This window comes from Oncorhynchus gorbuscha, linkage group LG18, assembly GCF_021184085.1.
Source record: "Oncorhynchus gorbuscha isolate QuinsamMale2020 ecotype Even-year linkage group LG18, OgorEven_v1.0, whole genome shotgun sequence".
Taxonomy (NCBI): Eukaryota; Metazoa; Chordata; class Actinopteri; order Salmoniformes; family Salmonidae; genus Oncorhynchus; species Oncorhynchus gorbuscha.
In genome coordinates this window covers 21,444,035-21,516,123 of record NC_060190.1, presented here as the reverse complement: position 1 = coordinate 21,516,123, position 72,089 = coordinate 21,444,035, and the positions used below count along the sequence as shown (strand labels likewise).

General features: G+C 43.2%; 3 protein-coding genes across 5 annotated transcripts; 2 read left to right on the top strand and 1 right to left on the bottom strand.

The window, feature by feature from the left end:
* The first annotated feature begins 3,661 nt into the window (after positions 1-3,661).
* Positions 3,662-6,102, top strand: LOC124003595. 3 transcript variants are annotated; one of them, XM_046311972.1, is made up of 9 exons: positions 3,662-3,862; positions 4,718-4,788; positions 4,876-5,052; positions 5,143-5,204; positions 5,287-5,376; positions 5,464-5,505; positions 5,574-5,747; positions 5,826-5,861; positions 5,960-6,102. In XM_046311972.1, the coding sequence occupies exons 1-8, from the start codon at positions 3,705-3,707 to the stop codon at positions 5,859-5,861; spliced, it is 810 nt and encodes a 269-aa protein (XP_046167928.1). In that variant the 5' UTR covers positions 3,662-3,704; the 3' UTR covers positions 5,960-6,102. The 3 variants fall into 3 exon arrangements, with proteins under 3 accessions (XP_046167928.1, XP_046167929.1, XP_046167930.1); XM_046311973.1 differs by lacking the exon at positions 5,464-5,505; XM_046311974.1 differs by lacking the exon at positions 4,718-4,788 and having other exon boundaries at positions 3,725-3,862.
* On the top strand, positions 6,043-7,060 carry LOC124004118 (putative nuclease HARBI1). Its single transcript, XM_046312913.1, has 4 exons — positions 6,043-6,514; positions 6,584-6,699; positions 6,796-6,907; positions 7,002-7,060. The coding sequence occupies exons 1-4, from the start codon at positions 6,043-6,045 to the stop codon at positions 7,058-7,060; spliced, it is 759 nt and encodes a 252-aa protein (XP_046168869.1).
* An 18,412-nt stretch (positions 7,061-25,472) lies between these two features.
* Positions 25,473-48,549, bottom strand: LOC124004117 (5-hydroxytryptamine receptor 3A-like). The gene is made up of 10 exons (XM_046312912.1): positions 48,479-48,549; positions 43,411-43,425; positions 33,431-33,572; positions 33,103-33,212; positions 29,426-29,595; positions 29,010-29,167; positions 28,669-28,879; positions 27,652-27,825; positions 27,321-27,325; positions 25,473-25,694 (listed from the first exon to the last, which is right to left on the bottom strand). Exons 1-10 carry the CDS (start codon positions 48,547-48,549, stop codon positions 25,473-25,475), a joined length of 1,278 nt encoding a protein of 425 aa, XP_046168868.1.
* Between the last annotated feature and the right edge of the window lie 23,540 nt (positions 48,550-72,089).

Genomic DNA, 72,089 nt, shown 5'->3' with positions numbered 1-72,089 from the left:
TCTGGCTGGATGAACCAGCTTCAGTGGGGGATGGGCACCTTGGCAGTATGGGCTCCCAATCAGAATCTCTGGGACTGTGAAATACAGACAGATTATATATAGAGTTATAGAGTAGGGAAACAATTTTTTATTTTTTTATTTCACCTTTATTTAACCAGGTAAGCTAGTTGAGAACAAGTTCTCATTTGCAACTGCTACCTGGCCAAGATAAAAGCATAGCAGTGTGAACAGACAACACAGAGTTACACATGGAATAAACAATTAACAAGTCAATAACACAGTAGAAAAAAATGGGCAGTCTATATACAATGTGTGCAAAAGGCATGAGGAGGTAGGCGAATAATACAGTTTTGCAGATTAACACTGGAGTGATAAATGATCAGGTCATGTACAGGTAGAGATATTGGTGTGCAAAAGAGCAGAAAAATGAATAAATAAAAACAGTATGGGAATGAGGTAGGTGAAAATGGGTGGGCTATTTTCCTATAGACTATGCACAGCTGCAGCGATCGGTTAGCTGCTCGGATAGCTGATGTTTGAAGTTGGTGAGGGAGATAAAAGTCTCAACTTCAGGGCAATTCGTTCCAGTCACAGGCAGCAGAGTACTGGAACCAATCAAATGATGTGTTGGCTTTAGGGATGATCAGTGAGATACACCTGCTGGATACGGATGGGTGTTGCCATCGTGACCAGTGAACTGAGATAAGGCGGAGCTTTACCTAGCATGGACTTGTAGATGACCTGGAGCCAGTGGGTCTGGCGACGAATATGTAGTGAGGGCCAGCCGACTAGAGCATTAGTGGTGGGTGGTATAAGGTGCTTTAGTGACAAAACGGATGGCACTGTGATAGACTGCATCCAGTTTGCTGAGTAGAGTGTTGGAAGCCATCACTATGGTGAGGAGCTGTTCCCTTCCATGTTTAGATCAAATAAAATGTAAAATGTAAAAAGACATCTAATATATACAGACATACACCCACCCACAATGTAGAGCAATGTGTACTTTACACATTTCATTACTGATTACATTTTTATATATGGCAAATAAAATAAATCTCAAAACTCAAATGAATCATATTTGATATTAATTTCAAACAACGATACTTGCCAGTCCAACACTGCATCTTCTCCGTACAAGAACATCTCTTCAATTTGCGAGTCAAAACTATTCTCACTATCCGAATCATCTTGGAGTAACTCACTGTCACTTTCCCTATCAATTTCTTCAATAATATTGTGTAGATCTGTATATTTAGACATTGTCTTTGATTTTACAGATTTACTCGCCATAATTATTCAGGTGAAACAGCTGAAAATGCTCTCAAACAATACTGCTGCATGTAACCAGCGTGGCTGCTTAGAATTTTCAATGGCGAATGGCTGTGTTTTCACTCGTTTCCCACAAAGGTTAGTCTTCCCCAATAGAACCATTATATATTGCCGTTCACCTCAGCTCATTGGCTATCTACCAAGCTAGATTTCAAGATCAGTGGTCATTGGTCCGAAATTGTCAATCAACGAAGAACTGGACATATCATTGGTGTGCAATGAGGTCATAGTTTGGTGTGTTCAAATCTGTTTCTTTCGGTCAATATGTCCCGGGAAAAGAACCATGAAGTATGGCTGTGTTACTAACAGAGGATTGCAATGAAACCAACCATGACTCGATAAATATCCGTTTAGAGTGAGTAATTACATCGAATGTTACGTCCAAAGTTGACGGACACTGAATTCACGACACAAGCCGTTTACAAAATGTTTTTTTTAGGCTATAAAAATAGATTATAGACTAAAAAAGTGACCTTTAGTTTTGCCAAAAGAAGATCTTCAAAGGTAATTGATGAATTTTATTTCTGACTTTTGTGACTCATCTACTTGCCTGGTAACTGTACGTAATGTTTTGTCTGCTGATCGATAATCACATGGTTTGCTTTCGCAGTAAAGCCTTTTTGAAATCTGACAGTGGCTAGATTAACAAGAGGTTTAGCTTTCATTTGGTGTATTGCACTTCTGATTTAAAGTTAAATACTTATAATTTAATTTCTGCAATGTTGTCAAATGTTACGCTAGCGGAACCACTAGCCATAAGTTAAGTATGATCCCCAATCAGAGACAACGATTAACAGCTGCATCTAATTGGGAATCATACTCACCAACAAAAATATCCCTCCTAGTCATGCCCTGACCTAAAACCGGAAGGTTGCAAGTTCAAACCCCGAGCTGTCAAGGTACAAATCTGTCGTTCTGCCCCTGAACAGGCAGTTAACCCACTGTTCCTAGGCCGTCATTGAAAATAAGAATGTGTTCTTAACTGACTTGCCTAGTTAAATAAAGGTAAAATTAAAATAAAAACACCATTGAGAACCCTGAGGGCTCTATAGTCAGGGCATGACACCTGGGGAAGGGTACCAAACATTTCTGCAGCATTGAAGGTCCCCAAGAACAGTGCCCTCTATTCTTAAATGGAGGCACGTGCTTGCTACTGTGCTGAATTTCGAGAGTTCCATCTGCTACGGCCTATACAATGACATTTTCTTTCAATAACGTTTACTCTTAAATTTGGTTGATTTTAAGGCTACAATTAACCAGGGCCAATGATGAGTTTTGTCTGTCTGCCCAAGACGGTAAATTTAGTTTAAATGTGTATCTCCGGCCGTTCGTCTGGGTCATTCAGGCTTTGATGAAAGGAAATGCCCTTTACCCTCTCCAAAGAATTACAATGAAAACATTTAGCATACCGGTGGGAAGTAGAATCTGTAGTCAACCTGTTTCTAGGCCCTTTACCCCGTTACATCATAGGCTTGGTTGATCACACCTCTAATACGGGCAATTTTAGGCATTTAAATGCAGAGTATGTAGCTCTCTGGCAGGACTTTCCAACCACAATTTAATAACGTATCTGTGCAAGTTTTTTACAATCTATTCCTGGCTACCGGGAGGCATCTAAAATATCTCTTTACCTATTGACAGAAAATGATTTAGCAGAAAACACATTGTATGCATTCAAATTATCCCCGGATGATGACACCTCAGGAAATCTGTCTGTGGTGTCCCAAGGTAAACTCGGGCTGGAAATGCGTTTCAGTACACCTTTAGCATGATTGTTTATGCATGCTCCTATTCAAGTCTTAGTGGATTATTATCAAGATATTGAGGATCGTTGAGCAAAAACATGAATACCCAAGAGCTAGAAGGTCTCATGAGCCGCTTCATTGGAAAACAATTTTGTGGCGTATGGGCTTGTGATGAGCTGCCTATTGAGAAATGAAAGGAGTGACTGGCCATGTTTATTGTCAATAGTGTAATTGTGTAATTACATCGAATGCTTCGTCAAAAGTAGCATGAGACAGAATTCACGACACAAGCGGTTTACAAAATGTTTCGTTAGGCTATAAAAATTGATTATCAAAGAAAACGGCTATGCATGTCACACCCTGGCCTTAGTATTCTGTGTTTTCGTTATTATTTTGGTTAGGCCAGGGGCCTGTTGCACAAAAGTAGAATTAAGACATCCGGGATAAATGACTCAGCTGAGCTCAATGAAGCCAAAACATGTGCGTCCAGGCTTAATTGGTTGCACAAAGACCAAGCCAGGATGAGCAGACACGGATTCATTAAGCCAGGTGAAACCAATCCTGGATAGGTGCGCGCTCATGGCTCACTCAAATAGACCCCGCCACAGATCACAGATTAACTGATTTACCATGGCAACTAGAGCCGCGTACTTTTCCCCGTCGGAAGCACAAATCCTCATGGAGGCATACGAGGAGGTAAAAGATATAATTAAGAAGAAAGGCAACACCGCCACAGTGATAAAGCAAAGAGAAAAAGCGTGGCAAAGTATTGCAGACCGCCTGAATGCGTAAGTAGTGCACAATTACACACTCACCGCTCCTCTGAAACATCGCAATTACAATTCAAATATTTAATTCACATCTCCAAAAACGCAGTTGTACTGTAATTATGAAACGGTTAAATTTTTAATTGAAATGCACTGCAGATATGAGTGAAATTGTGTAAAGTAAGTCCATCACACTGTATAAAGCTATGATAAATTATTATTAAAGCCTTACATTATTATTTAACGTTACTACGCTCAGTACGGTTTAATCTTAGCCGTTGTCCACCGTTTTTTTGTGTTTCTCCTGCTTTCATTAATGTAAAGCTGCTTTGACAGAATGAAACAATTGTGAAAAGTGCTATATAAATAAAATGTAATTGAATAAATAGATGAGCTATAATAATAATCACTTTAATTTATATAGCGCCTTTCAAAGGACCCAAGGTCGGTTGCTCACTGCACTGCAAAAATGTCTTTCTTACTTAGTATTTTTGTCTTGTTTTCAGTAAAAAAAAATATCTAAAAAACATCTTGAATATTTTCTTGAGCAAAATTACCTAGGAAAATAAGCAAAAAAATCTGCCAGTGAAACAATAACTTTTCTAAAATTAAGTGTTTATGGAAAAAGTAAACTTATTTCAAGAGAATTTTTATTATATTGACAGATTTTTTTATTTGCTTGTTATAAGCACACATTTACTTAAAGTTTATATTTTTTGTCTAAACTATACTTATTTTGCTAGGTCATTTAGCAAATCAAGAAAATACATCTTTATTTAAGTTTTTATTTTATTTATTTTTTTACTGAAAACAAGACAAAAATACCAAGTAATTTTTTGCAGTGTGACTCCATTAAATGTGTGTGTGTGTGTGTAGATTAAACATGAACGGGCCAAAACGGACATGGCAGCAGGTCAAAATCAAATACAAGAACATTCTGCAGAATGGTATGGTCCCTGACTAATATTTAACAAAGCACAAGCATATATTGTACCCAGAAGGTGCCTGCTCACACATTGTCTGTACTGTTTTAGCAGTGAAAAAGAATACCCACAGACAAGGCACGGGTGGTGGGTCACCAAAGGCTGACCTTACCCCAGCAGAGGACATGGCCTTGGAGCTAAATAAAGGCAGGCCCGTCTTAGAGGGGATCCCTGGGGGGAAAGAGACGAGCATAGGTTCCTCCCAAGATGCCACCCGCTTCATTCAAGGTATGTCCTTCCATCTCTACATGGGATACAACCACATTCATATTGAATCAATTTGGACTGTCTGACTTTGGTTTACCTATTGCCTTGCAGTGTCTGGCAGCACTGTGTTCCTGTTAGAGCCACCAGCACAAGCACCAGACGATGCTGATCCAGTGAGTACTCCATCAAAGGCATACTGTAGGCCTGGCATGTCTTGTCTACTGGCTTCAATATGAATCCGATTAAATATGATAGGGTGAAGGCCCCAGTGCAGCAGCAACAGCACATGATGGAGACGATGATGATGAGGAGGAGACCATCTCTCTGGATTCCAGAAGGCATGAGGTATCATGGTAAGACTGTGAAAGTACTATTTACTCTACAATGGTGAGGAGTCCTCATCAAAATCAAAAAATCTAATTTCTTTTACAGGACCCAGATGCTATACAGTGGGAAAACCAGCCTGGCAACATAGTGCGTATTAATAAATGGACACCACATCCTGCCAAATTCCAGCTGCGCTAATTGTATTGTGTTCACAGAGCTCACAAGCTATCAGAAAGTTGTATGGCAACCACCTCCGGCGCCAAATAGAACTGGCAGACATAGACATTCAGTACAAGAAGAAAAAGATGGAAAATCTTGCACTGGAGTCCGAAATAAAAAAGAGGACAATTAGGAAACTGGACCTTGAAATAAAAAAACTTGAGAGGGAGGTGAGATATGCCTTCAATGTACACTGTATGCTAACTGTAACACAAATGTATTAATCATTATTTGTATTTCCTCCCCAGCTCCAAGAAGATGACACAGCTCAAAATAAAAATTAGGTATATTCTCGTAAAGTCAAGTGAGCCATGACATATGAGCTCTTATTGTGAGCACACAGGACGGTGGCATCTTTCTAAGGTTTTTTTTATCTTCCCAGCAATCAGTACAACCAAGTCATCGTTATAAGGCATCGCCCTCTTTTGCCCACCCCCCCAGCACCAGGTGTGGCCACTAGCCTATATGAAGGCCCAAAATTGTGTGTTCCTTTCTGCTCTGACAATGGCATGCCCATTCGTGCGAGATGTGGTGGATGAAGAAGCACTTGTGCTGAGGAGAGCCTTCAGGCGAGAAAGGGTCTTCAGGGACCGGTTGGACCCACTGGCCTTCCCTGACGACCATCTATATGAAAGATACAGGTTTTCTGCAGATGGCATCAGGTATCTATGCAGACTACTGGGTCCCAGGATTAAGCACCGCACTGCACGGAGCCATGCACTGAGTGTGGAGCAAATGGTTTGTGTGGACTTGCGCTTTTTTGCTAGTGGAGCCTTCCTGTACTCAGTGGGGGATGCAGAACAGCTGAACAAGACCACAATTTGCCGCACAATAAGGAGTGTGTGTCTGGCTATCAAAGCATTAGCAGATGTCTTCATCTCCTTCCCTGGCCACAGAAGACTCTGTGACATCAAAGAGGAGTTCTATAGGATTGCAGGTAAGAGGATCTACAAATTACAGGACAACTGTTAACACATAGTAGGATAGTCATTACTTTGTGTGACAGGTTTCCCCAATGTCATTGGTGCAGTGGACTGCACACACATAAGGATAAAAGCCCCCTCAGGTGCCCATGAGGCCGATTTTGTGAATAGGAAATCCTTTCACAGCATTAATGTTCAGATGAACATAACTTTTTGATATTGTCCATTGACGAACACTCTGCATTGCCAGTGATGTGCATTGATTGGTGTAATATTCCTCATCTTATGATTTCAGATGGTCTGCAATGCTGACTGTGTGATCAGCAATGTTGTGGCAAAATGGCCTGGCTCAGTCCATGACTCCAGAATCTTTCGGGCCTCTGAAATCTATCAGTGCCTATCACAAGGTAAGCCACACAACCCCTATTTATAACCATCATGGCTGTGTCAAGAATATCACTGTGTTTATGAGGTAGTAATGATGAGATTTTGTGTTGACAGGTGAATTCTCTGGTGTGTTGCTGGGAGACAGGGGTATGGCTGCCAGCCTTTTCTCCTGACACCTTTCACAGACCCCCAGGAAGCACAGCAGGCCTACAACCATGCCCATGCCAGGACCAGGGCCAGAGTTGAAATGACCTTTGGCCTCCTGAAGGCACGCTTTCACTGCCTTCACAAATTAAGGGTCAGCCCTGTTAGGGCATGTGATATTACTGTGGCTTGTGCTGTCCTCCACAATGTGGCCTGCCTGAGGAAGGAGAGGGCCCCCAGAGTGCCACCAGCCATGGACTGGGACAATCCGGCAATCTTCCCTGATGACGACAGTGGTCGGCTGCTGAGGGACCAATATGTGTTGAATTATTTTAGTTAGTATGTGTGCTTTCAATTTTGGTTAAATATGTCCTGCGGTGGCAGAGGAATTTGGGTTTTTTGGGTTCGTTTTTTACGAATTTGGCCTCTTATGATGTTTGTGCGGTATACTGTGTGTAATACAAGGCTGCAGGGAGGCTACTGCATCCTTTCATTTGTCTGTTCAGTTGATGTGTATGGATTTGTCCTGCATTTATTTTAGTGTGCAGACATGCAGGGTGTGTTATATACAGACCTTTGAATGTGTATGTATCATTTTGTATAATATGCTTGGAATCTGTGCTTTCCATCTTGTAGAGTCACTGTGACTTCAGTTTCGAAAGGAGCTGATGGTTTACCTGCTTTGTTTTGTCCTTATTCAATAAAGGAACATAATGTTACACATTGTGTTTTTATATTCATATGGAATGTGTATTTGTTTATATGACAGAGTACTAGGGCCACACTGAAGAAAAAGGATAAAGTCATAAATTTATGAGGCTGGTTCTTTCTGCAGAAAAGCTACATATTGTTTTTACAGTTTTGATACTTATGACAATGTGATACTTAATATTCTGGCACATCAGCATGTCTTTGTTTATGAAACCATACTGAAGTACAATTTCACGAAATGCCCCGCATCTGTCATTTTAACAACTGTCCTCTTTAAAACAACTGGTTACAATATTATGACTTGTCTTTTTTCCCCTCTGTGGCCCTAATATTCTATCATTTTATATATAGTCTATGGGAAACTGTAAATTATCTAATGATAGCAACATCTAAAAATCATTTTTTATCCAAAATCATTGAAATTAATGATCACAAACGTTTAAATAATGACAGTGGGTCTAGTTATATGTGATAACAATGTATAGTGAGCAGTGAAATAACTATTGGTTTCCATTTGTGGTGACTGCTGACTGACATTAGGGATGAGATTAAATAGATCCTGGAATTTAGCCTGGTCTGGAGCAGGCTAGCTCCACAGAATAAATCTCCATGGTAATTTATACCATAACATATCCTCCTGCCCCCTATCCATCTTTAGTGCAACCGGATTACGGATCATTGAGCCATGATCACCAAGATATCCTGGCTTAATCCCTTATCCTAGTTTTGTGCAACAGGCCCCAGGGTGTGACATGGGGATTTATGTGGTTTGTTTTGTCTGGGGTTGTTTGTAGTTGTGGGATTGTGGTTAGAGTAGTACTCTAGGTAAGTCTATGGTTGCCTAGAGTGGTTCTCAATCAGAGGCAGGTGTTTATCGTTGTCTCTGATTGGGAACCATATTTAGGCAGCCATATTCTTTAGGTCTCTTGTGGGTGATTGTTCCTGTCTTTGTGTTTGTTGCACCAGAGAGGACTGTTTCGGTTTTTCACGGTTATTGTTTTGTATTTATGTTCATGTTTGAGTTTTCTTTATTAAAGAACATGAACACCAACTACGCCGCATTTTGGTCTGATCCTTGCTACACCTCCTCTTCAGAGGAGGACGAAGAAGAGAACCGTTACACTGCATTTGATCACTGGGACCCTCAGGATGACAAATTAGAGTCATTATTTTACCTTCAGATGTGAATGTGTTGAAGCTGTTGGTATTCTAGAAGTATCCAGGTTACATAGTGTATCACTTTTGGGCATTTTTTTTATCAGATTGTTGCTCATAAACCTGTTTTGAGTGTTGTGACCGTCAGACCCTATCAGAAGGTGTCTACATTCAGACTGGATCTGGATCCCACTGTGGTTATCTGGTTTTCCGAGAACACAAGGCTGCCACAGACCTGATGAAACCAGTCCCCTGTCAGAAGATGCTTACACTCGTTCACATTGTGATGACTGAAACTTGACCTTTCATCACAAGTATAGTCAAACCATTTCTGAGTTTTTACTTGCTGATAAGATGGTTCCTGCTGTCAAGGGCAGGTTAGATTTCTTAAAATGTTGTTGCCAGGGAAAGTTACATAAGGGGGATTGGGGAGGCTTTATGACTTACAGGATGTCAGACATTTTGTAGAACTTGGAGAGAATACTCCTTTAGTAATATAATATAGTTTTCTTTTTATACTTAGACTGTATGTTTGATAATTATATAGACCTGATCATTTGTTAAAGAAATTGACCAACATTTACATGATTAGTTTAATCACGTATAGAGAATTGATTTGATAATTCTTCACGTTAATGCTTTGTCTCAAACAATTGGAACGACACAAGATGTCGCCCTACACTGAACCATAAGGAGAGGAAATAACACTGACCTGATCCCTCAGACAGTCTGTATTTTCATATTTTCTCACAACTGATACTACAGTGAAGCGTCACAGGGTGTCACCCTAGACCATGTTATCAGTAAATCCAACTCACTCAGTCTAAGAATAACCAGAGACTAGTGGGCAGACGGAACAAACATCCATCCTCTTAAACACAACGATTATATAATGTTTTATCATTTGTTTATTGAGTGATCAACCCTATTCAATCTGAAGATGAATGGGTAAGAGTATATATCTACCCCTGTTCCTCTGAAAAGGGCTGCAGAGGCCGCTACACCACGAGTGGAGGGGGCTCTTATTCCCAGAGACAAAGGGTGCCCTGTAGCCTCATGACGTCTTAATGCCTTCACAAAGCCAATGAGACAGACGCTGTTTAGATAGTGGTCTACCAAGTGCTGAGGTGGTCACCTAATCGCTGCCGTGTGCTCCACGTAGCGTGCCAAGGCACGCACAGGCAATGGAGCCGGTCCTCTCTTCCCTCAACATGGTGAGGGGGAGAGAAGGCCCAGAGCTCTACGATCTGTGATCTGTATGAGCTCTTGATAGCGTTAGGCCATAACACCGCCCTGCTCAGGTCACCAGGTAGATAGTCGGGTCTCGTTGAAAGAGCAAACAAATCGCTGACGCGCTTAGTAGTGGTCAAAGCGAGCAAAAGTGACATCTTCGAAGAAGGGAATTTGATTCAGTGGCTCGAACGGCGACTCAAGTATCAGAGCCAAATCCCACTGAGGAAGCGTAGCTCTCGGCATAAGCGTGAGCCGCCACCTTCCAAATAGGAAACGTTTCACTAGGGGATGGCTAAAGACAGCGTCTCTGCCAAATCTCTCATGACAAGAGGAAATCACTGCCGTGAGCACTGCAGGAATGAGAGGACACTCTCGACTTGACAGCACAGAGGGTTTACATTCTGTGACCCACCACTGTGAAAATACATAATTTACTGGCATTCAAGCCCTGTTTGGTTCTGATCACATGTCCATCTCAGGAGCGGTTGGCCGATTATGGGCAGCTGCCCTATCGTACCTTCCGCCAGTGACAACGCGTCCCATCAATGTTGAATCGGCCGAGGTGGCGAGACCAGCATCTCTGTAAACCAGAGCCCCTGGGTGATCGGGAGCTATCAAGATGATTGACAGCCTGTTCGCCCTCACCCGGGCTACCAGCGGGAGAATGGTGGAAATTCGTACAGGAGAACTTTTGGCCATGGTTGGTGCGCAAAGGTGTTCCTTCCCAATTGCGGTTCATCCTGGGCTCAAAGAAAACCTGAGGGCAATGCACGTTCACGCATGTTGCAAATAAATCCACCTCGGCTCTCCCAAAACATTCTCAAATTTGGAGAACTATGGCGGGATGCAGACGCCACTCGAGACATGAGGTCTGCCACTACGTTCTGATAGACTGAAATGTGTGCTGCTCTCAATGTACGAAGGTGCTCATGAGCCCACAGCAACAATTCCTCCACCAGACGGTGGAGTGCAGGACACCTGACTTCTCCTTGGCGATTCATGTAGGCTACTGTGATTCGATTGTCTGACCAGACCAGCACATCACGATCTTGTACGGTAGGCATGAAGTGCGTCCCGAGGGAGGCCACACGCCGCCTCCTGCATGATTCCGACATGCCCCACCCCATCCAGTCAGAGAAGCATCTGTGAACACTGGGGTATACGAGGACACTCTGCCCATTGGGACACAGGGTTTCTCCAATAGTTAAGGTAGGCTCTGAGTGAGAGGGGACCCACCAACAAACGATGCCTCACTGGGTCTAGTCGTAGTTGGGCGAACCATCGCTGTAGCCTGCGCATGTGCAGGAGTCCCTGGGGAACCACGGAGTGGGCAGACGACATGAGACCCAAAAGTATCATGACCGAATGCGCCGACACTGCGGGATTCTGATGAAACCTCTGTAGGGCTAGCAACAGGGTTGCCCAATGGGAATTCGAGCCCTCATACAGTGGCTTGCGAAATAATTTACCCCCTTTGGCATTTTTCCTATTTTGGTGCCTTACAACCTGGAATTAAAATATTTTTTTGGGGGGTTGTATCATTTGATTTACACAACATGCCTACAACTTTCAAGATCCCAAATATTTTTTTTGTGTGTGAAAAAACAAGAAATAAGACCAACAGAACTTGAGTGTGCGTAACTATTCCCCCCCCTTGGAGTATGTCTCTAAGCTTGGCACATCTAGCCACTGGGATTTTTTTCCCATACTTCAAGGCAAAACTGCTCCAGCTTCTTTAAGTTATACCACAGATTATCAGTTGGATTGAGGTGTGGGCTTTGACTAGCCCATCCCAAGATATTTAAGTGTTTCCCCTTAAACAACTCAAGTGTTGCTTTAGCAGTATGCTGCGAGTCATTGTCCTACTGGAAGGTGAAGCTCTGTCCCAGTCTCAGAACTCTGGAAGATTAAAACAAGTTTCCAACAAGAATTTCCCTGTATTTAGCACCATCCATCATTCCTTCAATTCTGACCAGTTTACCAGTCCCTGCTGATGAAAAACATCCCCACAGCAAGATGCTGCCACCACCATGCTTCATTGTGGGGATGATATTCTTGGGGAGATGGGGTGTTGGGTTTGCACCAGACACAGTGTTTTCCTTGTTGGCCAAAAAGCTACATTTTAGTCTCATCTGGCCAGAGTACCTTTTTCCATATGTTTTGGGAGTCTCCCACATGCCTTTTGACGAACACCAAATATGTTTGCTTATTTTTTTCTGGACACTCTTCTGTAAAGCCCAGCTCTGAAGTGTACGGCTTAAAGTGGTTCTATGGACAGATACTCCAATCTCCACTGTGGAGCTTAGCACCTCCTTCAGGATTACAGTGCCTAGCGAAAGTATTCGGCCCCCTTGAACTTTGCGACCTTTTTCCACATTTCAGGCTTCAAACATAAAGATATACAATTGTATTTTTTTGTGAAGAATCAACAACAAGTGGGACACAATCATGAAGTGGAACAACATTTATTGGATATTTCAAACTTTTTTAACATATCAAAAACTGAAAAATTGGGTGTGCAAAATTATATCTTTGTTGCCTCTCTGATTAATGCCCTCGCCTGGTCTGTGAGTTTTGGTGGGCGGCTCCCTCTTGGCAGGTTTGTTGTGGTGCTATATTCTTTCCATTTTTTAATAATACATTTAATGGTGCTTTGTGGGATATTCAAGGTGCCCCTTGCTTAGTGGTGTTGCAGACTCTGGGGCCTTTTAGATCATGTGACACTTAGGCTGCATACAGGTGGACTTCTGAAAGTAATTGGTTGCACCAGATCTTATTTAGGGGCTTCATAGGAAAGGGGGTGAATACATATGCACATACTTTTCCGGGGTTTAAAAATATATATATAAATAATTTCAACTTCACCAATTTGGACTATTTTTTGTTTGCCCATTACATGAAATCCAATTTAAAATCCATTTAAATTACAGGTTGCAATGCAACAAAATAGGAAAAACGTCAAGGGAGTTGAATACTTTCGCAAGGCACTGTAGTCAGTGTTTAGCTGTATCCCCGGTAGACAACCTGGTGACTGGGCCAGGGTGTGCTCTTTTTCCAATTCCCAGCCAACTCCAGACGTGTACGATGCATCACCATCTGTGTTGTGTGTGCGATTGCCAGCTCTGCTAACCAGTATGTCGTCTAGGTAGGTTATCAGCCTTATCCATGGAAGGCACAACGGTTCTATTGCTGCCTCCAAACATTTGGAAAAGCCTACCTGAATGGCATCCTTGTCTATTCGTATACCACCCATTGAAAGGTGAATCGCAGGAACTTCTGGGGACGCGCATGTACCGGCACATGAAAGTATGCGTCCTTAATCTATTCTTACACAAGTCTCTCTTCCAGACACATTCCACCAGATGTTTTGTCGTGAGCATTCGGAAGGGCTGTTTGGCTATGCTCTTGTAGAGAACGTGTAGATCTAATATTGGCCTCCTTCCCCCTGTCTTTTTTGGCAGTAAAAAGTAGAGTGAATATAGCCTGTTCCTTTGCTCTCGGATCTGCTGTCACCGCCTCCTTCGCCAAATGTTCCGTAATCTCTGCAAAGAGTGGCCACTTTTTCTGGCGATTTCGTTACCGTCTCCACCACCCCTGTGAATGGGTGAGGGGTCCGTTGAAATTGGATGGCATGTCCAGTCTAGCCAGGTTCCTGTTCCCCGACAATGGAGGTACAGCCCAAAGCGGGCCCCCCATGAAAGGCAGAGGAAATATTATCACGTTCTGTGAGAAAAGCGGGCGACGACACGTTGGTTATACTCATAACCTTGTAGTTCCAGCCCTCCTTGAATGCAGCACTGGTCTGCAGAGCGCCCCCTGAAGGTTTAGCTTGAGTGGCAGCGCCGTCTTCACACCAATTGCATCAGCCGACCAGCGGACTGTGCCTGCATGTTGTTATTTGGTCCTAAGAGATTGTGGCATGGGGTTTTCAACAGGTGTATCTTGGGGGCTCATCAAAGGTGTCCACCCTGCTACCTTGTAATTAACCCTATTCAAACTGCTATGCATCTCTGATGGGCTGCACTGCGAACAGAGTTTTGAAAAGGAGAGAGGGAGAGGAAATTTAACGGTTCTCTGTTGGTCATGGTAAAGATGCTCTCGTGACAAAGTAAATTGGCAGCATCTCTTATTGTTGACACCATACAGTTTCCTCCATCCCCTCAACAATGGGGTGAGGGGGAACAGTAGGCACAAATGAACATGGTACTGCGCTCTCATCCGTTCTCTCCCCTGCATCTCGTCAGGGATGACGCCTCTTCTGGCCGCCCTTCGGGTGATGCCCATTGGGCACTCTGACAACCTCTCTGGCTGGTGGTTCTTCAGGCCTCTGGCACTGTGGGTGGGGCGGCGTCCAATCTCACACTGCTGGAAACTGGTACCCTGTGCCGGACATACCACCTCGCAGTGGAATCATTGGTGGTGGCTGGTTTAGATGGTGGTCTGGGCAGGGAGCTAGAGCGTACTACCAAAGGCAGGCGTCTAGATAGCTGTTTTTCTATCCTCCATCTTAACAAAATGCTCCGTCGCATGCTTGATGGCGACCCCAAAGAGGCCGGTGTCTGAGGAGGGCATTCAAGAGCATGGTCTTGTCTGTCTTTCATTACTGTCAGTGACAGCCGAGGTGACGCTCTGTGACCACCAAAGTGGCCATGGTTCTTCCTGCACAGATTTCCGATGCTTGTCTGAAATTCTCAATGCCACTATCTCCTCTCCTGTGAGCTCCATCTTTCCCATGGTGAGACAGGATAGAGAAGCTTCTTGCAGGGCAATGTTATGGGCTGCTGCTCCAGCCTGGGCTCCCAAAAGAAAGGACTTCTCAGTCAGCTGCTTTGTTGATGGCAGAGTGGCCTTTTTAGATGAGGGCCAGGAATGAGGTACACAGCCATGGTGCCCTCGAGTCTGGGGATTCTGTGTTAGTCCATGCTGTCTGCCGTCCACTCGGCAAGCGCTGCCAAAGGTGTCTCCCACGAGCCCTTCACATTATTATGGAGAGAAGGCATGGCGGGAGCCATGGGCTCTGCCGCCGCCCTCCAAGCGAGAATAAGGGCCGCCTTCCATCATGTCCACCTCTGGCACAAATGGTTCAATTAGTCAACTAATAATCTAGCCTTTCCCCACAATCAGCCTCCCGAAAAATCATCTTCAGCGAGACTGGGGGTCGGCAGGGCCTTAAGTCCTATGGGGCTCTGCTTTACTCATAGAACTGGAGTTACAACTCCGGTAACCATCGTTCTATATCGTGGAGTAATGCTCCTAGTGATAAGGCGGAGCGCAAGGCTCCAAAATGTACTCCCTGCCGAGTCTAATACTTAATGAAAAGGTTGGACCCAACAATGGCTGTGACCAAATCCTGCAGGACTGTGTCTTCGGTCTAATCCGCCCTACTCAGTCTAGAGCCATAGCCAATGACAAGTGGGCAGATAAAATGAATGCGTCATACTAATCTGTACGGACAGTGTCAAACAAAGGTCATGTTGCATGTGTCTCTCTCTCTGCCAAATAGAGCGGACCTAATGGGAACCCAGGCCATCATTTTTAACTCAAGAACTCCCTTCAGCCACGCTGAGGACAGAACGAGCTAAAGAGTTAGCCGACATTTCCAGGAGGTAGAATCGGGTAAAAGGAGACAGTGACGACCATGACGTTGCTGCACAAATATCCTCTACCCCATTTCCTCTGAAAAGAGCCGTGGACGCTTAAGCCTTGAGGAATTGGTCGCCCTGCCGCCTCATAAGCCGTCTCAATGCGTTCGCAAAGCCAATGAGACAGGCGCTGTTTCAAAGGTGTTCTACCAAGTGTACTAGCGCCGTTAGCTGCACATAACACGCCAAGGCACGCACCAGGCACAAGCGATGAAGTCTCCCCTCTCTCTGCTCTGCATGGTGGGAGGGGGGGAAGAAAGCCCATAGCTCAACAGTCTGTGACATGTATGAGCTCTTAATATCCTTCGGCATAAACGCCTGGTTAGGACGTAACACCGCTCTGCTCAAGTCGCCATTGATGGCAAGGCAGTCGGGTCTCGTCGAAAGGGGGCACAAATCACTGACGCGCTTGGCTGTAGTCAAGGCAAGCAACAGTGCCGTCTTCAGAGACGACATCTTGAGGGGGATTTGATTCAATACCTCGAACGGCGTCCACATATTCTAAATCAGAACCGTCCAGAGTAGTGATGCTGGACGGATGGGCGGGTGTGGGCAGCGATCGGTTGAAGAGCATGCATTTAGTTCTACTTGCATTTAAAGAGCAGTTGGAGGCCATGGAAGGAGAGTTGCATGGCATTGAAGCTCGTCTGGAGGTCAGTTAAGTGTCCAAAGAAGGGCCAGAAGTATACAGAATTGTGTCGTCTGCATAGAGGTGGATCAGAGTCACCGGCAGCAAGAGCGACATCATGGATGTATACAGAAAAGAGTCAGCCCGAGAATTGAACCCTGTGGCACCCCTATAGACTGCCAGAGGTCCGTACAACAGGCCCTCCGATTTGACACACTGAACTCTGTCTGAGAAGTAGTTGGTGAACCAGGTGAGGCAGTCATTTGAGAAACCAAGGCTGTTGTCTGCCGATAAGAATGCAGTGACTGACAGAGTCGAAAGCCTTGGCCAGGTTGAATACGGCTGCACAGTATTATCTTTTATCGATGGCGGTTATGATATCGTTTAGGACCTTGATCGTGGCTGAGGTGCACCTATGTCCAGATTGCATAGCAGAGAAGGTACGGTGGGATTCGAAATGGTCGGTGATCTGTTTGTTGACTTGGCTTTCGAAGACCTGAGAAAGGCAGGGTAGGATAGATATAGGTCTGTAACAGTTTGGGTCTAGAGTGTCTCCCCCTTTGAAGAGGGGGGATGACCGCGGCAGCTTTCCAATCTTTGGGGATCTCAGAGGCTAGTAAAAGCTAGTAAAGTAAAGAAAAACAAGGAAACCTATGTTTAATTTTATATCTTAATTTTGAATAAATCAATTACTTTTAAATGATCTATTGTATCATAATGCATGACTAGTGGAGTTAATTTGCTTACACTCAATTGTTTTCTTATAGGGACTCTAAAGACAGTTACGGGTAAGAAGTTGTGCTTCATATGGACATTAAGTAGTATCAAATGCCTCCAGAGACAGGTGATGCGTCTTTGGGCAGTAACAAGCATGGGACAGGAATATTTCGGGCATCTTGGCTAATGGATGATTATTGTTGGAATTGTTATAATGTACCTGTTACGATCGTCGTAATGAGCGGATTAAGGTGCAGCGTGATTGATGTTCCACATCTTTATTACGGTGAAACTTTAAACAAAAACCAATAACAAAATGTGAAAGTAGTGGTGCACATGCAAAATATTATCCCCAATTAGAGGCAATGATTACCATCTGCCTCTAATTGGGAACATACAAAACACCAACATAGAAATATTGAACTAGAACACCCCCTAGTCACGCCCTGACCTGCTACACCATCGGCTCCGGTGCGGGTCGTAGCACCCAAAGTAACCCCTCATATGCATTAAAATGTTGGCATATCATATGAAATGAGTCTTTCTAAGTACCCACTTTCGACATTGGTTCCTGGTTATATGAATGGTGTAAGCATTTGGCTGGAGAGGGTTTTTGAACAAAACCATGTAATTAGCGTTGTAAAACCACAATGAGGACATAGCAAGTTTTCATTAGTCATTGGCTACATCGTACGAAAAACATCAGAGTAATCTTAAATAGGCACATAATGTTCAAATTCACAACATACATAGGCAATTCATCATTAAATCCTTTAGGAAATGTCTGGAGGGTGAAAATCCAAAAACATTCTCTTTTACTTACAGTTATTATTATCACCTCCCCTGTCTGATATCTTGAATTTCTCTATGCCACAAAATCTAAAAAGGTAGAAATGTCATGCTTTAGGTCATTAAAATGTACTGCGACTGGATAATCCCTGTCGTTCCTCCTGATTGAACTTTTATGTTCACTAATTCTCTGTTTGAGAGAGCGGGAGGTTTTACCGACATAGCAGAGACCACATGGACATTTACAAATGTAAATAACATGGGAGGTAGAACACGTAATAATGTCATTTATTTGGAACCGTTTTCCTGTGTGTGGGTGGCAGAAATACTCACTTCATCATATTGTTGCACTGTGCGCATCCTCGGCATTTAAAGCTACCATTTGGTAAAGGGCGTAAAAGAGCCTGGTTGATTTTCTTTTGTGGCTGGCAGTTGGCATGAACCAATTTATCACGTAAATTGCGACCCCCCCCCCTCCTATACATAATAAGTGGTGGATTTTAAATTCAGCAGGCATAGCTGCATCCGATGATAAAATATGTCAGTGTTTCTTGACCACACCTGCAAAGTATATGTGGTTGTGAATATTACGGAGTGTTCTTTAGCGGGTCTTTTTTGTAACAGTTCATGGTGTTTTTCCCAATGCCAAATTAAGAGCTTCATCCACACATCGTGGCGAATAGCCTCATCTTAGAAACCTAATGCCCATCTCTGCTGCTTTTTCTAGATAATCCTATGTGGAGTGGCATATACGGCGCAGTCTGAAAAATTGGCTTATTGGAAGTCCTCTTTTTAATGGCTCAGGATGGAAGCTGTCCCCCTGTAATAGAGTATTTCTGTCCGTGTGCGAGTTCCTTCATCCTGTTATATATTTTCTTCAAAGTAGCCACCCTTTGCCTTGATGACAGCTTTGCACACTCTTGGCATTCTTTCAACCAACTTCACCTGGAATGCTGAGCACTTGTTGGCTGCTTTTCCCTCACTCTGCGGTCCAACTCATCCCAAACCATCTCAATTGGGTTGAGGTTGGGCGATTGTGGAGGCCAGGTCATCTGATGCAGCACTCCATCCCTCTCCTTGGTCAAATGATAATGTACAGATGTTATTTTATACATTGATTATGTATTTATTTTCTTTATTGTTTCCGTAAAGTCCATCTAGGGACGGGTGTTGACAATTGGTGTGAGCTACAAACACTACATAGTGCAATGCATCAAACTAAACCTGTGAGATACAGCTCAAGAGGAATGACACAGATTAGCTCTGTGCAGATTGAGAAAGTATCGGTGCTCAGGAGAAGACCGACAGTTCGAAGTAATAAAAGTTTATAACAAAAACAGGGGGCAGGCAGAGGTCAGTAATCCAGAGCAGAGTCCGAAAGTTACAGAACGGCAGGCAGTCTCAGGGTCAGGGCAGACAGAGGTCAGTAATCCAGGGCAGTGTCACAACGCTGGTATGCTTGACGAGACAAGACACAGAACACAGGTATAAATACACTGGGGATAATGGAGAAGATGGGCGAGCGACAATTGGCCTGATCGGACAGCTCAGAGCTTCTGCTCTTTTCTGTCCATAAAAACAAATGGATTGGTGGAAGAGGCAGGTCAGGAGCAAGGAAGGAGGGTGAGGTCAAGCAAGGCATCCCCCGAGTCTAAATGCATTAAGATTTTAGAACTGTCATAGATTACTCTATTTTCCTTTCCTGACATGGATGTATTGTGTTTAAAAACAACTTTATTAAAGTTACAGCTCAAATCTGTATGGGGGGAGAGGGACGGGGTTAAGGAATGCATCTACACACACACACACATTCTTTTGTATTTTGTAATTATATTTGTTTTTTGTTTTGATACTTATGGAAAATAAACTGTAATTCAAGTCAGTTTTGGATTGTTTATTTTTGAGATCAGTATCAACATTATGGACATGGGTGTGTCTGTGGTCCATTTGGCCTGTCCCACAGCTTCCTTCAATGATGGACTATGAGTTGCTCTGTTGATGAACTTCTGGCCAATGATTGACTGTCCATTGATGTGAGTCCAGATATGCTATGACCGTAGTGATTCCTGTTGTATTTGGTAGTCTGTAAGCCATTTTTAATGCCATGTTTTGGATTATCTGTAGCCGATAAATCTGCTGTGGTGAATCTGTTATCCAGGCTGGTAGGGCATATTCAAAGAGAGATCGGATGTAGCTGATAGACTTTCAATACTGTCTGAGGTGAGGCTCCATATTTTCTTCCACACAGCGTTTAAGCAGTTTAGTCTTTTGTTGTCCCTATCTCTCCATATTCATTATATGGGTTGTCCAGTTCATATTCTTCTGGAAGGTGACTCCAAGGAATTGTTCTTCTTTATCTACTTTTATTGTTTCACCGTAAATTTTGAGATCTATGTGTTTCTTGTTTTTTTTGCTGGTGCTTCTTGTAATGAGGACACATTGAGTATTTTGTCAGTTCAGTTTTACATGCCACATGTTAGACCATGTCTTGATCATTTCAACAGACTTCTGGAGATTTTTTGCAGAAAGTCGAGGACATTTGGAGCTGGACCAGTAGCCAAGGTCATCAGCAAACTGTGAGCCTTGGCCTATGGTGTGTGGGAGATAATACATGTCTGATAAGGGTAGTGGGCTTAGAACTGCCCCCTGTGGAACACCTGCTTCAAGGGTAAATGGTGGAGAATTTGCTGTGGAGAAAGCTACTGATAATATTTCTGATGGAGAGTGGTAGATTGAGATTGGAGTCTGCAAGCCGGTAGCACAACATTGGGCCACAGCTTATCAAATGATTTTTCTATATCAAAGAAAACCGCCAGGGTAAGTTATTTTTTCTTGAAGTTCCGAAGGATGTCCTCTGACAGTTTTAGAATGTTATTGGTGGTTGATCTTGTTTTCCTGAAGCCAGCTTGGTGGATTCCAAGGAGGCCCATTTCCTCAGTGTGGCTGCTCAGTCTTTGGGTGACTACTCTCTCAAACAGCTTCCCGACATGACTGAAGAGGCTGATTGGTCTATAACTTGTGACGCTGTATGGGTCTTTACCAGGTTTGTGAATCCTTGTGACAACTGCAGATTGCCAAGGTAGGGGAAAATAGCTGTCCATGAGAGTGATGAAGAGGTTAGAAAGGAGGTGCAGGTATTCATCCGGTGCTTGTTTGATGAGTGTGCTGTCAATGTTGTTTTCCCCAGGTGCTTTGTTTTTCATTTTTTTCAGATGAGTCTTAATTTCTTCAATAATAACAGAGCGGGTGAGGGGGGATAGTCTACCGGTGTCAGATTTTCAGTATATACTGTTCTGTATTTCTCTGTCGACACTGTTTTCCATTTGTCAAAGAGGGGATCATTGGGACAAGAATGAACATTTTTTAGGTGAAAACTAAATAATATAGCTTTTGTTTTGATGTCTTCGATGAGTTGGTCTTGAGACTTTAGCACAGGTATAATATTAGTGGTTTTGTCTCTGTCTCAAGCTGGTGATAAAAGGCAGTCCCCTGTTTGTGGAGGATGAGTTGATATCTGATATGATTCTGTAACCACTGTTTTCAAGTTGGTTGCTCTTGTTCTAATAAAATCTCTCCCGAACCTTCCTCTTCTGCTTGATGAGACTGAGAATGTGTTGTGGTGGTAAGTGAAATAGGATGCTCCCGACCCTCTCGGCGAGCTGGTCCAAATCCTTGGGGTTCTGTGTTACTGCAATATTTATCTTGTCTGTAAATGCATTTTCTGTATTTTTCCCAGTTTGCTTTCTTGTAGTTGTATCTTTGTTTTTCAGGTGCTTGTTGAAGTTGGAGAGACAAGGAGGCAAGGACAGGAAGGTGGTCACTTCCCACGTCATGACTGATGGAGAAGCTAAGGAGTTTGGCAGCCAAGTCCGGGGAGCAAATTACAAGATCGATGTCTGCTGTGGAGGTGGAAGAATGGGTGTGTGTGGGTGCATCGGTGTTGAGGATATACCTTACTCTTCCTGAGTATTTTGTAGTTTTACAGTTAAAATCTCCCATTATGATGGTATGGCCATTGTTGTCTGCGGATAGTAAATAGGGGCTATCAGAAGAGCTGTATGTGCGTTTAAAAGTATTTTTACTTCAGTGTATTCATTATTGTCAAGTTCTTTGGTGAGGTTAAAAACAGCTTCAGAGTACTCGATTCCTTCCTTTAAGAGCAGTGCCACACCCCCTCTGCATCCCTCTGGTCGATCCTTTCTTCATGGCTCTGGTGCCTCTGGGCAGAGGGGCGGGATGGAGGCCTGATGCGTGGTGCTGGCACTGGTGGTACTGGGCCGAGGACATGCACAGGAAGCCTGGTGCGGGGAGCTGCCACCGGAGGGATGGTGCGTGGAGGTGGTACTGGATAGACCGGACCGTACAGGCGCACTGGAGCTCTTGAGCACTGAGCCTGCCCAACCTTACCTGGTTGAATGCTCCCGGTCGCCCTGCCAGTGCGCACTGGGCTATGCAGGCGAACCGGGGACATTGTGCACAAGGCTAGTGCCATGTAAGCCGGCCCAAGGAGACACACTGGAGACCAGATGCGTAGAGCAGGCTTCATGGCACTTGGCTCGATGCTCACTCTAGCCAGGCCGATACGAGGAGCTGGTATGTTCCGGGCTATGCACCCGCACTCTTTACTTTCACTCCATTCGCCATACGATTAATCTAACCTGCATCAACCACTCCAGGGATATTCTTCATTTGTTCAACATTGACGACCCACGAGATGCCAGATACTACCCCCTTTACAGGTGCCTTGCTACGAAGAGCAACACACGACACAGCATATACCAATTTGTAAGTCGCTCTGGATAAGAGCGTCTGCTAAATGACTTAAATGTAAATGTAAAATTTCTCTAAATTTGGTATTTTATTAGTATCCCCATTAGCTGTTGCAAAAGCAGCAGGTACTCTTCCTGGGGTCCACACAACATGAAACATAATACAATAATACAGCACATCACAAGGACAGAACTACATACATTTTTAAAAAGGCACACGTAGCCTACATATCAATGCATACACACAAACTATCTAGGTCAAATGGGGGAGAGGCATTGTGCCGTGAGGTGTTGCTTTATGTTTTTTGAAACCAGGTTTGCTGTTTATTGGAGCAGTATGAGATGGAAGGATGTTTCATGCAATAAGGGCTCTATATAATACTGTACATTTTCTTGAATTTGTTCTGGATTTGGGGACTATGAAAAGACCCCTGGTGGCATAAGTGTGTGTGTCAGAGCTGTGTGTAAGTTGACTGCAAATAATTTTGGATTTTCAATACAATGTTTCTTATAAAAAGAAGTGATTCAGTCAGTGTCTCCTCAACTCTTAGCCAAGAGAGACTGGCATGCATAGTATTTATATCAGCCTTCTGATTACAATTAAGAGCAAAACGTGCCACTCTATTCTGGGCCGCCTGCAGCTTAACTAGGTCTTTCCTTGCCGCACTGGACCACACAACTGGACAATATCAAGATTAGACAAAACTAGAGCCTGCAGAACTTGCTTTTTGGAGTGTGGTGTCAAAAAAGTGTGTGTGTGCTGAGGAGTTGAGGCTACAAACTCATAGGCTTGGCTCTCTCATCCCTTCCAGGCTTCTGGGAGGGAGGGTGGACAATAATTATGTCGTAGCGGATGTACGCAACATGCTCTGACAGCTTTCATGGCTGGGATCAGTTCTTTCCTCTTCTGTCGCACAGCTTCAGGATAGTCCTCTGAGGAAGATATACGTTCCTCTCAATTTCTTGGTCCTTTACAGAACAGCTACCTTGTCTTTGAACCTCAGGCCCAGGCCGATATTGGTCAAGTTCCTATCACCTGAGACGATGGTGTGTATTCCAATCCTGTGGGCGCGCTCAACCTCAATCTTCCTGGAGTCCATCTTAAATTTCTCAGAGATCATTTCCCTCGCTTTGTCCTCAGACTCGATCCAGGTCTCATGTGGAGATTCTGAAATTCCGTCCACAACCATGTTGTTTAGCCTGGATCGTCTCTCGATGTCCCTAGTGGATTCACACACAGAACTGATGTCCTTTCTCAATGACTTACAGATTGCTATCATCTTGCCGTTCTCATATTTCAACTCGTTGAGGTGACCCTGAGAGAACTGCAAACTGTTCTTCAGGTCCTGGACCCCTCTGGTTAGGTCGTCCATTCTTTTATTAGTAGAATACAAAACACTTACCTATTTTCATAACTGCTATAGTTCTCTTTTTTTGTTAGCTAGCTAGCAGTACACTTTAACTTGACATTAGGTTTATGCAGTTTTACTTTTTTTTTAAAAGCTGTGTTTGACACGATTACCTAAACATACTGACCAGCTCCAATAGACTGACGCGTGCTATATGGTAGACCAATACAAACTCATCTCTCGGCATGTCCAGCCCACTCATCTCAAGCTAGCAAGAATGTTACTCACTCTTTCTGTGGGTAAACCAACTAGGCTCGTAATTTAACAATTTTATTCTTGTAAGGCGCGTGAAAGTTCACATGCTCGAGAAGGCATTTCTGCCAAACAGCTTTTCTGTGAAGTCGTGACTTGCGACATACGCTTAGTTTCCTGAGTCTGGTCACATATACGCAACTCATAAACAGGCCAAAATGGCTCCTACAACAACTTCGATACGGCTTCCACCGCCATTAGACTCAAGATCCACATCTGCTTCCACCATAACTCAGCTTGTCCAATGACCGTCTGTAATCAGCCTCCTCGTTTGTCTTTCAAGCCACCCCATAGGTTTGTATCTTTGTGAAAACCAATAAGGAGATGGGAGAGGTGGAACTTGCAGTCTGTCGTGCATCTCAAATATAAGTTATTCTTTTAGCATTTGGCAACGCAGACGGTCTTTGACACATGCAACGTGGCCAGTGTAGTCAGGGTGTTATTCTATTACTCTCAATGATTGTGACACCACTATGTAGCTATAACTAACCGGGCTAAAAAGTTACACTTTTCTTCTAATGTAATGCTTCCATGGGTGCCAAACTACTCACCTGTTTCATTGAGAAATCGCAGGCGTCTCCAACCCTTTTTTCCTGCGAATAAATACTACAATATTCTCTACTTTAAAGAGTTGGCAAAACAGTCTGACAAATCTCAAATTTATGTTGCAGTAGTGAGGCTGCAGTGGTTACAAAGAAAATCCACGTTATTGATTGAACTCGAGTTGTCCAAGTGGTGTTGGGACAGTGATGCAACATTTCAGAGCATATTGCCACCTACAGCTTGGAGAAGCAACTGGCAAGGCTCTCTCCCTTTCTCCATCTCACTGCAGTCATGCACACACTGTCTTTCAGTTTTTTTTTTTTTGGTGTAAAGCGTAGTCTACAATAACATGACATATGAAATGAAAAGCACACAGTTGGATAACATAAGTACTCTCCATAGTGTTTGAATATGCTAAACATAAAACATGTATATATTTTATGCACATGAGCTACATAAATGCACATGCCTTTCAAAACAAAACACCCATCGACAGTGGCACTGCACGTGAGAAAATGGGACGTAAACATGAAGTATACAAGCATGCTCTGATGTCTAGATTTGGATATGCAATTGGTAATTTAATTCTAGGTCTAATTTAACCACTCCTTACACATAAAGCTAATGAAGAGCATGACAGAGATGAGGTAGATGGTGAAGAAGGTGGCGTTGAGGTGCCGTGCCACTCTGGTCCAATAGCCAGGTTTCCCCTCCCTCCTGCCACTGGCGAACAACGCTAATGTCCTCTCAACCGCCCGTAGGTCCCCCAGAATCAACAGCAGCAGGCGAGACTCTCCTTGCTCGCTACAGATGACCTGGAGATTATCAACATGATATTATTATTAGTACTGTGAGATCATTAACATGAGAGAAAAAGGAACTCTACACGTGTAAAAAAAAAGAATTGTTGCCGAAGTATACTGAACAAAAATATAAACGCAACATGTAAAGTGTTGGCCTCGTTTCATAATCTGAAATAAAATATCCCAGAAATGTTCCATTATGCACAAAGATTGTATTTCTCTAAAATGTTGTGCACAAATTAATTTACATCCCTGTTAGTGAACATTTCTCCTTTGCCAAGATAATCCATCCACCTGACAGGTGTGGCATATCAAAAAGCTGATTAAACAGCATGATTATTACACCACTGCACCTTGTGCTGGGGACAATAAAAGTCCACTCTAAAATGTCCAATTTTGTCACATAACACAATGCCACAGATGTCTAAAGATTTGAGGGCACGTGCAAGAATGTCCACAAGACCTGTTGCCAGAGAATTTTATCTTCATTTCTCTACCATAAGCCGCCTCCATCATTTTAGAGAATATGGCAGTACGTCCAACCAGCCTCAACCTGTAGGATCGTCTGAGACCAGCCACCAGGACAGCTGATGAAACTGTGGGTTCGCACAACCGAAGAATTTCTGCACAAACTGTCAGAAACCGTCTCATCGTACTCACCAGGGTCTTGACCTGATTGCAGTTCAGCGTCGTAACTGACATCAGTGGGCACATGCTCACCTTCAATGGCCACTGGCAAGCTGGAGAAGTGTGCTCTTAATGGATTAATACCGGTTTCAACTGTACCAGGCAGATAAAAGAGTGTATGTTGTGTGGGCGAGTGGTTTGCTGATGTCAACGATGTAAACAGAGTGGGCCATAGTGCCAGTGGGGTTATGGTATGGGCAACGAACACAAATGCATTTTATCGATGGCAATTTGAATGCACAGAGATACCGTGACGAGATCCTGAGGCCCATATTCATGCCATTCATTGACCGCCATCACAATACACTGCCCCATGTCACAATAATATATCTATACACAATTCCTGGAAGCTGAAAATGTCCGTTCTTCCATGGCCTGCATACTCACCAGATATGTCACCCATTGAACATGTTTGGGATGCTCTGGATCGACGTGTACTACAAATCGTTCCATGTCCCACCAATATCCAGCAACTTGGCACAACATTCCACTGGCCACAATCAACAGCCTGATCAACTATATGCGAAGTAGATGTCGCACTGCATGAAGAAAATGGTGGTCACACCAGATACTGACTGATTTTTTTGATCCACGCCCCTACTTTTTTTTTTTTAAGGTATCTGGGACCAACAGATTCATGTCTATTCCCAGTCATGTGAAATCCATAGATTAGGGCCTAATGAATTTATTTCAATGAACTGTAATTCAGAAAAAATCTTTGAAATGGTTGCATATTGCATTTGCATTTTTGTTCAGTGTAGTTGGGAATCTGTAATTGCTTGGCTACATCAAAAGATTTTGCACCCTGTTGACCAATATTAAAGAACGTTGCTTTCGATGTTTGCATCCCAAATGGCACCCTCTTCCCTATAGGCCCTGGTCAAAAGCAATGCACCACATCCCTATAGGCTGCCATTTGAGAAGCAACCAAAATAAAGTAGGCAATCTAACCTCTTCTGCAACAGGCAATGGTTCACATGGAGATTTTCTTCCAGACACATCACAGATACAGGCACAGCAACCACGCCTCCTCTCCTCCTCTGAAACCGATCAGCAGCTCTGTCACTGACATTATTAGCTGTGTCCCAAATGGCACCCTATTTGTGGTGCACTACTAGGCTTTTGTCAAAAGTAGTGCAATATATGGGGATATATAGGGTGTCATTTGGTGACACAGTCATGATGATTTTACTCATGATTTTACTCATCTATTTCCCCCTCTATAGGAAACTACCCTGCACACAAACGACAGTACAAAGTGTGGCACTTGTCAGTGGCGTACCTGAGTCACTGGTGTGACAGGGGGTGTGGTCTGGTTTGTTGTCACAGTCATATGCGGGGGCGCGGTCTATACCTGTCTCTTGGTGTACGGAATCTCTCTCCATCAGGTGAGTCACTAAGATGGTCTCCAACAGGCTTAGCAACATGAAGGAAAAGATCACTATACAGTAGGTCGCTGTGAGGGAGAACACACACAAACAGACAATGGATGATCACCACACAAGCCACATTCTGGGAGGTAACACATCCGTTGGACACCAATACTCTTTGTATGTGTGTGTGTGCGCGACTGTGCATACTGTATATACATACAGTGGGGAGAACAAGTATTTGATACACTGCCGATTTTGCAGGTTTTCCTACTTACAAAGCATATAGAGGTCTGTAATTTCTTATCATAGGCACACTTCAACCGTGAGAGACGGAATCTAAAACAAAAATCCAGAAAATCACATTGTATGATTTTTAAGTAATTCATTTGCATTTTATTGCATGACGTAAGTATTTGATCACCTACCAACCAGTAAGAATTCCAGCTCTCACAGACTTGTTCTTCACTCATTACCTGTATTAACTGCACCTGTTTGAACACATTACCTGTATAAAAGACACCTGTCCACACACTCAATCAAACAGACTCCAACAGCCAAGACCAGAGAGCTGTGTAAGGACATCATGGATAAAATTGTAGACCTGCACACGGCTGGGATGGGCTACAGGACAATAGGCAAGCAGCTTGGTGAGAAGGCAACATCTGTAGGCGCAATTATTAGAAAATGGAAGAAGTTCAATCACCCGCGGTCTGGGGCTCCATGCAAGATCTCACCTCCTGGGGCATCAATGATCATGAGGAAGGTGAGGGATCAGCCCAGAACTACACGGCAGGACCTGGTCAAGGACCTGAAGAGAGCTGGGACCACCATTAGTAACACACTACGCCGTCATGGATTAAACCTGCCAAATACTTGTTCTCCCCACTGTAAATATAGATGTTTGTGTGCATTTGTGCCTGTGTGACCTATGAGAGGGGTCCTGTTTGACATGGAGGGCAGTATGTCATTGAGGATGAGCAGCAAAACAGAGATGGCCAGCAGCACGGTGACCTTAAAGCCTAGTTTCTCCCCCCGCTGGTCTGAGATCAGGAAGGAGGCCAGGTCCAGACACAGAAAGAACAGGATGGGAAGCAGGAAATTGATGACGTGGAGGAGGGGCCTCCTCGCCATGGTGATCTAAGAAAAGGAGATGAGCCAGGAAGAAGGATAGGACAGTGATGTCAAATGTGGCATAGTAATGTCGGGCCTGGTCATAGATCCAGCTATATATGGAATGTGTGTATCTGTTTGTGTGCGTGAGACGTACAGTGTATGAGATCTGGTCCCACTCGCGATCTAAGATTAGTTTGCCCCTGGAGACAGTCATGTCCAGGAACTCCCACTCTCCCTGCGTTTGCATGACTTCACGAGAAGCCTGGGTGACCCGGGACGAGTTAGAGAAAGGAATGAGCTGTATATCTGTCACTGGGGGAAGGAGAGGAGTGAGAGGAAGATGGGAATAGACGAAGGGAAGAGAAGAGCCACTCAAATGTGTGTTGTGCATGCACACAGGTGTGTGTGTGTATACATATGACGGTTTGATGAGAGCATATGCACTAGTTGCACTCCAATTGCACTAAACCTCAGTTTGTTTAGGATATACACCCCGCCTTCTGCCTATCCCCTAAAGCACCCCTAACCTTACACACACGCATCATACTCACTAGGGTTGAGGACACTCACCGATGTGTATGGCGGAGCTGAATGTGATGTTACATCTCTGTGTGTCAAAGGGGAACTTATGGACGTCCATCTTACAGGTGCTAACCACCTTCATTTCGTCCTCTATTAAGACGATCCCATCATGGGACACATACAGGTATGGGCTGTGAGGGCCATCGTCCTTCTCTATCCTGAAACAACAAACACACACATGTACAGTACCAGTCAAAAGTATGGACACACCTACTCATTCAAATGTTTTTCTACATTGTAGAATAATAGTGAAGACATCCCAACTATGAAATAACACACATGGAATCATGTAGTAACCACAATTGTTAACCTGTTTTGGAGACGGTTTTTGTTCTGAATTTCAGATGACTGACGTGCCCAAAGTAAACTGCCTGTTACTCAGTCCCAGAAGCTAGGATATGCATATACTGGGTAGCATTGGATAGACAACACTCGGAAGTTTATAAAACTGTTAAAATAATGAACTTATATGGAAAGCAAAAATCCATCCGAGAATTATTATTTTTTAGGTCACAGGCCATTTTAGTGCTAGCCTACAGGAAATACAAATGGATAGGACCCAGATTGCAGTTCCTATGGCTTCCACTATATGTCAAGTCTTTAGAAAGGGTTTCCTGCTTGCTTTTTGAAAAATTAGCAAGTAATTGGAAGAACTACAAGGTGTCTCATTAGAAAAGTAGCCTTGTTAGGTGCACTCTGTTATTTATCTTCCCTATTGAATATACTATTCTCTGTCTGAAATATGACAGCAACAAGCCTATCATCTCAGCCAGGAGGCTATATTATTGAACATACAAACTACTGTAATAAAGATGCCAATGTAGGCTAAAACAATTTTCAAACATTTGCCAAAAAGCTAATTGTGAGAACACTGTTCTAAGAGCGCACCTGATGTGAGCGGTTCATGTGACAGATGAAAATCTCAGTTAGAAACTTAGAATGAGGGTAAATCTAAAGATGAAACAAACAGAATAGGTTGATTACAGGATTGTGCTTTTAGCTTGTGGACAATGAAGGAAAGTTGATATTAAAACCAATAGAACAGGGAGAAAAGCTGGTTTCAATGGCAAAGGAGGTATTTACTAAATACATTCCTCTATGTTTCTGATAGGATTTTGGCATGGGTACTTTGAAGCGAGGTAAAAACATGCAGCACAAAACGTCCAGTTTTCCCAAAGTTAAGTGTTTTAAACAAGCAAACTGCCAGAGAATATATTTCACTCATCAAATAACCAAAACCATCAATTAATTCATTTTAAACTTTTTCTCATAGATGCAAAACAGGCTCAAAGCCCGTACTGTGACCTATGTAACCTCAATACACTTGGCACATACAAACATATGATATGGGATTACCCAGAGGTTTATGATTTCTGGAGGAAAGTGTTGTATATGCTCTCTGACATGAGTGATAAAACTGTACCCCTTCAACCAATTACATTGTTTCTTAACGATGATACATGCATGCAGCTGAATAGGAAAGTGCGTAGATTTTGTCTGGGTTGACTGCTGTCAAAGAACTTGTTGTTCAGCACTGGTTGCCACCACATGAACTTAATATAAGGCAATGGCTAGCATACTTTCAGGACGTAATTATGTTGGGAGTTATGCACTCTCCATATGAATAAAGCCATTCCTAGCACTCTGGAAACATGGAAAGTAGCAGCCTCAGAAATCTCTCAACTTTTGGATGTGATGTAAAATGCTTACTTGATGGTGTTGTGTTGGCAAATTACTTTGCCTTGTGTGTTGTTTACTTTGAATTCAAAAAATGTCAGGATTTGGCCAGGGTTGTTCCGGTTTTTGGTCACTAGATGCCCCCATTGTGCCTTTTGACCTTTTGTTTTCCCTTGATCCCCATTATTATTTGCACCTGTGCCTCGTTTCCCCTGATTGTATTTAAACCCTTTGTTTTCCTCTGTTCTTGGCTCTGTGTTTGTATGTTAGCACCCAGCCCTAGTACTCTGAGAACTCTTGTTGATCCCGGTGGACTCTCTTGTGGAATCCTGTTTTTTGTTCTTGTTTGTTTGTTTTTTGAGTATTTTTTGAGGCTTTTTGTGCTTTACCTTCCACCTTGTGGATTTACCTTTTTTGTCTTGGAGGATTCCTTTGTTCTTGTAGGATTCCTTTTGAGGTTGTGGAGTTACATGTTTTCCTGAAGAACTTCACTTTTTACTTCATTAAATATACCGTCTCAAGTACTGCTGTGTCTGCCTCATCTTCTGGGTTCTGCCGACTATTCGTGGCTCAGTTGGTTAAGTGACTGTTTCTCACTCCGGAGACCTGGGTTCGTAACCGGGTCCTGACAAAAAATATTTTTTTGTGGGGGTGGACAGGGTGGGGTACCTTTGAAGTTTACATATACCTAAGCCAAATATGTTTCATCCTAGTAAAAATTCCCTGTTTTAGGGTAGTTAGGATCACCACTTTATTTTAAGAATGTGAAATGTCAGAATAATAGTGGAGTGATTTCTTTCTTCGTTCACATTCCCAGTGGGTCAGAAGTTTACATGCACTCAATTAGTATTTGGCAGCATTGCCTTTAAATTGTTTAATTTGGATAAAACTTTTTGGGTAGCCTTCCACAAGCTTCCCACAATAAGTTGGGTGAATTTTGGCCCATTCCTCCTGACAGAGCTGGTGTAACTGAGTCAGGTTCGTAGTCCTCCTTGCTCGCACACGACTTTTCAGTTCTGCCCACAAATTTTCTATAGGATTGAGGTCAGTGCTTTGTGGTGGCCACTCCAGTACCTTGACTTTGTTGTCCTTAAGCCATTTTGCCACAACTTTGGAAGTATGCTTGGGGTCATTGTCCATTTGAAAGACCCATTTGCGACCAAGCATTAACTTCCTGACAGATGTCTTGAGATGTTGCTTCAATATATCTACATAATTTTCCCACCTCATGATGCCATCTATTTTGTGAAGTGCACCCTCCTGCAGCAAAGCACCCCCACAACATGATGCTGCCACCCCTGTGATTCATGATTGGGATGGTGTTCTTCGGCTTGCAAGCCTCCCCCTTTTCCCTCCAAACATAACGATGGTCATTATGGCCAAACAGTTCTGTTGTTGTTTCATCAGACGAGAGGACATTCAAAAGTATGATCTTTGTCCCCATGTGCAGTTGCAGTTGATTTTCCCATGATTACAAAGTAGGCCTTGAAATACATCCACACCTCCAATTGACTCAAATGATGACATCATTTTCTGGAATTTTCCAAGCTGTTTAAAGGCACAGCCAACTTAGTGTATGTAAACCTCTGACACACTGGAATTGGGATACAGTGAATTATAAGTGAAATAATCTGTCTGCAGACAATTGTTGGAAAAATTACTTGTCATGCACAAAGTAGATGTCCTAACCAACTTGCCAAAACTTCAGTTTGTTAACAAGAAATGTGTGGGTGGTTGAAAAACTAGTTTTAATGACTCCGACTTCAACTGTATGTTTGGAATGGGTGGGAGGGTGTGTAATAGAAAAAAAGGGGGCAAAAGTGCAATTACATTTTTATGATTGTAGTGCCCTTATGACCCAATAAAAATAATAACAATTTAAACTGCCTCCAGCTGAAATGGGTGGTGGGTAATGCGCTGATAGCCTACTGTATTGACCACTTTAATGGCGAATGGAGAGTATGCGCGTGAGTGCTTTTGTTACTCACATCTCATAGATTAAGAGGTCTGGTATCCACAACATCTCTTTGGGAACGGAGACCCTGGATATTCCACAGAACTGACTAGGATCCCACCAGATCCGCTCATTATTCCAGGTCTGAAGGGAGGAGAGGACATGAGAAGCAGGTGCATGTGGATCAGTGGAAAACAACAGTGGGGGGGGGGGGAGAGAACTCACCAGTTGTATCCAGATGAAGGGAACAAAGGTCTGGGACTTCTCAATCTAGAAACACACACACACACACCATGTGAATATCACCAGATAACACGCACATACGTGCCTCCCCCTCCACACACACAAACACACACACTGACCACGGCGAGGATAGCGTATAGGTAGACATCCAGGTGCACCATGGTTGGGTGTGTGTGGTCGAGCACGGGCCGCGTGGAGGTGAACACATCGTTTCCTCTGGTCAGGTTCAGGTGGTCCAGAACATCTTGATAACTACACACCCTCTCAGGTGACACCGTACCTAGAGGGACAGACACATACTTCATACACACTCTCAGGTGAGACTGTACCTAATAGGAGCAGAGACACACATGTTCAGGTATTAAGATTGAACATAAGTACAACCGCCCGAGAACATGTCCGTGATCAAGGTTTGATTGAACGCTGACAATTGTCTTTACTCTTTTACTGATAGCCACCTCTCTGTCAGATTTGTTGGTTAATACATGATTCCATAGTTTTGATATCTTCACTATTATTCTACAATGTAGAAAATAGTAAACATAAAGAAAAGCCTTTGAATGAGTAGGTGTGTCCAAACTCTTGACTGGTACTGTATGTGACTTGCTCTACCATAATCAGTCACATTGACCCAAAAATACATGTTCATACAGTGCTGGAAAGAGAACGTTAGCTTTCTAATGAGACCAACATGATCTCTCTACTCCAAATGAGTTACGTTCCATTACATGCTAAGTGTCACCGACCATGTTTTTTTGAAAAACGCAGTCAAGGTTTGCAGTTACTTTTAAGACACTTTGCTTAATACAATGCATGAAATCCATTGACAGGAGTGCCCAGATTGTTCTTCTTTCTCTCACGCTCACCCAGTGTCTGTCTGCATCGTTGCCGTGCACATGTACACGCTCACACATTTGTACACATACAAACAGAATGGATTGGCTAAATTCACTTGTTTTATCATGTGCACGTGCGTCCACACATGTATACGCATATACACATGTATGGCAGAGAAACAGTCTCACACTGCACATGTTCATGCCATGATGTGTACACATGCACATTATGGTTGTGGCCCTTAGTTTTCAAATTACATTTGGATAAATGTCAAAGTATACAGGCTACGCTCCCCCAAAAATCTCCATCTAACACATCCCTGGGTACAGCATACAGTATGTAGATGTGCCCAAGCAACCCTCTCACACACCCAGGACCTGCATTTTTGTGACAGTCGCACAGAGTAAACGATATCTGAAAAGAGCTAAAACCGAGGAGGGGGTGAGAGCAAGATGTGGTCTCTCTGAGCAGCAACTAAAATGAGAAATGTTAAAGAAAATATTACTGATAGTCTCTTTGGATCCGATTCATGTGGGCTTTGGTTAGAGCAGCGGTCCCCAAACTTTTCTGCACCGGTCTCATATAAACAATGTTTTCCCTGGACTGGCCAACATGGACTGGGGGGGGGGTCACGACACAATCTGAATATTTTAGGCCTATAAGTTTAGTATAGCCTCTTTTTCATAACATTTTTAAGTAGGTCTAACATGATGATATTATTTTTTAAAAGTGCATATTTTTCTCTGACCATATAAAAACATTGCAACTTACCATGTCGCTGAATCAGTGGGAGCCCTGAACTTGTTTCCCGGTGTTGTGCCAAAAAGCTCCCCCCTGCCAGAATTCTCCCCCCCACACACACTCATTGCTGCGACTTGCTTGCTAGTTGAGATTTCTGATCACATTAGGCTGCGTTTCATTTGATTTTTTATGTCGGTTTGATCGCGGGGGAGGCACTAGTAATGTCTGCAGTTTGGCTATTTGTTTCAAATATATTAGTCTATAAATAAATATTTTTGCCAAAATGTGTCATCTCTCCCATGTCTTATTTGACTAGTATTTGTTTTTAAATGTTTATTGAATGCCTACATTTTACTCCCTCTGTTTAATATAACACACATACTTCATTATTAATTTTGGTTGCCTATCATATGGAAAGTATTTGACTCTAGCCACAAAATTAAGGAAATTAGAAGGGGGGGATCTCGGTAAGGCCATTTTCTTGCCTCCCGAAATTCTCCTATCTTGGGACTGCAAGACCTGGCACACTTCAGAATCATTTTGGTGACCTATCATGCCCTCTGATGCGTGCCACAGGATTAGATTCCCTCTACTGTTCTCTCTACCCATCGTGCTTTTACTACATTTTTTAAAACACTTTTTCTGTTTTAGTTTTTAAGAATGTAGGTACAGTAGTAATAATATAATTTTAAAAATGTACTCTGGGTGAAAAGGAAAGTTCAAATATATAAGTCAACATGAGGGCATATCCATAATCACAGTAAACTGTTATAGAAAAAAAAGTGTAATAATATAATAAACAAAACTGATTGAATGTGCCTTCATGAAGAATCCCCTCCTCAATAGGGCACCTCCACATCCCTATCAACCTCCCTCAACCACAAAACGTAATAATTGAAATAAATATTTTAATATTCCAAGATGATATATACACACGTACATATTCCCCGGACACTCAATTTATCGCTTTTCCTACATCCGATATGCAGGTGACATTTCCACCTGGATGACAGCACATAATCAGCAAGACGGAGATGCTCTTCGTCCAAGGGAATGCCGGCCCATTCTCAGATGTTAGATCATCTGAGACCACATGTAATTTACATTCCAGCCCAAACCTAAATGTTCTGTTTCTCCCTCCACACCATCCAGCGATGCCCCCAAGATGCTAAGTCAGAGCCTTGTCAGCTCCAGATTTGATTACTTCAACTCACACCCTGTTGGAATCCTTGCATTCTCAGATTCCCCTCTGTTATTAAACTCTGTCTTGTAAGCACTAAAGTGTTTTAAAATGCTGTACTTATATTAAGATATACAGTGAGGGAAAAAAGTATTAGTTCCCCTACTGATTTTGTACGTTTGATCATTTCTTTGTCAGTGGGCAGTCTATAATTTTAATGGTAGGTTTATCTGAACAGTGAGGGATAGAATAACAAAAAAAATCCAGAAAAACGCATATCAAAAATGTTATAAATTGATTTTCATTTTAATGAGGGAAATAAGTATTTGATCCCTCTGCAAAACATTACTTAATACTTGGTGGCAATCAGAGGTCAGACATTTCTTGTAGTTGGCCAACAGGTTTGCACACACCTTAGAAGGGAATTTGTCCCACTCCTCTTTGCAGATCTTCTCCAAGTCATGAAGGTTTCGAAAGGCTGACATTTGGCAACTTAAACCTTCAGCTCCCTCCACAGATGTTCTATGGGATTAAGGTCTGGAGACTGGCTAGGCCACTCCAGGACCTTAATGTGCTTCTTCTTGAGCTACTCCTTTGTTACCTTGGCCGTGTGTTTTGGGTCATTGTCATGCTGGAATACCCATCCACGACCCATTTTCAATGCCCTGGCTGAGGGAAGGAGGTTCTCACCCAAGATTTGATGGTACATGGCCCCGTCCTTCGTCCTTTGACGCAGTGAATTTGTCCTGTCCCCTTAGCAGAAAAACACCCCCAAAGCATAATATTTTCACCTCCATGTTTGACGATGGGGATGGTGTTCTTGGGGTCATAGGCAGCATTCCTCCTCCTCCAAACACAGCGAGTTGATTTATAAGAGCTCCATTTTGGTCTCATCTTACCACAACATTTTCACCCAGTTGTCCTCTGAATCATTCAGATGGGCATGTATATGTGCTTTCTTGAGCAGGAGGACCTTGTGGGCGTTGCAGGATTTCAAACCTTCACGGCGTAGTGTGTTACCAATTGTTTTCTTGGTGACTATGGTCCCAGCTGCCTTGAGATCATTGACAAGATCCTCCCGTGTAGTTCTGGGCTGATTCCCCACCGTTCTCATGATCATTGCAACTCCACGAGGTGAGATCTTGCATGGAGCCCCAGGCCGAGGGAGATTGACAGTTCTTTTGTGTTTCTTCTATTTGCGAATAATCGCACCAAGTGTTGTCACCTTCTCACCAAGCTGCTTGGCGATGGTCTTGTTGCCCATTCCAGCCTTGTGTAGGTCTACAATCTTGTCCTTGACATCCTTGGAGAGCTCTTTCGTCTTGGCCATGGTGGAGAGTTTGGAATAAATTTATAACGGCAGGGTAGCCAAGTGGTTAGAGCATTGGACTGTGTGTGTGTTATATTAAAACATGACTTAAATGTAATACAGGAATGAGTGAAATGTAGACAAGCAATAAACAGCTGCTAATAGAATAAGACATGGGAAAGGTGACAAATTTTGGCAAAGAGATTTATTTATAGACTAATACACTTGAAACAAATAGCCAAATCGAAAACTGCAGACATTACTAGTGCCTCCCCTGCGATCAAACTGACATATAAAGTGAAACGCAATCAGAAATCTCAGCGAGCAAGAAAGTCGCAGCAATGAATAATTGAGTGCATGCGCGTTCACACGATTGGGGACGGGGGAGAATTCTGGCAAGGGGTAGCTTTTCGGCACAACACTGTCCCATCTAGGGGTGATGGAAGAAAGTGACACCCGAAGGGTGTTCCTTATGTCCAGTCTACTGGACATTTTCAGTGCTTTTGTGGCGATCTCAAGATATTCAGCCTCGATTTTAATCCAGAAGTTCGGCAGAGAGGAAGTTATTGCAAACGTACTTTTAAGGTCACCGTCAATTGATCTTCTTCCTGCATGGACATGGATGATTCACCTGGGGCATTCACAAATGGGTCGCGGATCCATTCCTTCGCACTTCGTGGATTTTTTGGCAGTTAGTAAGTAGCGCTCGAACTCCGTTGACAGTGAAGCTAGGTGATCGCCCGCCAGCTGGGAGAAAGACAGCCCAGTCTCAGTCTCTCCCAAAATCCCTGCTAATGTTTGGAACATGTCAAATATGCCCCTGTCCACTCGCCGACCCCACAGTTCCAGTTTGGCTTTGAATGCAGCCACTTTACCTGCCAATTTAAAGACAGTTGTCATTCTCCCCTGAAGTGACAGATTGGCTAGTGCAAAGTTGGCAGGCAACACATCCCACCGTGATGACCTCGCATTACTCAAGTTCAAAATCTATAAACTGTTGTAGGCGTGACAGAGATATTTAGATTGGTGAGAAAAGGACAAACAGACTGAACTTGGTGCAATGTAATTACTGCACAAATAGCCTATAATTGTGTTTAATTATTGTATTTTACTGATTCAAAAACAAAAATATTTATCCTTTCCGTGCGGCCCGGTAGCGAATGTGTCCGGTTAGAGTCTTTGCTGCTCGTCCCCTGGCTTGAGATGTTGAACGTTTGATACAAATTTAAGTATCAAGATTTAGGAAAACACAACATGGTGACACAATGCACTTCCGTGTTGTCTCTGTTCATGGCTACATGTCAAACTTTCACTTTTTACTCTTAACCATTTAATCAAACTCTGTTTACCAAGATCTTAGTTTTGTCCTCACAGAACTTTTTAACTTTGTCAACCTGAACGCTTTATCTGGACATGGATTTGCAGGACCTCCTCTGAACAAAAAAGCTCAATTACATTATGCCTTGTCATTGCAGCTTGGATTCAAACTCAATCATTATACAAGGGCAATTTAAGTGTAGGAAAGCATGATACAGCGTCTGTGCTCTTAATGCAAAACGACAAGGTTCCAGTTTAACGTCATTTACTAAACTGTATTTTTTTTAAAGGGGTGGATCAGCTTATTATTGCGGGAAGAATGTTGCTTCCATCAATGTAATTGTCTGCATCATTTCCAATCCCTCATTTATATTTTTGGGGTAAATATATATATCCATACACACATATAGACAGAAATACTTTTTTAAAGAATATACCTTTATTATTATTCCCCGCAAACCCTACCATCGATCCCTCAATTGGAGTAAACTAATAAACACATTTTACAATAGATATTTTTTCTTTGTTTTTAGTCCTTCCTCTATAGCTGATGTCCATCCAGTTTGATTTCTATTTGTAACTGTGCTATTTTACAGACCCCATATGGTTTATCTTGGTATTAGTCCCACCCTTCAGCTCCATTCAATCTCTCAACACCTGCCATATATTTTTCAACTGTGCTGTGATGCTTCACAAAATAATTGAACCTTTCTATTCTCATAGCTTCTACAAATTAAAAATTAAAAATTTTGCTAAAATAATTATAATATTTATTGACTATGGCTTTTCAAATCACCCAGTATTGCTATCTGCAGCGTTAGTTCTAGGCAAATGTTGCAATTCTTCAGCCATTGCTGGACCTGTGACCAAAAACGAGCTACATATGGACAATACCAAAATAAATGATCTAATGACTCTGCCTACACACAGCAGAATCTGCAGAGCTGGGAAGATTGTATCTCCCATATATATATATCATTCTATTAGTTGTATAGTAATTTAAATTGAAAAATTTAAAGTTTTGAATCCGGCGTTCTGCGTATCAATTCATAAACCATGTGCCATTGAATGGGTAGATCGAAAATCTCTTCCCAACTATTTTGCAATTTATATGGCACAGCTGTCAGTTTTTTGGTCCTAAAATGAAAATGGTATATGTTTTTATTTATCACACTTTTCTTTATTAACCATTTATGTTCTTTAATACAGGGCCGACATACAAGTTCCCTACTTTTTTCCCCTTCTACTTGCCTCTTCCATTTTTGTGGTAATGCTGCAATTAATTGGTTGTAATTGTGGGTAGAGCAGACATTTCCATATGTCTGTGTTAGCTGCATGTGTGATAACTCCACCAGTCCTTTTTATGATATCATTCACAAAAAGTATACTTTTTAAAAACATTTCTTCAAAAAATATTTCTTTTATCAATTAGTTTATTTGAATTTAACCAAAATATTTGTATCTTTTCAGGTGGATTAAACTGAAATTGCAAACAACTTTCTAAGGCTTGTTTAAAAAAGAAAGATATTTTGGAGATTCATTCCTTTTCAAACAACCGAAAGTGGGCAGGTGTAATCTGAATAAAGGGAAAAAAGGCCCTTCTTGAACATAGGATGAGACATTCGTACCAATTTACTAGAGAACCAGTTTGGATTTAAGTATTACTTTTCTATGACTGAAGCCTTTAGTGAGAGGTCTAATGATTTAATATTTAATCATTTCTGCCCTCCGAATTAATATTCTTTATATAATTTTTTCGTTATATAATTTTTTTATTTTATCTGCCATTCCAAAAAAAATTGAATATTTTATGTTCATATAATTTAAAAAGCAGGTCATTAGGTGTAGGCAAAACCATAAGCAAATAGGTAAATTACAATTTGACTAAAGAGTTAATCAAGGTGATTTTTCCACAAATAGACAAGTATTTTCCTTTCCCACGGTAGCAAGATCTTATCTGTTTTTGCTAACTTTCTATAAAAATGTATTGGAGGGAGATCATTTCTTTCTTTTGGGATTTGTATACCGAGTATGTCCACATCTCCGTCAGACCATTTTATTGGTAAACTACATGTTAATGTAAAATGTGCATTTTTATTGTGATCCAATACTTATCATAATTAGGTTTTAATCCGGAGAGAATAGCATCTAGATCCTCTGAGGCCATGGAGAGACTCTAATTTTGGGTTTAAAAGATAACATGAATCATCAGCGTACAATGACAGCTTAATTTTTAAGCCACAGAGTTCTAATCCCTTAATATTATTGTTTGATCTAATCTTAACAGCTAACATTTCGATAGCAATAATAAATAGATATGCCGATAGTGGACAACCTTGTTTTACTCTAGATAGTTTAAAACTTGAGATGTAGCCATTATTTGATATTTTACACCTATAGTTACTAGACATAACCTATTTTATAATAGATTCCCCAAAATTGAAATATTCTAGGCATTTATATATAAACTCCAGTCATACTTTATGAAAAGCCTTTTCAAAATCAGCTATGAAAACCAGACCTGGTGTCCTCAATATTTCATAGTATTCTATCGTTTCCAGTACTTGTCTTATATAATCTCCAAAGTATCGTCCATGTAAAAAACCTGTCTGATTAGGATGAATAATATCTGACAATCCTTTTTTTATTCTATGCGCCAAGCATTTTGCTAGGATTTTTGCATCACAACACTGAAGTGTAAGAGGTCTCCAATTTTTTTAATGGAATGGATCTTTATATATACACATCTTGGGTCCTGTTTCAGTAATAATGATATCAGACCTTCTTGTTGCATGTCTGATAATCTACCATATAGGAGTGATTAAAACATGCTAATATGCCTGAAACGAAAACCTATTCTTAAAGTACTTTAGTGTCTCTTTCAAAATATCATTTGGTGAATCATGCGTGACTCCATCATTTGTAACAAGTTTTAATAAAAAAAATTGGTAGCATTTCTATATTGAAGATTGAAAAATAATTTGGTGCATTTTTCCCCATATTCCATCCAGTTCGCTTTATTTTTATAATCTATTACACTGGATCTTTCTTGAATAAGTTCCTCCATTTCTTTTTGTTTTTCCTCCAACTTATTCTGTGCCTCTATGGTACCATTTTTATTGCTATCTAACTGCACTGATAGTCTTTCAATTTCCTTTGTTAACATTGTCAGGACGCGTTTACGAACCCGGGTCTCCGGAGTGAGAAACAGTCACTTAACCAACTGAGCCACGAATAGTCGGCAGAACCCAGAACATGAGGCAGACACAGCAGTACTTGAGACCGTGTATTTAATGAAGTAAAAAGTGAAGTCCTTCAGGAAAACATGTAACTCCACAACCTCAAAAGGAATTCCACAAGAACAAAGGTAATCCTCCAAGACAAAAAGGTAAATCCACAAGGTGGTAGGTATAGCATAAAAAGCCTCAAAAGATACTCAAAAATAAATAAAAAAAGAACAAAAAACAGAATTCCACAAGAGAGTCCACCGGGATCAACAAGAGTTCACAGAATACTAGGGCTGGGTGCTAACATACAAACACAGAGCAAAGAACTGAGGAAAACTAAGGGTTTAAATACAATCAGGGGAAACGAGGCACAGGTGCAAATAATAATGGGGATCAAGGGAAAACAAAAGGTCAAAGAGCACAATGGGGGCATCTAGTGACCAAAAACCGGAACAACCCTGGCCAAATCCTGACAAATATGGACTCTTTTGATCTAAATTGCTTTTGTTTTATAGATGAGTACTGAATTGCATAGCCTCTAAAGGCACACTTAAAAGTGTCCCATACAATATTGTGATCTGCTGTACCTATGTTATGTCTGAAAAAGTTATAAATTATTCTGTCCTAGTTCTAAACAATTTATCATCTAGTAGGCTTTGATTAAATTTCCAATATCCTCACCCACGTGGAAATTCTGTAAGAGTAATATATATGCCAATTATGTGATGACCCGACCGCATTCTGTCCCCTATCAACACTTTTTAAACTTTTGGTGCCAGAGAGAATGTCATAAAGTAGTCAACTAGCTTGATTAAGCCTCCACCGTGTATATCACACTAGGTCAGGGTATTTAAGTCTCCATATATCCATTAATTCCAATATATCCATAACATTCATGATTTCCTTAAGTGCCTGAGGGTGATAGTTTGTAGTGTGATTTCCTTTCCGGTCCATAGAGGTATTTAAGACCGTATTAAAATCTCCCACCATAATAATAGAGTCTAGTGTTGCTTGTGGAGTTGATAAATTCTTATATATATATTCAAAGAAGCTTGGATCATCATTATTCGGACCGTATAGGTTAATAAGCCATATCTGTTTATTGTCCCATCTACCTTGATAATCTGTTTGGACAATTTGCACATTTGGATCAAAATTACTGTTAATTAAAACCATCACCCCTTTTGAATTTCTTTGCCCATGGGAGAAATATATTTCGCCCCCCCCCCCAGTTCTTTCTCCACAAAACTTCATCTAAAATTGTTGAATGGGTTTCCTGTAAACAATGGATATCATATTCCTTCTCTTTTAGCCAGGTAAATATTGATAGTCTTTTCTTATTATCTGCTAGGCCATTACAATTGTAACAGGCTATACTTATTTCACCACTTAACATAATGAGACAACTTTCATTTCTATTTTACTAAACTGTATTAGCACACTACATGTTTGCTATTGCACGCAGGCCAGGTTTATCAACAACAAGACTGCTGCGCAGGCGCACTAATAACATAGTAGTAGCCCCATAATAACAGAAATATAGGGATAATTAAAGACAAAATAAAACATCAACAACATAATTAAATGTCCAAGTATTATTCAAGTCCCCCATTACAAATGGGTTGTGTGACAGTTTTAATTTGTATTACTCAAGCTGCCACTTTGCATTACTGAGTGCCTGTAGGAGCACAAGACTGGATGCTCCCTTTTTAGTCAGACATTCAGCAAGCTGTTCCTTTGTGGTCGACCACAGAATCCGCTGGATTCTCTGTGTTTGAATAAGTTCCTTGATGCTGCTAATCTCGAGAGACTTTTCTCTGTGACAGACTTGGTTGACTTCACAGCGTCAACTAAGAAGTAGTTGTCAGTGACACAAACGACAGGTAGAATGTGCCGTTTTGTCTCACCAGTGGTAAGCTCTCTAAACAGCAAGAAAGATAGCATTGCAAGTGTTTCTCCAGTAAGTGTGCTTTGGACAACCTTTCTGATCCTTTTTGACTGCCAACAGATAGGTGAGAATCTTCCTCCTTCACCCATTAACATGATTAGATGTCCACCTTGTGTGCCTCCATCTGTAAGGTTCCATGGGGAAGCATCACTGAAGACCAGTAGTTTCGGAGAGTCATCTTTTCCAACATGCTGAAACTTTAGTGACTTGTTGTGATTTCAGTTTACGAACAACTTTATTTGTCTCATGAATGGTTTGTACAGTGGCGTGTTTTGTGTTGGCTGCTAAGTTGCAGCAATCAAACATTACATCAGGTCTACTCTGTCTAGCAACCCATAGAATTTGACCTCAATTGATCAGCTTCAATTCCACAGATAGGGGAATTCCTTTGTACAGCTCTTGAAGATTCTTGATATAGCTCTCCTGTTGCATCAGTATTGTTCCATCAACTGTTATAAACTCTATACCAACGTAACAAAAATGATCATGCTCCTCACGGCCGACCTGGAAAACAACTTTGAGGTGTGGAATCACAGTTGTAGCAAATGTCTGTGAGCCACCCTAGATGAAATCATCAACATGACAGGCAAGTACTCCAGTCACATTGCAGTCTTGATCAAGCCAATAAAAGACTGCAGCATCCACTTGTGACATGTTTCCACCTGTACTCAGCATTGTTGCCTTGACTTTGTTGTACCAGTAGAGTGATGCATCTGCCAGTCCATACACACACTTTTTTTTAGTTTCCAGTGTTCCTTCGCTCTTAGCTTCAGGCGGAGGTCAGATGTGAATGTCCCTTGACAGCTCTGTTCCCTGCAAAAATGCCAATTTATGCTGGTATCTTAACTCTCTTGGTAGAATGGACGATTCTCCCATCTCCAAATTTGAAAGCTTAGTTGCTTGGTGTGTCAATCATATTTTGTACTTCTTTCATATTTAATTAGCTATCAAGCCATTTTGCACCACACGCTGTATCAATCATATCAGATCCTAAGGATTCAACTATAAAGATCTATAAAGAACTATAAAGATCTCAGTATCAGAAGCAGCACATTTTCCTCTGTTAGTTTAACTTGTTCATTTTTATGAGGACAGTCTTTAACCCAATGGTAAGTGCTTTGACAAATAGCACATTTTGATCTCCTTCCATATTTTCTAGTGGATTTGTGCCGGGCAATGGCGCCCTCTTCTGGTTGTCTTGAGTATGTGACTTGTTGGCACCTTTTCTATGGTGCGAAACACACACTTGCATTCCATCTGTTATTGCCTCACCAAAACGTTTTTTTTTAGTGCCGACTTCATTGACGCAAAAGTCAGCACAGTACAAGCAGTCAAAGCCAGCTGTTTCTCCCTACCACCCAGACAGGCAGTAACTAGCAACTTGAAAGCTAACACTGCATCCGGGAGAACTATGTCGTACTTACGTGTCCTATTGTACCTCTGTTCGAAATCAATTATGTAGTCTGTCATTGCAACCGAAAAATCTCTAACACTGACCAAGTTTGAATATACTGTAGGCACTGTCTTTCTCTTCTTTAAGAAACACAGAATCCAGTACTCTAATCAAAGTTCCCATATTGTCATCCGTGTTCAAATCCTCAATGGATATTTCCAGTGCTGAAATATAAGAATACTTAAAACATGAAGGTAACATGTGTTAATCCCCCTGCAAAGCCCCACAGCCTGACAACTTTCTGGAAAGAAATGTTGTCAGCATGCTCAACTAGTGTCGCTCATTCAGCCAGTTTTCCCTACTAAGCCAGGGGATCAGTCAGTCTCATCAGGTTTCAGCAGGTTTTCCCCACTAAGCAAGATCGGCGTCAGAGCCCTTAGCCTTATCAGGTCTCTCCTCCACCCATTACGGGGTTTGAGCTGTCAAAGCCAACCACCATGAGCTCTGACACATTTGAAAACCCTAGTCATTGGCGACTCCATTACCCGCAATATTAGGCTTAAAAAGAATCATCCAGCTATTATTCAGTTGAACTCGGAAGTTTACATACACTTAGGTTGGAGTCATTAAAACTAGTTTTTTGGGGGGGTGGCAGGGTAGCCTAGTGGTTAGAGTGTTGGACAAGTAACCGGAAGGTACAAATCTGTCGTTCTGCCCCTGAACAGGCAGTTAACCCACTGTTCCTAGGCTGTCATTGAAAATAAAAATGACTTGCCTAGTTAAATAAAGGTTTTAAAAAAATAATAATAATAACACTCCACAAATTTCTTGTTAACAAACTATAGTTTTGGTAAGTCTGTTAGGACATCAACTTTGTGCATGACACAAGTAATTCTTCCAACAATTGTATTACAATTCCAGTTCGTCAGAAGTTTACATACTGAGTTGACTGTGCCTTTAAACAGCTTGGAAAATTCCAAAAAAGAATGTCATGGCTTTAGAAGCTTCTGGTAGGCTAATTGACATAATTTGAGTCAATTGGAGGTGTACCTGTGGCTCTACTTCAAGGCCAACCTTCAAATTCAGTGCCTCTTTTGGGAGCAGTTTCCCAATGCCTGAAGGTACCATGTTCATCCGTACAAAGAATAGATCGCAAGTATAAACACCATGGGACCACGCAGCCGTCATACCACTCAGGAAGGAGATGCGTTCTGTCTCCTAGAGATGAATGTAATTTGGTGCGAGAAGTGCAAATCAATCCCAGAACAACAGCAAAGGACCTTGTGAGGATGCTGGAGGAAACGGGTACAAAAGTATCTATATCCACAGTAAAACAAGTCCTATATCGACATAACCTGAAAGGCTGCTCAGTAGGGAAGAAGCCACTGCTCCAAAAATAGAACTGTTTGGCCATAATGACCATTGTTATGTTTAGAGGAAAAAGGGGGAGGCTTGCAAGCCAAAGAACACCATCCCAACCGTGACTCATGGGGGTGGTAGCATCATGTTGTGGGGATGCTTTGCTGCAGGAGGGACTGGTGCACTTCACTAAATAGATGGCATCGTGAAGATGCAAAATTAAGTGGATATATTGAAGCAACATCTCAAGACATCAATCTGGAAGTTAAAGCTTGGTCGCAAATGGGTCTTCCAAATGGATAATGACCCCAAGTATACTTCCAATGTTGTGGCAAAATGGCTTAAGGACAACAAAGCCCTGACATCAATCCTATAGAACATCAGTGGGTGAGCAAGGAGGCCTACAAACCTGACTCGGTTACACCAGCTCTGTCAGGAGGAATGGGCCAAAATTCACCCAACTTATTGTGGGAAAATTGTTGAAAGCTGCCCGGAACATTTGACACAAGTTAAACAATTTACAGGCAATACTAAATTAGTGTATGTAAACTTCTGACCCACTCGGAATATTATGAAATAAATAAAAGCTGAAATAATTCTCTCTCCTATTATTTTGACATTTTACATTCATAAAATAAAGCGGTGATCCTAACTGACCTAAGACAGAAAATGTTTACTAGGATTAAATGTCAGGAATTATGAAACTGAGTTTAAATGTATTTGGCTAAAGTGTATGTAAACTTCTGACTTCAACTGTCAATATCCCTCTCGTGGTGTGGGTGGGGCTATATCCTGACTCCTCCGGACTACCTGGCCTGACAACTCCTGGCTGTCCCCTTCCCTAGTCCACCTGGTCATGCTGCTGATCTAGTTTCTGCTGTTCTTCCTGTGGCTATGGAACCCTGACCTGTTCACTTGACATGCTAGTTTCAACTGTTCTGCCTGTGGCTATGGAAGCCTGACCTGTTCACTGGACATGCTACCTTGCCCAGACCTGATCTTCTCAACCCTCTCTCTCTCGCATCTGCTATCTTGACCTCTGAAAGCTCGGCTATGTAAAGCCAACTGACATTTACTCTTGAGGTGCTGAACTGTTGCACCCACTACAACCACTGTGATTATTATTTGACCCTGCTGGTCATCTATACATTTTTGAAAATCTTGAAGAACAATTTGGCCTTAATTGCCATGTACTTGTATAATCTCCACCTGGTACAGCCAGAAGAAGACTGGCCACCCCTTAGAGCCTGGTTCCTCTGTAGGTTCCTGCCTTTCTAGGAAGTTGTTCCAAGCGACCGTGCATCTACGTCTGCATTGCTTGCTCTTTGGGATTTTAGGTTGGGTTCTGTATAAGCACTTTGTTACATTTGCTGATGTAAAAAGAGAAATTTATAAATCCATTTGATTACAGAGGACTTGGTTTCAAATGTCAGTAGCACCCAAATGTCTGCCCTCTTAAATCCAGGGATCCGTCCTAGGAGTGACATCGGCGAAGTTGTCGACATAGTGGAAGATTCTCTGATTGTCCGATGACCGCCACACCATGTTAATTGTAGAGCTTTATCAGTCTAAATTATTCAACTAGAAAACACATTATTTAAAACATGCGCTGAAAAGGCACAATATTTCATCAGCTCTTTTTTTCTATTCATGATACAGCCTACTACTTATTCTTTCTTAAATACCTCATGAACACTGTTGCATCCCCAATAATAAACAGAAAACAAAGTTGTATTAATCTTAAAGAAAAGGTGCACTTGTAGGAATTTGAATGTTTCTCTGCAGATTTGCTCACTATCAAGGAAATATGATGTCCTCTGATGTTTTGTTTCTCTTTGGTTTTGCTCCTTTTCGACATGACTGAATCCTTGCAGAGGTTCATGGAACCAGCGATCTTGCCAATGAGCACTAGATGTTTTTCAGTCATCGTCATAATCTATTCCAGCCAATACAACTACACATAACCTCCACTCATTGAAACGCATGCGTGCACACACACACACACACACACACACACACACACACACACACACACACACACACACACACACACACACACACACACACACACACACACACACACACACACACACACACACACACACACACACACACACACAGGACCCATAAATGATTAGCTACATCCCCCACTTCTTGCTCTATCCCTCTCTCCCATGCCACACATTCACTCTTACACATACACACACTTGGCTTTAATACGTTAGCTAGCTAGTCAGTCTACTTGTGCCTCATCACACACACATAATACGTCATTGAAAATAAGAATTTGTTTTTAACTGACTTGCCTAGTTAAATAAAGGTAAAATAAAATGACAGATTACTCACTCACAGCCAACGAAACTTGACTACTAGTTGAATGGCAAACGCTTACCATTGGTGAGATAATACATCTGGTCAGGTCTCTTGACCATCTCCTTGGGGGTAAAAAGTAAACACCAGGGCTTCCCTTCATTGGACTTGCAAGTGCACCTGAACTCACAAGCCTTTTCAATTTCCTGCCTAGGATCACTGACATACTGTATTCTCCCTCGACTGACTGAAGCGCCGTAATTGACGGATCCACCATTAACGGCTGGTGTTCCTCGGTTGCCTCCTCGAGGGGCTCGTCGGTGTCTGTTTAGTCTGTGGAGTCGCTGATGGAAATGCTCTCTGGCTCAGGTGCCAATAACTTGACGATACTGATCGTCTGAACCAGCTTCCAGCACAAATTTACTATTTAAAAATCTAGCGATTTCCCTCTCCCGGGAATCCTTTGAATTTCATGCTGTCACAGTTACCAGCCCTTTCAAGCTTAACATCCTTATCATTTATCGCCCTCCAGGTCCCCTCGGAGAGTTCATCAATGAGCTTGATGCCTTGATAAGCTCCTTTCCTGAGGACGGCTCACCTCTCACAGTTCTGGGCGACTTTAACCTCCCCACGTCTACCTTTGACTCATTCCTCTCTGCCTCCTTCTTTCCACTCCTCTCCTCTTTTGACCTCACCCTCTCACCTTCCCCCCCTACTCACAAGGCAGGCAATACGCTCGACCTCATCTTTACTAGATGCTGTTCTTCCACTAACCTCATTGCAACTCCCCTCCAAGTCTCCGACCACTACCTTGTATCCTTTTCCCTCTCGCTCTCATCCAACACTTCCCACACTGCCCCTACTCGGATGGTATCGCGCCGTCCCAACCTTCGCTCTCTCTCCCCCGCTACTCTCTCCTCTTCCATCCTATCATCTCTTCCCTCTGCTCAAACCTTCTCCAACCTATCTCCTGATTCTGCCTCCTCAACCCTCCTCTCCTCCCTTTCTGCATCCTTTGACTCTCTATGTCCCCTATCTTCCAGGCCGGCTCGGTCCTCCCCTCCCGCTCCGTGGCTTGACGACTCAATGCGAGCTCACAGAACAGGGCTCCGGAAGGCCGAGCGGAAATGGAGGAAAACTCGCCTCCCTGCGGACCTGGCATCCTTTCACTCCCTCCTCTCTACATTTTCCTCCTCTGTCTCTGCTGCTAAAGCCACTTTCTACCACTCTAAATTCCAAGCATCTGCCTCTAACCCTAGGAAGCTCTTTGCCACATTCTCCTCCCTCCTGAATCCTCCTCCCCCTCCCCCCTCCTCCCTCTCTGCAGATGACTTCGTCAACCATTTTGAAAAGAAGATCGACGACATCCGATCCTCGTTTGCTAAGTCAAACAACACCGCTGGTTCTGCTCACACTGTCCTACCCTGTGCTCTGACCTCTTTCTCCCCTCTCTCTCCAGATGAAATCTCGCGTCTTGTGACGGCCGGCCGCCCAACAACCTGCCCGCTCGACCCTATCCCCTCCTCTCTTCTCCAGACCATTTCCGGAGACCTTCTCCCTTACCTCACCTCGCTCATCAACTTATCCCTGACCGCTGGCTACGTCCCTTCCGTCTTCAAGAGAGCGAGAGTTGCACCCCTTCTGAAAAAACCTACACTCGATCCCTCCGATGTCAACAACTACAGACCAGTATCCCTTCTTTCTTTTCTCTCCAAAACTCTTGAACGTGCCGTCCTTGGTCAGCTCTCCCGCTATCTCTCTCAGAATGACCTTCTTGATCCAAATCAGTCAGGTTTCAAGACTAGTCATTCAACTGAGACTGCTCTTCTCTGTATCACGGAGGCGCTCCGCACCGCTAAAGCTAACTCTCTCTCCTCTGCTCTCATCCTTCTAGACCTATCGGCTGCCTTCGATACTGTGAACCATCAGATCCTCCTCTCCACCCTCTCCGAGTTGGGCATCTCCGGCGCGGCCCACGCTTGGATTGCGTCCTACCTGACAGGTCGCTCCTACCAGGTGGCGTGGCGAGAATCTGTCTCCTCACCACGCGCTCTCACCACTGGTGTCCCCCAGGGCTCTGTTCTAGGCCCTCTCCTATTCTCGCTATACACCAAGTCACTTGGCTCTGTCATAACCTCACATGGTCTCTCCTATCATTGCTATGCAGACGACACACAATTAATCTTCTCCTTTCCCCCTTCTGATGACCAGGTGGCGATCGCATCTCTGCATGTCTGGCAGACATATCAGTGTGGATGACGGATCACCACCTCAAGCTGAACTTCGGCAAGACGGAGCTGCTCTTCCTCCCGGGGAAGGACTGCCCGTTCCATGATCTCGCCATCACGGTTGACAACTCCATTGTGTCCTCCTCCCAGAGCGCTAAGAACCTTGGCGTGATCCTGGACAACAAACTGTCGTTCTCAACTAACATCAAGGCGGTGGCCCGTTCCTGTAGGTTCATGCTCTACAACATCCGCAGAGTACGACCCTGCCTCACACAGGAAGCGGCGCAGGTCCTAATCCAGGCACTTGTCATCTCCCGTCTGGATTACTGCAACTCGCTGTTGGCTGGGCTCCTGCCTGTGCCATTAAACCCCTACAACTCATCCAGAACGCCGCAGCCCGTCTAGTGTTCAACCTTCCCAAGTTCTCTCACGTCACCCCGCTCCTCTGCTCTCTCCACTGGCTTCCAGTTGAAGCTCGCATCCGCTACAAGACCATGGTGCTTGCCTACGGAGCTGTGAGGGGAACGGCACCTCAGTACCTCCAGGCTCTGATCAGGCCCTACACCCAAATAAGGGCACTGCGTTCATCCACCTCTGGCCTGCTCGCCTCCCTACCACTGAGGAAGTACAGTTCCCGCTCAGCTCAGTCAAAACTGTTCGCTGCTCTGGCTCCCCAATGGTGGAACAAACTCCCTCACGACGCCAGGACAGCGGAGTCAATCACCACCTTCCGGAGACACCTGAAACCCCACCTCTTTAAGGAATACCTAGGATAGGATAAAGTAATCCTTCTCACCCCCCTTAAAATATTTAGATGCACTATTGTAAAGTGGTTGTTCCACTGGATGTCATAAGGTGAATGCACCAATTTGTAAGTCGCTCTGGATAAGAGCGTCTGCTAAATGACTTAAATGTAATGTAAATGTAATCCATCGATGCAGTAAAAAGCTAAACTAGCCAAGGTGTAGGCAGTAGTGACAGTGAAGGGCTTTTGACAGATCTGAAGAGTGGAGAGAGAGTGGAGCCTGAGGTCAACATTTTTATTTTCCCGTGGATGATGCGCTACAGTGGCTTTGATTGAGCAAACAGGGAAATCATGCGGTTAAATAGCCTATTGCAGTTTGATTCAAAGTATATAGCTAGCTAATTTGCAATTTATTAATGATTTCGGAATTGAGGGGGGATTTGATAGTGCCGCGAAAGCCTGATGTGATGTTACAAATTAGCTTCCACCGAACTGATGTAAAAGTACTCCGTTGCTATGTTTCATCAGATTAATATCTATACTCTGAATTTGGCAATAAAACATTCAGATTATGAAATACATTGGAGGTTTCATCTGGTATTAACAAAACAAACAGCGAAAAATCTACATTTTGACAAACACAAATTAGCCATATCAACTCTGACTGATTACGATACAGTGTGGCACATATATCATATATTATCATAAAGAGTTTAATTTAATGATAATATATTCACTTGAACACTTATTTTGGAAAAATCTACAGAATTGAATATATTGAATAAAATCTACAGAATTGAATATAACAACCATGTCTCTGTAGATAGCAAATACACTCATGGGTGGTAACTACAATTCACTCTAAAGGCAAGGCACACTGGGAAATATGCAAATAAGGTAGAATAAATTATCATGTAGAATTGTATGTTCACTCAACCTAAAATTCAACTTGAGAATGTGTGTTGGTTCAGCTATATGCCCAAATGTTGAGCAAACTCACAATCCTATTGCAGCTGGTCGCATATTTGAGAGTGCTCCCGAGGCTTCAAAAAGGATAACAACCACTCACCTGAAAGAAAGAGTAGATGGAGTAGAGTAACCCAGAGCATGACACCAGCCATGTGTGTGAGTGTGGAACAGTGATACAGAGAGTGAGTGTGTGAAACAGCAGGACCATCAGAGAGTGTGTGTGTGACGAGTCCAATGTGCAGGCGTGTCTGTGAGTGTTCATGCTGTGTGTGCAGAGAGGTGCCAGAAATGACGGTCATCCATTATCACCTGCAACGACACCACAGGGAGAGAGAGGAGGGGCTTTGAGACACTTGACCGGGGCACACTGATTTGGTTGTGTGGGCCAGCAATACTTTTGATTGATTTTAAAATGATTAGAGTGACTTTTGATTGGTTTAGGGTGGTCTGACTGAGAGATGGGTTTAAACCCAGCAGAGAAAAATAGTCTGTATCCCAAATGGGCTGCAGCTGCCTGTAAACATGGATCCAAAAACAGGCCCATGGGACTTTGTTCAAAAGCAGTGCACTATACAGGGAATGGGTGCCATTTGAGACAGAGCCCTTAACCATTGATGAAAGGAGACACAGAACTGTTCTGAGATCAGTGTCTGGTAAGATAAACATCATCCTGCTCGAACAGAGGAGGAAAGGAGGGAAAGATCATTCTAGGAACACTTACAGTAATATATACCAACTACCCCCGGCAACAGCCCCTTCTAAACCAGCTGTACAAGATGGGTTTGTGTTGAGTCAATAACCGGACAACGTAACTGTGTGTATGTAGAGATGGGAAGTATTTCTGTTTACACGTATTTTGATTAATTTTGAGTTTTGTCATTTGTATTTCACTGACCTGACCATGAAGTGCTTTGAGAGGCTAGTCAAGGATCATATCACAGCCAAAATACCGGACACCCTAGAACTACTACAGTTTTCATACCACCCCAACAGATCCACACTGCACACTGCCCTATTCCATCTGGACAAAAATAAGAATGCTGTTCATTGACAATAGCTCAGCATTCAACATTATAGTACCCTCAAGCTCATTATCAAGCTGGAGGCCCTGGGTCTCAACCGCGCCCTGTGCAATTGGTTCCTGGACTTTGATGGGCCGCCCCCAGGTGGTGAAGGTAGGAAACAACATCTCCACTTCGCTGCCTCTCAACACCTGGGGACCCACAAGGGTGTGTGCTCAGCCCTCTCCTGTTCGCCCACGACTGTGTGGCCATGCACACCTCCAACTCAATCATCAAGTTTGCAAATGACACAACAGTAGTGGGCCTGATCACCAACAATGACGAGACAGCCTACAGGGAGGAGGTGAGGGCAATCGGATTGTGGTGTCAGGAAAACAACCCCTCACTCAACGTCAACAAAACAAAAGGAGATGATCGTGGACTTCAGGAAACAGCAGAGGGAGCACCCCCCTATCCACATCGAAGGGACAGCAGTGGAGAAGGTGGAAAGTTTTTTAAGTTCACATCACAGACAGTGTGGTGAAGAAGGCACAACAGCGCCTCTTCAACTTTAGGAGGTTGAAGAAATTTGGCTTGTCACCCAAACCCTGACAAACTTTTACAGATGCACAAGCCTGGTACGGCAACTGCACTGCCCTCAACCGCAAGGCTCTCTAGAGGGTGGTGCGGTCTGCACAACGCATCACCAGGGGCAAACTACCTGTTCTCCTTATCACCCAGAAGACAAGGTCAGTACAGGTGCATCAAAGCTGGAACCAAGAGACTGAAAAACAGCTTCTATCTCAAGGCCATCAGACTGCTAAACAGCAATCACTAACTCAGAGAGGCTGCTGCCCACATTGAGACCCAATCACTGGACACTTTAATAAATGGATCACTAGTTACTTTAAATAATGTTTACATATCTTACATTGCTCATATCATATGTGTATATACTGCATTTTATACCATCTACTGCAGCTTGCCTATGCCGCCTCGGCCATCGCTCATCCATATACTTATATGTACATATTCTCATTCACCCCTTTAGATTTGTGTGTATTAGGTAGTTGTTGGATTACTTGTTAGATATTACTGCACTGTCAGAACTAGAAGCACAAGCATTTAGTTACACTCACATGAATATCTGCTAACCATGTGTACGTGACCAATAAAATTTGATTTGATTTGTATTTTTATTTTTTTGCCCCCTATTAACCCACATTTGCAAATGTAAATTAACTCTGGGTCCCCACCAGTCTCAGAAGGAAGGGGTGAGTATAAAAACCTATACTATGCAGGATCAGCTCTGGGATCTACAATTGGGGATGATCTCACTCCTCAGTCAAAACAAACAGCAGAGTAGCATGTGTCATGTTTTGTCATTTATTATCTTGTCTTGTCCCTGTGCTTCCCATTCTATTCGTTTCCCTCTGCTGGTCTTATTAGGTTCTTTCCCTCTTTCTATCCCTCTCTCTCCCCCTCCCTCTCTCACTCTCTCGCTCTCTCTTCTCTCTATCGTTCCGTTCCTGCTCCCAGCTGTTCCTATTCCCCTAATCAATCATTTAGTCTTCCCACACCTGTTCCCGATCCTTTCCCCTGATTAGAGTCCCTATTTCTTCCTTTGTGTTCCGTTCCTGTCCTGTCGGTTCCTTGTCTAGAATTCACCGTGCTGTGTTTGTGTATCGCCCTGTCGTGTCGTGTTTTCCTCAGATGCTGCGTGGTGAGCAGGTGTCTGAGTCTGTCTGGTTCAAGTGCCTTCCCGAGGCAACCTGCTGTTCACCTGCTGTTCAAGATCGAGTCTCCAGTTTGTCCCGTCATTTCGAGTGAAAGTTGTGTTTTTTGTTTGTATTTACTTTACTGGATTAAAGACTCTGTTTTCGCCAAGTCGCTTTTGGGTCCTCTTTCACCTGCATGACAGAAGGAACCGACCAAGGAATGGACCCAGCGACTTCAGACGCTCGTTACACTGCCGTCGAGATCCAAGGAGCCATGCTCGGCAGACACGAGCAGGAATTGTCTGCTGCTCGCCATGCCGTGGAGAACCTGGCCGCTCAGGTTTCCGACCTCTCTGGACAGTTCCAGAGTCTACGTCTCGTGCCACCTGTTACTTCCTGGCCTGCCGAGCCTCCAGAACCTAGGGTTAATAACCCACCTTGCTACTCCGGGCAGCCCACTGAGTGCCGCTCCTTTCTCACGCAGTGTGAGATTGTGTTCTCTCTCCAACCCAACACATACTCTAGAGAGAGCTCGGGTTGCTTACGTCATTTCACTCCTTACTGGCCGGGCTCGAGAATGGGGCACAGCTATCTGGGAGGCAAGGGCTGATTGCTCTAACAAGTTCCAGAACTTTAAAGAGGAGATGATTCGGGTTTTTGACCGTTCAGTTTTTGGTAGGGAGGCTTCTAGGGCCCTGGCTTCCTTATGCCAAGGTGAACGGTCCATAACGGATTATTCTATTGAGTTTCGCACTCTTGCTGCCTCTAGTGAGTGGAACGAGCCGGCGCTGCTCGCTCGTTTTCTGGAGGGACTCCACGCAGTGGTTAAGGATGAGATTCTCTCCGGGAGGTTCCTTCAGATGTGGACTCTTTGATTGCTCTCGCCATCCGCATAGAACGACGGGTAGATCTTCGTCACCGGCTCGTGGAAGAGAGCTCGCATCAACGGTGTTTCCCTGCTCCGCATCGCAACCATCTCCCTCCTCTGGCTCAGAGTCTGAGCCCATGCAGCTGGGAGGGATTCGCATCTCGACTAAGGAGAGGGAACGGAGGATCACCAACCGCCTGTGCCTCTATTGCGGAGTTGCTGGACATTTTGTTAATTCATGTCCAGTAAAAGCCAGAGCTCATCTGTAAGCGGAGGGCTACAGGTGAGCGCAACTACTCAAGTCTCTCCATCAAGATCCTGTACTACTTTGTCGGTCCATCTACGCTGGACCGGTTCGGGTGCTACATGTAGTGCCTTGATAGACTCTGGGGCTGAGGGTTGTTTCATGGACGAAGCATGGGTTCGGAAACATGACATTCCTTTCAGAGAGTTAGAGAAGCCTACGCCCATGTTCGCCTTAGATGGTAGTCATCTTCCCAGTATCAGATTTGAGACACTACCTTTAACCCTCACAGTATCTGGTAACCACAGTGAGACTATTTCTTTTTTGATTTTTCGTTCACCGTTTACACCTGTTGTTTTGGGTCATCCCTGGCTAGTATGTCATAATCCTTCTATTAATTGGTCTAGTAATTCTATCCTATCCTGGAACGTTTCTTGTCATGTGAAGTGTTTAATGTCTGCCATCCCTCCCGTTTCTTCTGTCCCTACTTCTCAGGAGGAACCTGGCGATTTGACAGGAGTGCCGGAGGAATATCATGATCTGCGCACGGTCTTCAGTCGGTCCCGAGCCAACTCCCTTCCTCCTCACCGGTCGTATGATTGTAGTATTGATCTCCTTCCGGGGACCACTCCTCCTCGGGGTAGACTATACTCTCTGTCGGCTCCCGAACGTAAGGCTCTCGAGGATTATTTGTCTGTGTCTCTTGGACGGTACCATAGTGCCTTCTTCCTCTCCGGCCGGGGCGGGGTTTTTTTTTGTTAAGAAGAAGGACGGTACTCTGCGCCCTGCGTGGATTATCGAGGGCTGAATGACATAACGGTTAAGAATCGTTATCCGCTTCCCCTTATGTCATCAGCCTTCGAGATTCTGCAGGGAGCCAGGTGCTTTAAAGTTGGACCTTCGTAACGCTTACCATCTTGCGCATCAGAGAGGGGGACGAGTGGAAAACGGCGTTTAACACTCCGTTAGGGCATTTTGAGTACCGGGTTCTGCCGTTTGGTCTCGCCAATGCGCCAGCTGTTTTTCAGGCATTAGTTAATGATGTTCTGAGAGACATGCTGAACATCTTTGTTTTTGTCTATCTTGACGATATCCTGATTTTTTCTCCGTCACTCGAGATTCATGTTCAGCACGTTCGACGTGTTCTACAGCGCCTTTTAGAGAATTGTCTCTACGTAAAGTCTGAGAAGTGCTCTTTTCATGTCTCCTCCGTTACTTTTCTCGGTTCCGTTATTTCCGCTGAAGGCATTCAGATGGATTCCGCTAAGGTCCAAGCTGTCAGTGATTGGCCCGTTCCAAGGTCACGTGTCGAGTTGCAGCGCTTTTAGGTTTCGCTAATTTCTATCGGCGTTTCATTCGTAATTTCGGTCAAGTTGCTGCCCTCTCACAGCTCTTACTTCTGTCAAGACGTGTTTTAAGTGGTCCGGTTCCGCCCAGGGAGCTTTTGATCTTCTAAAAGAACGTTTTACGTCCGCTCCTATCCTCGTTACTCCTGACGTCACTAGACAATTCATTGTCGAGGTTGACGCTTCAGAGGTAGGCGTGGGAGCCATTCTATCCCAGCGCTTCCAGTCTGACGATAAGGTTCATCCTTGCGCTTATTTTTCTCATCGCCTGTCGCCATCTGAGCGCAACTATGATGTGGGTAACCGTGAACTGCTCGCCATCCGCTTAGCCCTAGGCGAATGGCGACAGTGGTTGGAGGGGGCGACCGTTCCTTTTGTCGTTTGGACAGACCATAAGAACCTTGAGTACATCCGTTCTGCCAAACGACTTAATGCCCGTCAAGCTCGTTGGGCGTTGTTTTTTCGTTTCGAGTTTGTGATTTCTTACCGTCCGGGTAGCAAGAACACCAAGCCTGATGCCTTATCCCGTCTGTTTAGTTCTTCTGTGGCTTCTACTGATCCCGAGGGATTCTTCCTTATGGGCGTGTTGTCGGGTTAACAGTCTGGGGAATTGAAAGACAGGTTAAGCAAGCACTCACGCACACTGCGTCGCCGCGCGCTTGTCCTAGTAACCTCCTTTTCGTTCCTGTTTCCACTCGTCTGGCTGTTCTTCAGTGGGCTCACTCTGCCAAGTTAGCTGGTCATCCCGGTGTTCGAGGCACTCTTGCGTCTATTCGCCAGCGCTTTTGGTGGCCGACTCAGGAGCGTGACACGCGCCGTTTCGTGGCTGCTTGTTCGGACTGCGCGCAGACTAAGTCGGGTAACTCTCCTCCTGCCGGTCGTCTCAGACCGCTCCCCATTCCTTCTCGACCATGGTCTCACATCGCCCTAGACTTCATTACCGGTCTGCCTTTGTCTGCGGGGAAGACTGTGATTCTTACGGTTGTCGATAGGTTCTCTAAGGCGGCACATTTCATTCCCCTCGCTAAACTTCCTTCCGCTAAGGAGACGGCACAAATCATTATCGAGAATGTATTCAGAATTCATGGCCTCCCGTTAGACGCCGTTTCAGACAGAGGCCCGCAATTCACGTCACAGTTTTGGAGGGAGTTCTGTCGTTTGATTGGTGCGTCCGTCAGTCTCTCTTCCGGGTTTCATCCCCAGTCTAACGGGCAAGCAGAGAGGGCCAATCAGACGATTGGTCGCATACTACGCAGCCTTTCTTTCAGAAACCCTGCGTCTTGGGCAGAACAGCTCCCCTGGGCAGAATACGCTCACAATTCGCTTCCTTCGTCTGCTACCGGGTTATCTCCGTTTCAGAGTAGTCTGGGTTACCAGCCTCCTCTGTTCTCATCCCAGCTTGCCGAGTCCAGCGTTCCCTCCGCTCAGCGTTTGTCCAACGTTGTGAGCGCACCTGGAGGAGGGTGAGGTCTGCACTTTGCCGTTACAGGGCACAGACTGTGAGAGCCGCCAATAAACGCAGGATTAAGAGTCCAAGGTATTGTTGCGGCCAGAGAGTGTGGCTTTCCACTCGCAACCTTCCTCTTACGACAGCTTCTCGTAAGTTGACTCCGCGGTTCATTGGTCCGTTCCGTGTCTCCCAGGTCGTCAATCCTGTCGCTGTGCGACTGCTTCTTCCGCGACATCTTCGTCGCGTCCATCCTGTCTTCCATGTCTCCTGTGTTAAGCCCTTTCTTCGCACCCCGTTCGTCTTCCCTCCCCCCTCCCGTCCTTGTCGAGAGCGCACCTATTTACAAGGTACATAAGATCATGGACATGCGTTCTCGGGACGGGGTCACCAATACTTAGTGGATTGGGAGGGTTACGGTCCTGAGGAGAGGAGTTGGGTTCCGTCTCGGGGACGTGCTGGACCGTTCACTCATTGATGATTTCCTCCGTTGCCGCCAGGATTCCTCCTCGAGTGCGCCAGGAGGCGCTCGGTGAGTGGGGGGTACTGTCATGTTTTGTCATTTATTATCTTGTCTTGTCCCTGTGCTTCCCATTCTATTCGTTTCCCTCTGCTGGTCTTATTAGGTTCTTTCCCTCTTTCTATCCTCTCTCTCCCCCTCCCTCTCTCACTCTCTCGCTCTCTCTTCTCTCTATCGTTCCGTTCCTGCTCCCAGCTGTTCCTATTCCCCTAATCAATCATTTAGTCTTCCCACACCTGTTCCCGATCCTTTCCCTGATTAGAGTCCCTATTTCTTCCTTTGTGTTCCGTTCCTGTCCTGTCGGTTCCTTGTCTAGAATTCACCGTGCTGTGTTTGTGTATCGCCCTGTCGTGTCGTGTTTTCCTCAGATGCTGCGTGGTGAGCAGGTGTCTGAGTCTGTCTGGTTCAAGTGCCTTCCCGAGGCAACCTGCTGTTCACCTGCTGTTCAAGATCGAGTCTCCAGTTTGTCCTCGTCATTTCGAGTGAAAGTTGTGTTTTTTGTTTGTATTTACTTTACTGGATTAAAGACTCTGTTTTCGCCAAGTCGCTTTTGGGTCCTCTTTCACCTGCATGACAGCATGAGTCACCGGAGCACAGCCGGCCTTATCCCACAACAGAGAGTGGTAAGAGACAGGAATAGGCCACACTCAGTCAACAACTTCAACTGTTGCAGACAGATGTGGACAGTAGGTGTGCGTGGGTAAATCACTGGGGAACCCAAGACAAAAGAAATGCCGTAATTGCATTGTTTGCTCTATAACCTGTTAGTACATTTGCCTTGCGACCGTGATATTTAGGCCTAAGGCAGAGATAATAAGAAGACAGTGGCAGAATAAGCTTCATCACGAAACCGGAAAGCAACCGCTGTCCAATGCAGTCCACAAACAGTTACACAACCTACTGCATGGTCAAGCAAGTAAATGTTTCCAACATTTTCAGACAACTATTGATTTAAAACCACAGAGTTACCACATGTCGCAAAGAAAACAGGAGCTGACTCCTATTCCAGCACCATTTCAACATCATCAAATCACTTATTGCTTAGTCTAATACAGTGACAACTAAAACATGCCAAAAACAATTTAGGCCAATCAATGTAAGCTAAATATGTGGCTGTCCTACATGTTGACTCTCCCTACTTGTAGAGAAACTCCAATGCCATCCTCCCTTTCTTTCATGTTGATGAAACGGTCCATGACTTTGTCATACAGTACATGCTTTTATTTCTTAAATCAAGAGAAGCCAAATGCTTGCTGGCTTCCCTTGCGCTCAATGCTACGGGAGGCAAAACAATGTTATACTCTTTATGACCAGACAGCATCAGATAGAGGGGCGCTGTTTCGCTTTCTCCGGTGAGATACAATCAGCCTCTTATGAAAACACAGAGGGACGAAAGATAAATTATTTGATGTATTTTTTTCTTGGGTCAATTTTTGGGGGAAGCCTGGCTTCCCTTCACATCCATGAATACACAGTGTGTGGATACCATCAGGAAATGCCAATGAGGCACATTAACTGAGCAGACTGTGGCCCCCACTGTAGAAAACAGCTCCACCTTGAAGGCCTTTCCCAGTTTGACTTCTTCAGCTCCGCTGCCCCAGGGGCTTGTCGGGCCAGCTACTGTCGTTCTAGTTAAAATCAATGGGTAGTTTTTTTTACATTTACATTTTAGTCATTTGTCATAGCCATAGTAATCATAGTCTTGTGAGATAGTGGCTCCTAAGTTACTATATTTTTTAGGACTGGTTCCAAGCACACTTGGGGCACTTGCCTGGAAGCCTGTAGAGGGTTTAGCTATATGGGGACTCAGTGACAGTAGTTGCTCTTCTTGTGGCTATGTGGTCATTGAGTTAGAATTCCCTGAGGACATAGCTGGGGTCCAGAGACCAAATGCCAGGACGGGGTTCCCATCCCATCAGTGCCTGAGCCAGCTGTGTGAAGAGACCATGGCAACGTACTGACCATCCACCCTATGTTTTCCATGGCCTACATCAGAAACCGGGACTGTATGATGATCCAGCTTGGTGAAGTCAAGAGGGTGGGGCCAGAGGCTTCAACTATTTCAACTGACTCTGATGAATACATTCCCTGCAGTGCAGGGTCACAGAAGAAGACACATTGCCCGGGGGGTTGTTCGTTCACTGAAGTGACGTCGTGCTGTCTATCAGAGTATGTAATGCTACCAAGAAGGAAATAGTACTGGCAAAAATACCGTTTTGGCCAAGGTATTAACCATTGAACCTCTGACCTCCTCCACACCTCCATCCTTAGTGTCTCAGCCTGCCGTGAACCCCACGGTTTTAGATTTGGGGATTCCCCTATCACTAGCCAAGGATGTGATCCATAGCATCTGGCTTTCAGACTCTAGGCCTTTCAGAGAGAGATCTCAAAGGCTTGCACTAGTGAACATTTGGGGACGTGAGAAGGAACCTGAAGGAGCTGTTGGTGACTGGAATAATTTCTGTCACAAAGTCTCTGTCTCTCCTATTGTAGTGGCCAGAAATACATGGAGCCATAAGGATGTGTGTGAACTACAGAACCTTGAACAAACGGACTATCCTGTTCAATACACCATTCCAAGGATTGACTATGCTGAATCTGAGAGGAGGTGTCCAGTTGTTTGGTTGGAATTTTTGGCTCTGGCAGGGGTGGACTGGATATCCACCATTTTGGCAAATGCCAGATGGGCTGTCCAACTTGGGTTTTTTACTCAAAATTATCTGGCTAAATAGATTCCTTGAGGTTAAAAAATGGACCGGTGTGGGGGCCTCAAGGGAGGTGTGTTAGAAATGCCAGGACCAGTTTTATTACTTGTACTGACAACAATCCCCTCACCTACATCTTGACCACAGCCAAACTCAATTCCACTGGGCACAGGTGGTTGGCCAGCCTTGCCAACTACAAATGCAGTCTCCAGTACCACCCGGGCAAGATCAACATTACTGCTGATGCCCTTTCAAAGTGAACCAATTCACTACCCAGCCCTGAAGACAAGTTGTCAGTACAGGCCAAGGAAGTCACCACAGTGTGTCAGAAGTTGCATGAGGAAGACCTGCCAGCATGTGCGGCAAACTTACTTGGGGTACCGCCAAACTCCAGGTACCCAAGAAGGAGGGCAGACCTCATTCAAGCACGACAGTGACCCTGGATTTCAGATGGCACTCCTCCACCAAGCACCCAACAGCTCAGTACAGAGGAACTACCTAAATCTCCCACCGTACTGAAAGGGGAATTAGTGTACTGGGTGCTGCATGAAAAATACCTTACCCTGGTCCTGCCCCCACTGCCTGATGAAATGGGGCATATGCACATTGATAGAACAACAACTCTGTGAAAGTTGGGTTCTACTGAACAGAATACGCCCATATCTCCCACAAGAGACCAAAAGGCTGCCACTGTGGCCAAAGTCCTCTATGAGTTGTTTGTGGATCCTTAGGAATTTCTGTCCGGGGTTCACTCTAGCCAAGGCTGAGACTTCAAGAGCACACTCATCAATGAACATGCTGGGAATCAAGAAGTTCTGGACTACGCCGACGAATCCCAAGACCGTACCACCCCCAAGATGATCCTCAGCCAGAGTGCTTCAACAGAACACTCCTCAACATGTTGGGAACACTGGACTCCTCTAGCAATGCTAAGAGGAGTCAGAAGGTCAAGTCCATGCGTACAACTGAATGAAAAAGTATGCCACCGGATTTCCGCCATACTTCTTGATGTTTGGGAGGGAGGCCTGATTGCCCATAGACCACCTCAGAAATAAACGGCTGTATGACCAGCGGGGATGCAGGACCTCCAGGTGGATGACAGAGTGCTGATCCGAAACTGGGGAGGACCAATCTCTTCAACAGATGGAAACCTGAACCACATGTTGTGTTCACCAATATTCCTGATCTACCCCTCTACAACTAGAGAAAGGCACTGGCGAAGTGAAATCAATTCACAGGAATCATCTGCTGTCCATAGGAAAAATGGTGAGGGATGGTCAGTGAGGACCAGGCCTCGAATTTCCCACCCCCTTATGTGGCCTTAATGCTGTGGCCAAAGTGGCTGTTGTGCTCTTGAGCTGAATGTAAAAATGATAATTTTCCCAGCTGGCTGCACTCAGATATCTCAATTCTTATTGGCCAATGTCCTTCCTTCATATATACAGTCATTGGGTCCTTGCAATTGCAGCTCCGAAAACAGTCAAGACCGTCCTTGAATTTCAATAAGACTTGCAAAAGCTACACTAGAAACAAGGAGGTAACCTTGTATTTTCATAGATAAAAATCAACAATGACTCACAGTATTGACCCAGTGTTTATGATGCTCTGTAATGACTTAATTTGTAATTGGCTAACCTAGCTACCGTTAGATGGCTACAGAGGCGCCAATTGTTGAAGATGTAGCTAGTTTAACCGAGCTAACATTGTAAGCTATCGTTACGTTATGGTGCTTTCATTGTTGTTATAGCTATAGTTAGCTTTCTCAAATGTAATCAACAAAATTATTACCAGAGTGAATGACGTTCACTTGATAGTTACCAGCTGCTCTCAAGTACTTAAATGGGGAAAACAATTTGGAACCTAGCTGAAAAGGCTCTATAGAGTGTTGGAACCTTAGCCACTGCAATATATGTATATAATGTTATGGCTATGATGTAACTTTTTTTCCAGGTTTGAAGGAGACAATGTATACATCTTTATACTTTGAAAAAAGTTGTTTTATTAATATTACATTGATTGATTGTCACATAATGCCAGAGGAACACTCTAGTAATCAAAACTCATTGCAGTTGTGCGTCCTAATGTACTAGGCTGACTACTCCCGTATTCTTTTGTTAAGAATTAATTAAAGTTTATTGCAACGTACCAGCCGCCTACTCATCTTTTTTCTTTGGATTACCTGCCGTTTAGGGGTCTACCTTCCCACTGCCTTCTTCTCATTCTGTCTTTCCTTAACATATGTAAGACTCAATGCTATTTATCATTTGGTTAGTTTTGGGAAGAAAACATGGATTTGTATCATGTTTTCATATACAGTTGAAGTCTACATACACATTAGCCAAATACATTTCAACTCAGTTTTTCACAATTCCTGATATTTAATCCTAGTAAAAAAATCCCTGTTTTAGGTCAGGATCACCACTTGATTTTAAGAATGTGAAATGTCAGAATAATAGTAGAGGGAATGATTTATTTCAGCACATTTCCAGTGGTCAGAAGTGTACATACACTCAATTAGTATTTGGTAGCATTGCCTTTAAATTGTTTAACTTAGGTCAAACGTTTCGGGTAGCCTTCCACAAGCTTCCCACAATAAGTTGGGTGAATTTTGGCCCATTCCTCCTGACAGAGCTGGTGTAACCGAGTCAGGTTTGTAGGCCTCTTTGCTCGCACATGCTTTTTCAGATCTGTCCACAAATCTTCTATGGGATTGAGGTCAGGGCGATGTGATGGCCACTCCAATACCTTCACGTTGTTGTCCTTAAGCCATTTTGCCACAACTTTTGAAGTATGCTTGGGGTCATTGTCCATTTGGAAAACCCATTTGCAACCAAACTTCAACTTCCTGACTGATGTCTTGAGATGTTGCTTCAATATGGCCACATAATTTTCACGCCTTATGATGCCATCTATTTTGTCAAGTGCACCAGTCCCTCCTGCAGCAAAGCACCCCCACAACATGATGCTGTCACCCCTGTGCTTCATGGGATGGTGTTCTTCGGCTTGCAAGCCTCCCCCTTTTTCCTCCAAACATAACAATGGTAATTATGGCCAAACAGTCAGACCAGAGGACATTATTCCAAAAAGTACGATCTTTATCCCCATGTGCAGTTGCAAACCATAGTCTGGCTTTTTCTATGGCAGTTTTGGAGCAGTGGCTTCTTCCTTGCTGAGCGGCCTTTCAGGTTATGTGGATATAGATACTTTTGTACCTGTTTCCTCCAGCATCTTCACAAGGTTTTTTTGCTGTTGTTCTGGGATTGATTTGCATGTTTAGCACCAAAGTAAGTTCATCTCTAGGAGACAAAATGGGTCTCCTTCCTAAGCGGTATGATGGCTGCGTGGTCCCATGGTGTTTATATTTTTATGTACTATTGTTTGTACAGATGAACTTGGTACGTTAAAGTGTTTGGAAATTGCTCCCAAGGATGAACCAGACTTGTGGAGGTCTACAATTTTTTTTCTGAGGTCTTGCCTGTTTTCTTTTGATTTTCCCATGATGTCAGGCATAGAGGCACTGAGTTTGAAGGTAGGCCTTGAAATACCTCCAATTGACTCAAATTATGTAAATTAGCCTATCAGAAGCTTGTAAAGCCATGACATCATTTTCTGGAATTTTCCAAGCTGTTTAAAGGCACAGTCAATTTAGCGTATGTAAACTTCTGACCCACTGGAATAATCTGTCTGTAAACAATTGTTGTAAAAAATGACCTGTGTCGTGCACAAAGTAGATGTCCTAACCGACTTGCCAAAACTAAGGTTTGTTAAAATAAGACATTTGTGGAGTGGTTGAAAAAGGAGTTTTAATGACTCCAACTGTACTATTCCTAGCCTACAATTCCTATTTCCTGCCTTGATTCTAATTGTACGATGTTTTATAGGATTTGTTATTTATTATTATTGTTTTTGCCTATGTAGAGCTTGGAGAACACTAATAAAAAATGCTATAAAAATCTCTACACAAATTAAATGTTTTTTTATTATTGATTTTGGAGTAGTCTGACTGCGGATGTCTTTTATTTAAATAAAAAAAATGGAAATAGATCAGCTTTATTATTGCAGATCGTGGGTTCTATAAATGTAATTGTCTGCATAATTTCCAATCGCCCATATATATATTTATGATTTATCCCTAACCCTACAACCCCTCCCCTAATTGGAGGCAACTAATGAACAACAATGCTTAGGCTTATACTTATAGTATACATTTGACGAATATTTCATATTAGTTACCTTTTTTTTGTTTTTAGTCCAACCCTTCCCTTTATCTTTCTGAAAACCACCTTTTTGTCCTCATAGTTTCTACAGGTTGTAAATTAGGTATTATTATATTATTGATTGACTGGCTTTTCAAGTCACCAAGCAATGCTATTTGCAGAGTTGGCTCTGGGTAAATGTTGCAATTCTTCAGCCATTCTTGAACCTGCGACCAAAAACAATTTCCTACCTTGATTCTAAATGTATCATGTTACATATGGACAGTACCAAAACAAGTAAGTGATCTAATGATTCTGTCTCTTCACAGCAAAATCTGCAGAGCTTGGATGGTTGTAATCCCACTAAAACATAATTCAATTGGTTGCAATTTACATTGAAATGTTTCAATTCAGCACATCAAATATCTCTTCCCAACTATTTTGCAACGTGTGGCACAGCTGTCAATTTTTGGATCCTTAAGTTAAACTGGTATACTTTTTATTTATTAAAATGTTCTTTGTCCAATTGTGTAATTTAGCAACCATTACTTACCATCAAAGCCTCGGTTAAGACTTTGACAAAAGACCAAAATTGGTTAATCGCTGTTCGAGTCTAGTTTAGTGAAGGGTCAATTGGCTATCTGCTCCTGATATATCAGTAATTTGGTTGACTAAAGATTAAATCTACATTCTAGGATCTGGGAATCTGTAAAATTACCATTTAAATTCTTGAAATAGGTCAACCAATTGATTCTTGAATTCAATAATATTAGGTACACCCATACCGGGTCATACTCCCTTTGCTTCCAGAACAGCCTGAGTATTCTACAGGGTGTCGGGAAACGTTCCACAGGGATGTTGGTCCATGCTGACGCAGTTGTTGCAGATTGAACGGCGGTACATTCATGCTGTGAACAGCCTGCTCTATTGGTTTGAGGTCTGGAGACTGTGCTGGCCACTCAAGTAAACTGAACTTGCTGTCATGTTCCAGGCAATGTTTTTCCACTCCTCAGTTGTCCAGTGTTGGTGATCTCATGTCCCCACTGGAGCCGCTTCTTTTTAACTGATAGGAGTGGAACCCTGTGTGGTGGTCTGCTGCAATAGCCCATCCGTAACAAGGGTGGTGTACCTAATAAACTGGCCCTGTTTTGGTTAACCTCACTAGGGTATGTGTATGCTAGTGTCCCACCTCGTCCCAGGGTATGCTAGTGTCCCACCTCGTTAACAGCCAGTGAAACTGCAGGGCTCCAAATTCAAAACAACAGAAATCCCATAATTAAAATTCCTCAAACATTACAAGTATTTTACACCATTTTAAAGATACACTTGTTGTAAATCCAGCCAGTGTTCGATTTCAAAAAGGCTTTATGACGAAAGCATAACAAAACAATTATGTTAGGTCAGAGCCAAGTCACAGAAAAACACAGCCATTTTTCCAGCCAAAGAGAGGAGTCACAAAAAGCAGAAATAGAGATAAAATATATCACTAAACTTTGATCTTCAACAGATGACACTCATAGGACTTCATGTTACACAATACATGTATGTTTTGTTCGGTAAAGTTCATATTTATATCCAAAAATCTGAGTTTACATTGGCGCGTTATGTTCAGTAGTTCCCAAACATCCGGTGATTTTGCAGAGTGCCACAACAATTTACAGAAATACTCATAATAAACATTGCTAAAAGATACAACTGTTATGCATGGAATTTTAGATCCACTTCTCCTTAATGCAACCGCTGTGTCAGATTCTTTTTAAACTTTACGTAAAAATCACACCATGCAATAATCTGAGTACAGCTCTGACACAAAAACAAGCCATACAGATATCCAGCATGTTGTGGAGTCAGAAATAGCATTATAAATATTCACTTACCTTTGATCTTCAGAATGCACTCCCAGGAATCCCAGTTCCACAATAAATGTTTGTTTTGTTCGATTATGTCCAAATACCTCCTTTTTTTTCGGGCGTTTAGCCCAGTAATCCAAATTCATGAGGCGTGAGCAGACAAAGTCAAAAAGTTCAGTCAGTTACAGTCCGTAGAAACATGTCAAAGGATGTTTTTATCATTAATATTCCAACTGGAGAATTCTCACGTGAACAGTTAACTCTCACGTGAACGCACATGGTCAGCTCATGCCACTCTGGCAGACCTCGGACTCATTCAGCTCCCATTTGGGGCGGCAGCGTAGCCTAGTGGTTAGAGCATTGGACTAGTAACCGGAAGGTTGCGAGTTCAAACCCCCGAGCTGACAAGGTACAAATCTGTTGTTCTGCCCCTGAACAGGCAGTTAACCCACTATTCCCAGGCAGTCATTGAAAATAAGAATATGTTCTTAACTGACTTGCCTGGTTAAAAAAAATTCCCCCCTCATTCACAGTAGAAGCATCAAACAAGGTTCTAAAGACTGTTGATACCTAGTGGAAGTGCAATATAGACCCCATAGACACTGTATATTCAATAGGCAATGACTTAAAAAACTACAAACCTCAGATTTCCCACTTCCTGGTTGGATTTTTTCTCAGGTCTTTGCCTGCCATATGAGTTATACTCACAAACACCATTCAGAGTGTTTTCTATGCATATTCTAGCTTTTATGGCTGAGTAGCAGCTTTTCATCCAAATGCTGCCCCCTACCCTAGAGACGTTTTAATCATGTCATGACCCATATTTTTTATTTTTTTATTTACCCCCTTTTCTCCTCAATGTCATGGTATCCAATTGGCAGTTAGTCTTTTCTCATCGCTGCAACTCCCGTACGGACTCGTGAGAGGTGAAGATTGAGAGCCGTGCATCCTCCGAAACAAAACCCAACCAAGCCTCACTGCTTCTTGACACAATGCCCACGTAACCGAGAAGCCAGCCACACCAATGTGTCGGAGGAAACACCTGGCGACCATGTCAGTGTGCACTGCGCTGTCAGTGTGCACTGCGCTGTCAGTGTGCACTGCGCTGTCAGTGTGCACTGCGCTGTCAGTGTGCACTGCGCTGTCAGTGTGCACTGCGCCCGGCCCGCCACAGGAGTCGCTAGTGCACGATGGGACAAGGACATACCTGCCGGCCAAACATTCCCCTAACCCAGACGATGCTGGGCCAATTGTGCACTGCCCCATGGGTCTCTCGGTTGCGGCCCGCTACGACAGAGCCTGGACTTGAACCCAGAATCTCTAGCAGCACAGCAATGCAGTGCCTTAGAACACTGCGCCACTCGGGAGGCCTACATGGCCTGGATTTTAACCTTTTTATTTAAAGCTTTTCCATGGAACTGTCCCCTTTTCTTTTTATGTCAGATGGTCCAGCACCATCCTCAGACAATTGCTTTAATTTTTGGTCTTGTGACATGCTTAACCAAAACACAGGGCCCTACTTATAAATGCTTCCAAGAAATAATGTAAACCATGTATAGCTTCCAAATGTTAAAAGATGTCATGCATGACATGGGCTGTCAGTCCATGCATCTAGAGCATGGTGTACATTTGAGGTGTTACAGCCATCACTCAGGAGAATTCGAGAACGGATTTAACGTCAAAATGTATCAAATGATTGCACCTTCAGTATAGAGAAAAAAATTGCAAACACAAAGTAAAGGCATTGTTAATCTTGTGGTGAAAAAAAATCCCCACTTGAGTGGGAATATAAAATATCTATTGACTCATAAATTCAACAAAAAGTGATGTGAAAACAAAACACGTGCAGGAAAGGTTGTTGATGAGTATGTCTGTTGCTCTGCTCCAAGGGTCCAACAGACGGAGACTATTCATTTATGTAACTGCAACAATGAGATGAGTGGCATTGTCAAGTCATCAAACCAACTATGATGCAACAGAATCTTCTGAATTATAATGCCTTGCCGTTTAGAACTCTGAGCGACAATGGACCAAACTTTTCACTGCACAGTCAGAGGTTTAGTTTATTAGGATTACCATGAACTACTGCACATGCAGCACTCTTCCTGGGGTCCACATAAAACACAAAAATACATGACCAAGTACAGAAGAGTAATAGACAATAACATAAGATATTGCATTCAATTCAAAATACAAAATTAAAATAAGAGTTACATATAGGAAAGACACCAAGAGAAAACAAACAGTTGACATTTGACACTATTCATATGTACAGCACAGTTAAGTGTGTTAATTGGAAAGAGGAGAGACACTTTAATACAAGATGTTTTTTAAAGCTGAACTTTCTTTTTGCCTGTGTAACCTCTTACGGCAAAGTATTCCACGATGACATGGCTCTATGCATTAAATCTGTGTTTGGTTTGGGTACGGTGAAGAAACGCATAGGGGCATGTCTGGTGGGGTATGTATGTCTGTTTGAAGTGTATGAAAATATATTATACAAGTGGTTAGAACTAGAACTAAAAAGACTAGAAGAGAAGTAGTCAATTTCTCCTCAACCATGAAAGACTTTCATGCATGTTGTTGATGTAAGTTGTGTGTGTTAAGGGCAATGAGTGCTGCTTGTTTTGAGTTTTTCCGAGTAAATAACTCATGGACACTAGAGAAGCTTAACCAAGTTTAATTCTTCCCAAAGGGTCGTTTACAGCTGTAATTCAGACACACACAAAAACAGTTCACACAAGCACTGATATTTAACCCTTTCTCCTAGGCTTGGTCTCCTCCTCCACAACCTTAATGATATCTCTTCTTTTTCACTTAATTTGACCTGACCTCCACCCCAACTCAAGGCTTTCATGGTTATTGGTACCAGATTGTCTCTCTTCTCCTCCCAGAGGATCCCTGATGGCTAACAATAACATATCCTGACACAATGTAAACGTTATACATTACCCCCTCTCCCCTCAGTGACATTGTTCGTTTCTAAGATCTCCACCAGTCTCCCCTTATCAATGCCTGCCACATGTAATCACTTCCCTGCACTCAACACATTCCAAGCTTAGTTGCCCCCACTATATACCTTCCTCCTATAACCCTTAACTTCTGTTGTGGACCCTCAACCTTAACACTCCATCAGTGACACGAATAAGTAACATTTCATATTCTCAGAACCCAACACCTGACAGTAATCAAGATGGGACAAGATCAAAACCTGAATAACTAGTACAGTTGATCTTTGTGTCAAAACACAGAACATCTTTTTCATAAGACATACTGTACCTCTCCGCATCTCCACGACTTGACCATAATAACTGGCCATC

What these genes read in the sequence shown, in the direction of transcription:
- LOC124003595 (XM_046311972.1), top strand. Translation starts at nt 3,705, where the DNA reads ATGGCAACTAGAGCCGCGTACTTTTCCCCGTCGGAAGCACAAATCCTC. An exon ending in TGCCACCCGCTTCATTCAAG is followed by an intron (nt 5,053 to 5,142) that starts GTATGTCCTTCC and finishes ATTGCCTTGCAG; the next exon opens with TGTCTGGCAGCACTGTGTTC. An exon ending in TGGATTCCAGAAGGCATGAG is followed by an intron (nt 5,377 to 5,463) that starts GTATCATGGTAA and finishes TTTCTTTTACAG; the next exon opens with GACCCAGATGCTATACAGTG.
- LOC124004118 (XM_046312913.1), top strand. Translation starts at nt 6,043, where the DNA reads ATGAAGGCCCAAAATTGTGTGTTCCTTTCTGCTCTGACAATGGCATGC. An exon ending in GGAGTTCTATAGGATTGCAG is followed by an intron (nt 6,515 to 6,583) that starts GTAAGAGGATCT and finishes TTTGTGTGACAG; the next exon opens with GTTTCCCCAATGTCATTGGT. An exon ending in TTCACAGCATTAATGTTCAG is followed by an intron (nt 6,700 to 6,795) that starts ATGAACATAACT and finishes TTATGATTTCAG; the next exon opens with ATGGTCTGCAATGCTGACTG.
- LOC124004117 (XM_046312912.1), bottom strand. Translation starts at nt 48,549, where the DNA reads ATGACTGAAAAACATCTAGTGCTCATTGGCAAGATCGCTGGTTCCATG. An exon ending in GACCTCTTAATCTATGAGAT is followed by an intron (nt 29,596 to 33,102) that starts GTGAGTAACAAA and finishes TTGTTGTTTCAG; the next exon opens with GATAGAGAAGGACGATGGCC. An exon ending in CAGCTCCGCCATACACATCG is followed by an intron (nt 29,168 to 29,425) that starts GTGAGTGTCCTC and finishes TCCTTCCCCCAG; the next exon opens with TGACAGATATACAGCTCATT.